Source organism: Urocitellus parryii, chromosome 1, assembly GCF_045843805.1.
Source record: "Urocitellus parryii isolate mUroPar1 chromosome 1, mUroPar1.hap1, whole genome shotgun sequence".
In the NCBI taxonomy this organism is placed as follows: domain Eukaryota; kingdom Metazoa; phylum Chordata; class Mammalia; order Rodentia; family Sciuridae; genus Urocitellus; species Urocitellus parryii.
Window position 1 is genome coordinate 217,855,126 of NC_135531.1, and position 72,089 is coordinate 217,927,214.

A 72,089-nucleotide genomic window follows, 5' to 3' on the forward strand; every position below is an offset into this window, starting at 1 on the left:
GTTCATAACTCCATGGCAATTTATTTTTCAAAATTCACCTTTATTTAAACTTTCCATCTGTTTTGTTTTTGCAAAATAACATTTTTTTCCAGTAATTCTGTTTATATAACATTTAATTAAATTACTTAATTATGATAATAGGTTCAAGTGGCATGAATAGGTTCTTGCACCTTTAACTGAACTCACTCTTGGTAAGCAAATGGTTCAACTGGTCAGAGCAGAACTGAGCACACTCAAGAGTGTGGGAATTTAGTGACTAACACAGAGGAAGTAGTTGTATTGAGTTACTTGACAAGCCGATTAAATAAGTTCAGCTAACACAATTCTTTTGTATATTTCTCATTAATTGAGTAGATTATTTCTGTAGAAATATGTTTCTTCATCTAATATTGTATTATACACATATCCCATAGTTTGAAATAACCTTTAGAAATCTGATTTCTTATGAGATTTCTTTGAACAGCTGTCCCAAATACAATTTAATCATTCCATTACTGATTCAAATTTCAAATTTGTCATTAGCAATACCTTTCAGGTTATTGTTAGGATAATATTTACAGATGTAATTATTAAAGTAAATGTAATAGACATTTGTGCATAATCATAATATACAGTTTCAAACTACTCTTAAGCAGGCTTTATTTGCACACTTACTTTTAAGGGAGTAATATACAGTTTGGGGATCCCAGTCAAGCATTATTATTTTAGATATCTTTAATAATTTTATACATAAAATCTTTTATTTCTCTTTTAAATCTCATTTCTTTTGATTAAGAAGTGAAACATGGAAAATGTTGTTATTGTTTTCCTTTTGTTGGTAAGAGATTATATAGAGGTTTTTTGTTTGTTTGTTTGTTTTACATCCTTCAACCTTTTTATTTTGAGAGAGGATGTTGCTAAGTTGCTGAGGCTGGCATCAAACTTGTAATTCTCCTGTCTCAAGCTCCTGAGTCACTGGGATTACAGGAACGCATCACCATGCTTGACTGTCTATTATTTTCTTTTTTTTATTATTTTCAACTAGTATTTTTCAGAAAGTTTTTATTTTTCTTTAATTTTGTTAACTTTCAAAAATGCATTATTTAATACAGTTAAACCATCAGTTTTTTTCTTGGTTTATTTTTTAAAAAATCTTTTTGAAATTCAGCATTTTGATCAAACAGACCCCATATTTTCTTTTACTTAAGTTGTTGATTATATTATGAGTTACCTTATTAAAAATAAATTAAATATATTAAATATTATTTATTTATTCACTCTAATTCACCTCAATTTTATTTTACTTTGTTGAATTAGTTGTCTCCTGTTTGTAACTGTGACTGTTTTTTAACCAATGAATTGTAATTCTAATATTAATTAGATAATGGTCATGGTTGCACATTTGTGAATGTAATTCATGCCATTCTATTGTACACTTAAAATGGTTCAAATGAAATAATTTTTGGATATGTATATGTGCAAGTGTGTGTGTGGAAAGAGAGAGAAAGAAAGAAAGAGAGAGAGAAATGTTAAAAACAACAGAAATTGGAAAATAATTGAGTGAAATATAAAGTGAGGAGTTTATAGTTTTAAAAAAATACACTCAAAAGATATGGTAATAAATTCATAATTTTGCTTTTCTTTTTTGTACTGGGGATTTAACTCAGGGGCACTCGCCCATTGAGCCACATCCCCAGTCCTATTTTGTATTTTATTTAGAGATGGGGTCTCACTGAGTTCCTTAGTGCCTGGCTGTTGCTAAGGCTGGCTTTGAACTTGTGATCTTCCTATCTCAGCCTCAAGAGCTGCTAGGATTACAGGCATGCACCACTCTGCCCGGTTGCTTTTGATCTTTTACTTACTTATTATTGGACTTGCCAGGATTTTGGCACATTTTTTGTGTTAATTTTATTGAGAGGATTTGACACACAATGAAATTCAGCATTTTTTTTATGCACAAGTCTCTAAGTTGTGGCAAATATATGCCATATTCTAACCACTGCAACCAGGACATGAAACATAGATTTCCTCCTCCAAAAGTTCCTTCAGGTCCCTTTGTGTCTTTGATTATTTCATTCATTTTATCTAAGTTGTCAAATTTGTTGGTATGATTTTTTCCTAGCTCATCTTTGTCCATTCACTTTCTAGAGTTTATACCTCAATTCCTCCTTTTTTTATGTCTTACATTGATGTTTTGTGCTTTTGTCCTTTTTTTTGTATTGTTCTGCTGTTAGAGGTTTATCACACATTTTAATAATTGCTTTCCAAATGATCAGCTTTGATTTCATTGACTTTTTTGTTTGTTCCTGATTCTCTTTCATCTCTCTTATGTTCTTACCCTTACTTTTACTCTCATTGTTCTCCTTCATCTATTTGTAAAAGTGCAATTTTTGATTCTGGACTTATGACCTTTCTTCTCTTCTAATAAAGGTATCTAAGTCTATACATTTTCTTTCATGTACTATTTTGGGGGCATCCCACACACTTTACTATGCTGTATCTATCTTATCATTCAGTTTAAACATGGTCCAATTTCACATGGTATTTCTTATTTCATTCGAATATCAGAAATGTTATGCTTAACATACAAATATTTGTGGTGCTTTGGGTTATATTTTATTTTTTTATTTAATCCTTATTTGATTAGGAAAAAACGAATCATTTCAATCTGCTTAAAATTAAAAATCTTGTGTTATATCTTAGAATATGATTCACTGAGATCACTTAACTCTTTTACTATTGTTCGATTTAATGTTCTATAAAGTATCAATGGTCTAATTCATTGTTTTATTAACCAGGTATTTTATGTCTTTGTTGATTTTACTTTCATGTTTTATTTGACTACTTAAAGATTGGTGTTAAAAATCTGAAGCTATAGTTGTAGAATTATCTATTCCTTTCATCTGTCAGTGTTTTTCATCTATTTTGACGCTATTCTTGTGTGCTTATACATTCGTGAATTGACATTTTTCCACTAAGTTGTATATTTCTTTATCTCTGGTACTATATTTTGTGTTGAAATCTGTTTTATTTGATAATAATATAGCACTCTAGAGACCTTATGTTTATTGTTTGAGATGTTTTGTGTAGTTTGAGTATCAGGACAGTATTAGTTTCACTAAAGAAATTGAGAAGTGTTCCCTATTTGTCCAATTTTTTAAAGAGTCTGTGAAGTGTTGATATTAATTCTTCTTTGAATGTCTTGTAGAATTCACCAGTAAAGCCATTTGGACCTGGGTTTTCTTTATGAGAAGTTTGAAAATGACTATTTTGATCTCTTTACTTGATATTTACCTGTTCATATTTTCTCTTTCTTCATGAGCCATTCGAGTAATTTTTCTTTCAAAGAATGTTTTCATTTTATCAAAACTTTATGACATGCTAAACAATTGCTCATCATATTTATTTCCTTTTAATCTGTTTTATTCTATTTTCCCCCAGGAATTGAGTACAGGGGTACTTAACCACTGAGCAACACCAGCCCTTTCTAATTCTTTTTTATATATATTTTGAGATACGGTCTACTTTGCTAAGACTGGCTTTGAACTTGTGATCCTCCTGCCTCAGCCTCCATAAGGCGCTACAGGATTATGTGTGTGCACCACTGTGCCTAGCTAATCTATTCTATTTCTATAATGTAACTAATAATACTCTTTTTAAAAAAATCCTGACTGTAATATTTTGTTTCCTCTCATTCATTTTTTAAATCAGTCTAGCTAAATGCCAGCCGACTTTGTGATTTTTTTTTCCCAAAGAACCAACTTTATTTTTCATGGATTTTTCTTCATTGTTTTACATCCTATTTTCTCTATTTTATAATTTCGACTCCTGTGAGTATCATTTTGTTTCTTCTTCTTTCCTTAGGTTTATTTTGCATTTTCTGTTTTAGTGTCTCCGAGCAAAGAGGTAATTTATTGATGAGAGGGTCTTCTTTCTATTTAATACAAGCATTATAGTTACATGTTTTTGTCTAAAAACGCTTTAGCTGTATCCCCTAGAATGTGTCTTGCTGCATTTCCATTTTCACTCATCTAAAGAATTTTCTAGTTTTACTTTTGAGCTGTTCTTTGATCCATTAGTCATTTATTAGTGGGCGGGTTAATTTCTATCTGTTTGCAAATTTGCAAACATTTCTATTAATGATTTATAACTTATTGTGATTGATAAAAGCACTTTATATGACTTCCATGTGTTTAAATTTACTGAGTCTTCTTCTGTGGCTTAGCATTAGTTTCATTCTGGAGTATATAAATGTGTATTCTTGAAAAATACACATTTGAAAAATGTATTCTTATGCTTTCAGGTGTTGTTGGAAGTGTCAGATATAGTTGGTTTGTAGTATTCCATTTATCATTGAAAAATGTTACTCGTTGTCTAAAGAAAAACATTTAAAAATCAATCTCACAACAACTTTTGTTGTTTTAGAGTGATTTACACAGTATAATTTTACAACCTATTTTCAAATTATTGTTTTTTATAAACATAATATACCTAAGTTTTATTCAGTTTCTGAATATCTGCCTTTTGAATAGACCATTCAATTCATTCATCCTTAATGTTATTTCTGATTTGGCTAATTTTAAAATTTTGCTTTCAGTTTTACTGTGTGCTCCATTATCCCCCCATCTCCCCCTTCCTATTTATTGCTTTGCTTTGTATTAAGTGGATAAGTTTGCAGTACAATATTGAAAATCCTGTAATGACATTTTAAAAATATTTTGAATCATTTTCTTAATAGATGCTCTAGATTTACAATATACATCCTAAATTATCCTAATCTACTTCAGTTTATATTGATTTTTTTCCAGGGAAATATAGAAATTTTACTGCATTATAGCTCCATTCTCTCCTAATGATTTGTGTTCATATTGTTATATATGTTTGTATGTCACAAACCCAACAATATACTGGTATAGTTATTTTTTTTACATAATTGCCTAGTAAAATAAAAGTTCAATATAAGAAATATTGAACTTTTATTTCATCTCTGTTGATTCTCTTCTACTTCTGGTTTAAGGTTACCATGTGTTTTCTTTCTTTTTTTTTTTTTAAACAGCAATACCAATTTGCCTCCACCTACCTTCTTTGTTATGTTATTGTCAAGTATATTAGATTATGTCAAGTAATTCCATTATATATAATGTTTTAAGCAATTGTTTTCTAAATTAGTCAAGTAAAGAAAAGATTTTTTAAATGTAATTATACCATCATTGTATATTACTTACATAATTGCTTTCATGATTCCCTCTCTTCCTCCCTCTTCATCCCCTCCCCCCTCATTCTGTGGCTCTCTGAGGTGCCACTTGCTTTATGTTTGAATAATTCTTTAGAATTTGTTGTAAAACAGGCCTCCTAATAACAGATTCACTGGTTTTATATGAGAATATATTTTGTTTCACCTTCATTTTTTAAATCTAGTATTGGTGAAGATAAAATTCTTGGTCAACCAGAATTTGAGCATTTGAAATGTCACCCTGGTCCTCTGACCTTTATTATTTCTGATATGAAGTCAGGTATCATTTTACCTTTGTTGTTTAAGATCTTTCTTTGAATTTAGCTTTCAATATTTTGAACATAAGTGTCTGGGTTTGAATTTCTTTGTCCCATTTGGAGTTCTTTGAGTTTCTTTGTAGAAAAAAATTAGTTTTCCATCAAATTTGGGAAGTTTTTAACCACTGTATCTTTGCAAGGTTTTTTTCTGTGCCTTTCTCTCCTTTCTGGTATGCACATTACATATATGTTGCTATACTTAATGGAGTCCCACAATCCTCTGAAGCTCTTTTTAGATTTCTTCATTTTTTTCTTCTCTGTATTCTTCTGACACATAATATCTTTTGATATATTTTCAAGTTTTATAGTTCTTTCTCTTTCAAGTTCAAACCACTTGCTAAGAACCCTGATTGAAAATTTTATTTCAGTTATTGCATTTTGTCATTGTTAAATTCCTACTTCATTCTCTTAAATAATTTTCACACCTTTATTGACATTTTCATTAGACAATGTATTGTCACCATGTTTTCCTTTAGTTCTTTTGATTTATTTTAGTTCTTTCAACATTTTAGTAAGAGTGTCTTTGACATTTTTTGTCTGCTAAGTCCATCATCTCGTTCCTTCAAGGACAGTTTCAATTGTCTGCTTTATTCCCTCTGTGAGAGGGTCATGCTGTCCTGTTTATTTGTATGCCTCATATATGTTCTTAAATTAACATATTTCAGATGATATATTATAGTGACTGGATACTGATTTCCCCAGAGGCTGTCATTTGTTTGCTTGTTTATTTGTTTGGTAAATTGAATGAATTCTGCAAAGTATATTGTCCCTGATATGTGCAGGCTTTGATGTCTCTAGTTAGATTTTTCCACTTGTTTTTGTTATTGTTGTTTAGACTGACTGGTTACTTAGAGTTTGTCATGGATTAGCATAAGCCACTTATTATTCAAAGGATTTACTTAAGTCCTCCCGTAACCTTAACTTTTACCTTATATCATGAATGTATGGCTTAAAAATTGGTCATTGTTCAAGGAGTCCACATTTTCCCCCTTTATATTCAACCACAATCTAGAACATTGGAGGATTCCTCTCTTACTTACTTATGAAACAGATTGTCTTGTATTTTAGTGAGAAGGTGAGTGTGCTTTTATTTTTAAATCTGGCTTTCTGGGAGTTGCTTTGGGTGAGAGAAGCTTACTGTTCAGTGTTCAGTAAGAGGTTGCTTTCAACCAATTATGCCAATATGGATTCAGCCTGATGTTGATGATTCTGTGTGTGGCTAGAGGGATTTTTTCTTATGTGCACTATGTCTTACTCTGATTGGTCCAGAATGCATTTAATGTAGCACATATACACATCCTCCTCACTCACCAGAGTTTTTCACTATCACACAAAGGTTAATTTTGATGATTTCTAATAACTTCTGCTCTACTGCTTTGGTCTCAGGATCCTTTTAATGTTTCCACCAATATCATCATTTTAAAAAAACAATATCCTTATACCGGAGTTCTCTACTTTGTTGCAAATAAAATGTTTGGGCAGAGTTGTGAACATTTTTGTCCTAATGGTCCACTTTCACTTTTCTCTCCTACTGTACAACATTAGAGCCAAGACCTATGATATGGTTTTCCAGGAAAAGTACTGAGGACAAACCCTGGTTTTTCTCTGCTTGTTCTTCTGACCTGGAACTTTCACCTTATGGATGAGTTTGGTAGGACAATCAGGATCCCTGTATTGTAAGCCTGATGCACTTGAAATAATGTTTCTGCATGTAAGTAGAGAGTATATGGAGGAGAGGCCTGTTTTTCTCAGCTGCACCTGCCTGGGATATAGCTCTTTAACCTAGGGCTAGGAATACAGTGATGGGAAACCATCACTGCATACTGGGAGCTACTATGGAAGGAGCATTTTCTTGACCACATTACATGTGCCTGGGTCAGAACTTCCATAATGCAATGCTAAAAGTAAGTAATAAGAATCCATATCTCCTAATCCATAGTCTCATAATATTCCTACTGAGATTTAGCAGATTTTCTTGAAAGTGTATTTCTCTCTTTGCTGTATATACTTAAGCAATTTCCAGAAGCTTGTGATGATTTTATTCATAATTTAATGATTTAAATTATTATTTCTCAGGGAAGTGCTTCTACAGTATTCATTTCTCCCTCTTTTTAGATTTATCTTATTTGGTTCTTCTGGTGGTTTTATTTTTGCTGAAATTTCTCATTATTTTTCTGAGATTTTTAGACTTTAAAAATTTATTTTGCTTTTATTTATTGAGATTATTCATTGTAGTCATTTAAAAATCTTTGTTAGTTTTGTACATTTTGTAGTCAATTGCTTCCCTCCCCCCATGTGAATGTGTTCCAGTTTTTTATTCTTCATATATCCAGTGTTTTTGGATTATCCCCTGGACATCATGAATGTTATGTAAATTCTGGATTCTGTTAGTATAATCCAAAGTGTCCATGGTTTTTATCAGATTAATTTTGAGGCTGAGCTTGAACTACAAATCCTATCTTCTGTCCAGCAGATGCAGTCTCTGCTCAGATCTTTTGCATGTAACTAGGCTGTTTAGATTCTGTTTCTCATATGCATAGCTCAAGTGGTCAGAAGGAACTGTATCTAGACAACATTTAGGTATCCTCTCTCTGACTCTTTCCCTGTGAGAAATTATGAGAAGCCCTCATAATTTCTTGCTTCTCTTCTCTTTTCTTTTTTTATTTTATATTTTTTGTAGTCATAGATGGACAGCATGCTTTTATTTTATTGTGTATTTTTTTATGTGGTGCTGAGGATCGAACCTAGTGCCTCCCACATGCAAGGCAAGTGCTCTGTCACTGAGCTACAGCCCCAGCCCTCCTACTTCTCTTTTCTACTTCAGTCTTCACCTCTAATTCATAGCAAATCTATATCTAAGACAGCACTTTCTTCCTTCACTTGTACTACTTTTCTACTTGAACCCCAGCCAGTATCGCTAAGATGATTGAAAGCGCCACCCATCACCACATTCTCTTCTCTATCACCATTTAATTTGTCCACAACAAACTGTTTTCCACTGAAGAAACAAAATACATTGAAAAATGAACATAGATTCCCTTATTTGCTACTTGATTTTTGTGTGTGTGTGTGTGTGTGGTACTGAGGATTGAACCCAGGATCTTCTGCATGCAAGGCAAATACTCTACCAACTGAGCTATATCCCCAGCCCAAAATATTCTTTTTTTTGAGAGAGAGAGAGAGAAATTTTAATATTTTTTTTTTTAGTTTTTGATGGATACAACATCTTTATTTTATTTGTATGTGGTACTGAGGATCGAACCCAGCGCCCCACGCATGCCAGGCAATCTCGCTACCGCTTGAGTCACATCCCCAGCCCCCAAAATATTCTTGATTCTCCTATTCCTTGGGCCACTACATATATGGCAGCTCTAACACACATCATTCATGTGCACTCCAGCAACACCTACCCCCAGACTTACACCAAGAGCCTCTCAGCCTCTGCTCTTGATTTTTGTGGTGCTTTGGGGATCCACTCAACACCCCTAAATACACATGCAGAACTGCAGGGATACTAGTGTCCTCCATGGGAGACATTTGACCAGTGGGAACTGGGAAATGAGGGAGACATGATTAGAAGTTATTTCCCCCCAGCATTTCCTGGATAGAAGGTTGAATGGCATATTCCATATGGATTTGGGTATGTGACAAGTAGTTATCTTTAGTGGTGGTCAAGTTAATAGTGCCATGTGTTCTCATACTGGCTATTTCTCATTCTTTCAATAGTTTCCATGTTCCTCCTAGCTGCTCTCTGGGATCAAACTCTCCCCCAAAGCAAGTGTATTTAAGCTCAGTCATAGATTCTGCTTTCTGTGGACCTCAACGCAGATCAGTTTGCTTTTCTGAAAACCTCTTAAGTTTCTAGCACATTAGGAATATTACTGAAGCCACTTTTTCTGACTAAAAATCCTGCATGTTCTGACTTCATGTCCACACATACCTTATGTGTGATTTTTGGACATTTGTGTCTCAGTTTCATGTTATTTCTCAGAATTCCCTCAACTGTCCAATCCTGCAGTGTAAATCTTTTATTTCCTATTGGCCAATCCACTTAATTTCTCTAGCACTTACTATGGTTAACCATTTTAAAGTTTTGTCTTGAGTTTGTCACTGTTATGTAAGCTCCTTAAGATTAGAGACTTCAACTTGATTGTTCATTACTGGATCCTCTTCACCGCTTACAGTGTCTGGCACACAGGAAGCACTCAGTAAATTTTTAGTCAAAGAGCAAATGAATGAAATCACCATCTGCAACTTAATGTGCCATATAGGTTAAACTTACTCTTCACAATATTTTTCAGTGCTACTATCCTTTCTTATGATATCCATCTCTCTTTTTTATTTATTCCATTATGTTTTCATCTCATCCTTCCTTCCCCTTATGGATTTGATCCTGTTTCATAAGGAGTTATATGAGTGATGCTTGGGTAGCAAGTCCTGCCAATGAAGAACTTCAACAGCCCTGGCATAGAGTTTGTCTTTGATACTGAGGGATAAAATAGATGTTATCTCTGATCTGAACTGAAGATATCAAATCATTTTACAAAATTTTCTTCTCTCTCTAGTTAAATTATTTTAAAATTTTCCCTTGGATCTGAATGGCACTGTGCCCTTCTAACTGCTCTTCTCCTTTTTTCACATTAATGATTGTGGGTTTTGTTTTATTCATTCTCAGATGAGGAGAGTTCTATCCAAATCCGGTGTTTATCATGAGATGCTGAGTTGTATATCTAACTTTTCCCCTGAGTCTGGCACATTCAAATGCTGTCCTATACCCAGCTGTAGATGTAGTCAGTACTTTGAAGTTCAAGACTTCTATCACCACCACTGTGTCTACAATATATTCAGTGAGTGGAGGTTATCCTGACCTGACACAAACTCATACGGACTTGTTGCCCAACACTGTGTACAGATGGAACACATATTAAATTACAATCCTTGGTATGTATTATATTTTCAAGCCTCATTCTAGCCCTCCATCCACTATCCTCCCCCGTTTCCTAGCATTTATTGAGGATGCTATAGCTGCTAGGTATAGTCTACCAGAACTCTGCTTTAAAAAAACAAAAACAAAAACAAAAAAACCCAGCAACTTTATAGTTGTTTTGGTTGGCATTGACCTTGTGTTTCTGAACCAGGAAATAGAGTATGAGGAGAGAGATGAAAGGTGTTTCTGACAACTTTCAAGAAAGCAGGATTGCTTCTTTTCTAAATTATAACAAGAAAGGGCTATCAATTGTTTGTTGCAGTACAGTTTCATCAGCTTTAATGGTACTGAAAGTTTCGTCCAGATTTTGGCAACAGGATGACAGTGAGCTATCGTTTTCAAGATTGTTATGTTTTTTTAGTTTTTCTGTATCTCAGATATTTTAGTGGAATCCAGTTACACTGTGAGTCAGAATCTCATTTTTTAAAAAATTCCATTTGTCACATTTGAAAGTATTTAATCACCCATGATAGTTTAATTTATTCCTGTTTTTGTTTTCATCCTATTTTTCATATATAATACCCTTCTCAGAAATATTTAAAAGTTAGAAGTATATGAAACACATGTAGAATCTAAACAGAGAACAGAGACAGACACAAAACTTATACATTTTGAGTTCATTATATATGCCAGGAATAGTGCTAAGTGATTTATTTTACTTTAATCTCATTCTTTGTGGAAGTAAGTAATCTTATCACTGCATCACATTGAAGAAACTAAGAAATTAGGTAATTTAGTCAAGGTACACAGTTATATATTATCTCAAGTTGGACCTGGCAAAATTATAATCAAGTAGATAACATATTATTAAATAATGATTATTTCTAACAAACAGCTCTCAGTTTCATGCTTTAAGTAAATTAACAGAAAATCAAAACAACTCTTCAGCTCATTTATTTGCTTTTATTAGGAAGGATTCCTTTTTATTTTGAGATATGTGTGCATGTATAATATATCTAAATAGGTAAATACATTTCTACAGCCAAAAGTGAAAGGCATATCAACAGCATCTGTAAAATTTTGACAGAGCCCTGCATCATCCCCTCATTGTGAAATTTAGTACTCTCATTTCCTGTTCTATTAGTGAGTGTCTTGGCTATGGACCAGACACCCAAATTACCAGTTTGTAAAGGACTACAGGATACAAAATGCTTACAAATCATAAAGAAAAATCACTGTCCCATCTCTGTCACAAATAAAAGTATATTTATACTGTATAGAGTCCTGGCTTCTCAGGGATTTTCTTGGAAGGTCTGACTATGGCAAGCATTGGAGGAAGCAGGGGGTTTTTGTTTCAAAGAATGGAGCAAATCTGGTGAAACTGAAAGCAGGTGCCATGGGGCATATGTATGGAAATTCTCCAAAAAAGCACTGGAGTTAAAATTGTAGGAACTCACTGTGAGTCAGCTCAACAGAGAGAGTTGAGCTAAAATGGCACTGATAGGCTGAGATTAAAACGAATAAATGGAGTGACTCCTGCTAATGGAGAGCTTTGAAGATAGCAGTCAGAGTTTCTCTTTGATCCAGAGGGATTGCCCCTGAACTTAATGAATAGCCTCTTCCTCGGGCAGTGGGGTGGCTATTTGGGGATGTTCTAACACTACTCCTCCTGGAATGCTGGCAAGGAGCAAAAGGGAGGGGAGACAAGAAGCCACTAAATTCAATGAGGAGAGGAAGGCGGTCCATTCTCATGTCACTGACTCCTACAGTTCCTTCACCTGTTTGTTGAGGGTCATTTCATTTACTTGCTGTTTCCTTTTCCACTGCTCAGCACTTCTCTCAAGTACTGCTTAGCTATTGAGTGTGACTCTTGCTGTGTAAGTTAGGCAGTTGGGGGAGAAAGTCTATGTATTGAAGGACAGTAGGCAGTGTTTAGTAAGTTATTCTACTCGTGCATGCATAAAAAATTCATTGACCAGGAAGGGTTAATGCCCCTCCAAATGGCTTAACTTAATCCTCAAGTGCAATTGGCTCATTCAAAAGATCTGGCCCATTGAGTGCATGTTAGCAGAGAAGCCGTACACCTCTCCACCAAGTCCAGTGCCGTGAGGTTAAACCCAAGGGCATATGACAGGTCAGTGGCAGAGGCAGGAATAAAATCTCAGCCTTCTGAACTCCCGTAAAGTGCTCTCTCTACTTGACTTGTTTTCCTTCTCTTATGAGGTATGAGAAGAAAATTGAAAATGAGAGAAAAAATTAAGGAATCAATTTTTTAAAAAATATATATATTTTTTCAGACCCATATGAGAAAGAAATGTGGAAACAGATGAAATATACTTCAAGAGCAAGTTGGAGCCACATTTATAAATGCTTATGATACAGCATAGTAATAGAAAAAGCAAGCACCCCTGTTGTAGGATTATTCATGAAATGCTCCTATGCTCTGCAGTGTGAATACAGTCATTTCCCTCTAATCAACTCAAGAGATATTAAAATGAACATTGTTTCTGAATTACATATAATATATATATATATTAAAATATATGGAAATAGAAATTTAATATAAGGAAATATTTAGGAAGAAGAGAGCTAAAAAAAAGCAAAGAATTGTAACTTATATGCAATATGGATGGTAGAGAGATTAAAAACTCAGGATTGAAAATCAAAGGACTGTTTGCATTCCTGCTTTGTCGCTTTTGTAGTAGTTTTAGTCAGCTGTTGCTATGACCAAAAGACCTGACAAGAACAATTTTAAGAAGGAAAATTGCCTATGAGAATTCCAAATGACAGTGGTTTATTTGGGAGCTCACAGTTACAGGGGTCTCCTCTGTGTATAGCCTACTCCATTCTTTGGAGCCTGAGATGAGGCAGAACATCATGGCAGAAGACAGTGGTGGAGAAAAAGCACCTGGTAGCATGGCACTAGGAAACAGAGAGAGTGAGAAGAAGAGAGAGAGAGTGTGTTCCATTCAACAAAGACAAAATATATACCACAAATGCACACCAATAATTACCCACCTCCTCCAGCCACACTCTACCTGCCTACAATCACCACCAAGTTAATCCCTATCAGGGGATTAATGTGCTAATTAAGTTAAAACTTTCATAACCCAATCATTTCACCTCTAAATGTTCTTGCATAATTTCACACATAAGCTTTGGGGGACACCTAATATCTAAATCATAACAGTAATATTGATCAAAGTCTTAATATATTAAACCCCAGGTTCCTTATAAGGGATAATTGAAAAATAATAAAATCAGTTACTTAGTAATATTCTTGATTTTTAAATTAGGTAATACATTTAAAATACTTGGGATAGTGGCTGGCATTAGTGGATGCTCAACAACAATGAGCTCTTATTCCAACCTTCCAAAGCTCTAACTTGAGACTATGGTGATATTAGAGAGATATTTTTAGTTTTCATATGTACTTTTTGCATGTGTTCATGTGACCAAAGGGGTTTGACCCAGTTGTCACACATTCTATCAATTGTTTTGTCACTGCAATATGTACTTCTTATAGGCAAAAATAGAGTAAGGTAATCATGAGCATGTTATTTGTAGAACCAGAAAAAAAATGTGTGTGTGCATGAGTATATGCCTATATATTTCTTTGGGAAGAGGGTATATAGCATGTGCCAGGTTCTTGAAGGAATACATGACATCAAAAAAGTTGAGAACCTTAACTATGTGGGTATTCAGTTTTTGTCCCAATTTTTCTGATCAAAGTCTTCATTTTGCAATTTTAATGACTTCTGTTTCTAGTCCCATAACCTGACCTATTCTGTACCCACAACACACACACCTTGATTTTCTTACCACTGTTTTTTTTTTATTTTGTCTTATCTAATAATCTCAGTAAGCCATAGCCAAGTACTGATAGGATTTTTCTTCTTTGATATTTCATGCTCAGCTTATGTAGCTAAATGGACATCAGGCTTACCAACTGAGGACAAAAACAAAAGAAAGGCTTTCTTCACTTCAAGGAGTTAAAAGATAAGACTCCAAAAGAGAAAACAGTAGGGCTGACCTGCACTGAATCACATCCTGTATGATATTGATATTGAACTTTTTATGGGCTCATGTCATAACGTCCATATTTTCCATGACAGGGAAGATATAGTTTAGATGATATAATACAGTCACAGTTTATAGCTCCCTGCAACATCTAGAAGAATTCTGTGTATACAGGGAACGGGTAAATACCAGGAGATTGATTTGATCATATTCTTCCTCTCTACATCCCCCTTTTAGTCTTTTCGCTCTCAGCCTTAGCAAACCTATTTCTCTATAATTTTTAATAATAACATTTACATGAAAATTTATGTTTTATAAAACCATGATAGAGATGATACTTTTCTTCTTTTTTAGTATGTAGCACTGACTTTTCTCCTGACATTGCTAGTAATGATTATCTAGAATTTATTTCACTATTTCCAATTTGAAAAGCACTCTTCTAGGTTCTACTTTTCAAAGAATGAGAGAATTAAAACTCTATTGGTTGATTCCACTGAATTGCTACTTTTTTTTTTTTTTTTTTTTTGCAGGCGGGGGACAGGGGAGGATTTTCAGTCATGGAGAACCCACAGTTCCCTCCCCTCCAGTCACAGTCCCATGTTAAAGAAGTTCTGTGTCAGTGGGTCTCACTGCCCACTGTGAAAAGAAGATTTTGCATTTCTGTTCCCACCCCTGAGGTTTGGTAATAGTTGGGTACAAGTTGGTTGTCAAAATGGATGGGCATGCTGCTGGTGCCTATTGTGGAGATCCCATAGTGCAAAAGATAGCCCTGGGGAACAAAGAATTACCTGATTCAAGATGTCTGAGTGCTGAGGTGGAGAAAGGCTGCCCAGGATGAGGTCCTCAGCATTGTTCCCCATCCCTTCCCTTCTCTTGGCAGGACAGGAGCAGCTTATTTGGTTTGCAAGGGGAAGGCAGAAGTGCTTGCTGCAGCCTGTCCTTTGCTTTTCTCTCTGGAATCTGACAGCCTACAGAGAAGGTGGATTCCCACCTGCTGTCAGCCATGTGATAAAGTTGGTGGAGCAGGCTGTGCTCCTACCACTGCAGACGGCAGGGGTTTTGTTTGTTGTCTGTTTGGTGGTAATGGGAAGGGGGGTGACTTCAATTCAGAGGAGCCTTAGCAAGCCTATTAGGACTTATCTAAGCCATGTCCTTCACTATTGCTTTTATCAGTAATAAAGCTGACATTTTGATCTCTAACTGTCTGACTCCTGTATCATTCTCTGTAAATTGGTTCTGATCTCAGGTTGGGAGCAGTGGTGTTATTTTTGACCCCCTAAAACCCAAAATCTGTTACTGTCTGATGGTTCAGGATCTTAATGGCTTACCTCCAGGACTCTTGGCTTTTTGTGTCAGAGGATCTCACTCAGACAAAGATGGCCAAAATATAAAAATTGACTAATTATTATAAAATTCACACGTATTAGGGCTGAAATTTTCAAAACAGGAGCATCAGATAGCAGTTACAAATCTTCCTTTCTGAACAGAAAATGCTTACTTTCCCTATTGGTGATATAAAGGAAAATTTATTCCAAAGATGTGTCTATGGGATTATTATTAGTAGTAGTAGTAGTAGTAGTAGTAGTAGTAGTAGTAGTTAGAAAATAGCAGCTAATTCCTTACTCAGAAAGTAAGTATAAGAAATCCTGAAATAACCAGTATTTTATAACCATATCCATGAATTTATTTTACTTGTAATAGATGGGCCAACAAAATTGAATATTGGATAATAAAATACAAAGAAAAAGAGGGGAAAAAATCCAATTTATAGCTGAAAGTGGAGGAGGGTGACTTAAAGTTGTGCAACTGAATATCATAGTCCTAGCATGAAATAGTTTAGAAAATATTGTCACGAAGCAATGGGATTGATCATTTAAAGCTGCACACAAGACCTAGCTCTCTGGTTTTTGTCATTCCCATGTGTGAGAAGAACTTAGTATTTCATGACACTGCAAAGGGCAATGACATTTTAAGTGATGTGAAAAGGAAGAATGCGTTATACGACAAAGTCAAACACCCTACATTTTTCCCAAAGTGTGCTTGATGAATCAGGAGGAACTTAGCAAAATTAAGATGTATCTGGGGCTCTGATGCAAGGTCCAGAGCCATTCTCAGGGGTTCCTATGCTCCCTGTAGTCATGAGGCGATACAAACTATCAGAAGGTTCACCTTCACAATCTCATCCACAAAGATCAGAGAAAATGGAGAATTACCTAGTGTTTTTTTAACTCTTCTTCCCCAAATGAGATACATGTCAGGTGTGTCTTAAGTGAACCAAGGACCACACCTAACTTCAAAGGTGATGGTAATCCAACTTTGTGGAAAGGAGAGGGGAACTTGAATCCTGTGAGTACTACCATATCTTTACTGACAATCACATAGGCATGACCAAAATTCTAGAGGAAATGCATTGTAATTCATAGAATACACCTTTAAGTACACTCTTCATCAATAATAGTTTATAAAGCACCCTGAGTTTAAGGAATAATTGTAATATCAAAAAATACTTAAGCATAAGCATAGTTTCATCCTCTTATTTTTGTATGGCACAGTGTTTAATATTTAGTGTTTAAGACTCTCTGAGGTCTCCACAGCCACAAGGATTCTTCCCTCTGTTCATGTCAAGCATTGCATGTATTAACACGGTGTGCCATGTCATTCAGGAAGACCTGAGCCCTGAAACCCCATGTTCTCACAGGTGCCCAGGCTCAGTTGCTCATTGTTCCAACAGCATTTTCCCAAGAACATCTTAAAGGCACATATCAATGTTCTTCTTGCTGCATTTTTTGACGATCTTTACTTGAAAGGTGATAAATTTGGAGAGAGTACTATAGGTAATGATAGCTGCTGCACAAAGACTTCAGGGAAATGGAAGATTTTTTTTTCTTTTAAACTTGTTGGGAAACTTGCTATCTAAGTCAAATTTCCAAATAATTTTAAGAACTTTGAATACATAAGAATAACGCTTAGAGGACTCAGGGTCTATTTTAGACTATGTGTTCTTGGACACATCTTTGAACCTTTCTGATCCTTGTCTCTTTTCTCATTAAATAAAAATAGGGGGTAATCCTGGCAATCCATGTTGTCTTTGCAGACATGGTTCTTATGAATCTCAAATGTGGTCATTTCTCTGGAGGTACTTTTCATAGTATGAAAGTAGAGTGAGGAAGTGCTAAAGAATAAGGAAGAAAGAGGAGGCAGAGGAAGTGTAAGTAGAAAAGAAAAAGCAGGGCAAGAGGAAAGATGAAGAGGAAAAGGAGGACGAAATAATGACCATTGTGCCAATGAAAAGTATAAGGCAGCATAAAAGCAAATATGGACTCAGAAATAGGAGACAGTAAGATTTCATGAACACTGCCCAATCCTAACAGTGGGTAAAGACCACAATTTTCCAAACACCCTTTGAGAACAGAAAGTTTATGATGGTTTTAATGTGATGTTCTAAATCATAACTTTCTGCCATTAAGCAAATGTTCCATGATAATGTGGTGACTTTATACCTTTCTTGTTTAATCATCTAAATCTAGGCATTCTCAGATATCTCTATGCACATGAAGTGTATTACTCTACAAAGTCTTTAGAGATACTGGATACTTGGATCAGACAAATCCTTGCTTTGTTCTTTAAAAGTGATAATAGAAGCACTGGAAGCAATGGGATCAAGGGAATTAGAGGAAATGCTCATTAAAACAAATTTAAAAGGTCTAATGATTAAAATATTGATTAATTAGCCAAACATTGATTAGCAGTCACACTTTATCAACTACAAAGTTTCTAATTACTGCACCATTATTCCATAGATTGACCTGTTCTTTCTTGTCACTTATGATGAAGAACAATTTTTATTAAGTGGGTTTTGGATTTTTGACCTGTAAAATTTTAATAGGGAGTGCAAAGTGGGTGTCGTGTGTGGTTTGGCATTTTATTCACCAAGGGATAGATAGTTACTGTCTCTATTTAACCAGAAGCACAAAAGTGCAGAAGGGACATGACCACTTTGGGAATAAAATCTTACCATCTTCCCAATAAAGGAAAAATAGCCACATACTCATCCATTGAATAGAAAAAAAAAAAAAAAAGAGAACATTTGCCTTTCTGGCTGCTATGCAGAGATTGGATGGTAGGAACTCTCAAGCATAGTGTATCAGTTACAGGTTGTCCAGAATTGGGGAGTCATTATGTGTAATATAAAATAAAGGATTGGTTATGGAGTTAATTGTATGGTATTTGAGAACTGGTTAAACCAGGTGTAGAAGCTGTTGCTTCTACATCTGCTACTGAGCATGATCCGAGCAGGCCAGACAGCTGGGAATTAATGAAGGACCAGAAGTAGGGGGGAGCAAAGACAAACTGGAACTGGCATCTGTCTTTCATCTCCTCCAATTCAATAGTGCAGGTGACTTGCAGCTGAAGCTGGCGCTGTTCACTGTGGAGCTGCCCAAGCACAAGGGCTGGGATTCAGAGATGCTGAAAGAGGAGATTCTACTGGAGCTGGAGTTGCTGCACACCTGGCCACTGCCCCATATCAACAAGGCAAGTCAGCAGATGAGGATGAAGAGTGCAGACTTCAACAAACATTCAGGATGCAGAAAAGGCTATTCCTGTGCTTTGAAATCTTTGTGCAAATTTTCTTCCATGGCCAGCCCCAACCCATCATCATCAGGAAAAGCAATTCTGGGAAACAAAGCGCTAGCTTAACTAAGTTGGCATGGTACAAAGCCATCACATAAAGCACAAAAGATTCTACCCTGCAGTATTGCAGACACCAGCATCCAAACTCAGGAAAAAATCATATATGAGAAGACATCAAGGCATAGCTGCCACTTTGAAGGAGGTCCACCACAAAACCAGTAATATTTTTTCCTTTTAGTGAGAATTCTTTTTTACAGATGTCAAGCAGGAAAAAGGTAACCAAAAATGTTTCAAATGGGACCAATGAAAATAACCCACTTTTAATAACTGGGCAATTTCTGGACATCTTGCCAAAGAAGATCTTGTTGATCTCAATAACAGTATATTTAAATCTGCTGGGATGTGCAGTGCATGTGTCCTGATTCACTAATAGCAAAGGTCAGTATGCTACACAGGGTTACAGTCTCAATAGAACTGTCTGGAAGCGCTGCTCCAGGTTTACTCCTGATGAGATCAGCTTCAAGGCCAGAAAGCAGATTTACAGCATGAACATAAGTGAGCAGGGGGCACATTTTTTTGAACATACATATGCTTGACAGGCAGAATGTGCTTATAACCTTCTTGCCAAATAAGTAACAGCACATAAGCTCCTTGTGATCTATGGAAAATGACATCCTGAAGACAAGTCAGCAGAACATTAGGCTGACAATATCTGCAGCAGCCATAATCAGGAAAGGAACAAGATGGAGGAACTCCTTCTTGGTGCCCTACGAGGGAGGGACTCCTATGGGCTTGGCTTCTTGGTTCCACTGAGGGGCTGGCCATGTTTTAGAAACAGCTAGTTTATTCAGAAGCAATTGAAAGGAGAACTGGCATTATGCCCAGATGAAAAATACCTTACCTGCTTCTGTGTGGGAAGAAGCAAGAAATAAAGAGAACAAATACTGGGATCCTAGGAGCTGCAGAAACAAGGCTAGGGTAGGAAGAGTCCCTCACATTCCCCCCATTTTATGTGGAATAGCATGTAGGAAGGACAGACCTTTTTTTTTTTTTCTTTCTCCTATTAGCTGTTTGATTGTTCTCATGTAATTTAGTAATAAACTTTGTCCAGTAGTTATCCCGTTCCAAAAATACAATGTGAAAGAAGTGTTTAGAAAACTAACTGGATAACTCAGATTTTAATGTGTTATAAAGTTTTCTGACACTTCAAAAAAGGTTTTGTTTTGTTTTGCTTTTCTCTGATTCTGACTTACAATTTCCTATTCCAGACCATTTAGATCTGCATATATAACCATAATAATGTAGCAAGATATGCAATTAAATGGCTATTCTTCTCTGTGTTACCAGCTGCAAGTCTAAATATATATAGATGAGCAGTCACCATACCACCTCACAGAGAAGGGTCTTAGTAGTTTACCATTTTTCTAGTGAAAATATAGGAAAATAACAAAGAAGTAACATAAATTTTACATTACACAAATTTTAAAATTTATGTAATTTATTGGCTACTGGAATTGTGATATTAGGAAACAAACAATTTTACTTTGGGGTTATACTTTTGGATTATACTTTCCATTTTACTATTGGGTTATACTATTATGTTTTAATTTGCAAGAATTCCTTGTGCATTAAAATGTTTTTACCTTGTTTGTCATCTTTGTAATAACCATCTCTCTGCTTCCTCTTTTAATGAGGTAACTATTTCAAAAATGTGTTAGCATCAACTTCCTTAACAAGACCCCCAAAGTGCAAGAAATAAAAGCAAGAATCAATAAATGGGATGTCATTAAATAAAAAGCTTCACAGGAAAGTAAACAATTAAGAGCATGAAGAGAGAGCCTATAGGATGGGAGAAAATCTTGGCCAGCTATCCCTCTGATAGGGGATTAATATCCAGACTATACAAAGAACTCAAAACCTTCACACTACTACTACTACTACTAATAATAATAATAATAACTCAATCAATAAATAGGCAAATGAATTAAAAAAAACTTCACACCAAAAAAAATCAATAAATGGGCAAAAGAACTAAATAAAAACTTCACACAATAAATATCTAAAAAAAAAATCAACAACTCTAGCAATCAAGGAAATGCAAATCAAAACTACACTAAGATTTCATCTCATTCTAGTCAGAATAGCAATGATTAAGACGATAAACAGCAATAAATGCTGGTGAGGTTGTGGGGAAAAGGTACACTTGTTGGAGGGGTTGCAGACTAGTACAACCACTTCAAAAGAAGTATGGAGATTCTTCAAAAAACTAAGGATAAAACCATCATGTGAACCAGCTATGCTATGTAGTCAACCTAGATGTCCGTCAATAGATGAATGAATGAATATATATATATATACACACACACACACACATCACACACACACACACTCACACATACACACACACACACAATGGAATTTTACTCAGCCATTTAAAAAGAATGCAATTATGGCATTTTCTGCTAAATGGATGGAAATAGAAAATACCATGCTAAGCAAAATAGCCAAACTCAGAAACTCAAAGGTCAAATGTTTTCTGTCATATGTGGAAGTTAGAGTAAAATAAAGGAAAGGGTGAGGGAAGGATAAAATATCAAAAAGAACCAATCAATTACAAATTAATAGATGAGGAAAAGGAAGTCTAATAGAGTAGAGGAAGGAGATGGAAAAGAGGAGAGAAGATGGGAGGAAAAGTGGGTGATCATGAAATGAAATCAATTGCCATGGGTGTATGAGTTTGTCACGATGAGCCAACTACCATGTATAAGCATAAAGTTCTAATAAAAAAGAGACAAAGAAAAATTATTAGTTTTTCCTCTTGACTCTTTGTATAATATTTTAAGTTTAGAAAGGATTTCTGCTCAAGTAGAAGTCTTTCTATTTATAGAAGGAAGGCAGCAGAGTAGGCAAAGAGAGGGGGAGTATGGAAGGTAGAGAGAGAACACTAAGCAGTGTTTAGTCAGCTATTTTCCTGCTGTGACTTAAAAGACCCAACCAACACAATTATAGAGGAGCAACAGTTTATTTGAAGGCTCATGGTATCAGAGGTCTCAGTCCATAGAAGGCTGGCTCCATGCCTTGGGGCTCTAGGTGAGGTAGAACATGGTAGAAGAAAGCAACTCACATGATGATCAAAGCAGAGAGAGTCTGCTCTCTAGATATAAAATATAAAATGCATACCCACAATCCCAGTGAACAACTTCCTCCAGCCACACACTACCTGCCTCCAAAAACCACTCAATTAATCCCATAAGGGATTAATTCACTGATTAGATTAAGGCTATAGCCTAATCATTTCTCCTCAAAACTTTCTTGTGTTGTCTCACATGTGAGCTTTTTGGGGACACCATGTCTAAACCATAATATTACACTCCTCCCCTGCTCCAAAGCTCACACTCATCTGAAATGCAAAATAGATATAGTTCATTCCCAAGAGTCACCATAGTCTCTGCAGTTCCAAGAGTGCTCAAAGTTCAAATCCAAAGTCTTCTCTGAGGCTTAAGGCAATATCACATTGTGAGCTCCTATAAACTTAAAAATATAAAGATACTGAGTAAATATTTTCATTTACAAAAATAGGAGCTCAGAAAGAAGGGATGGGATGAAGGCAAGACCTAAATCCAGCTGAGTAAACAGGTCCTATAACTCCACGTCCAGCATCTGGAGTACATGGCATGATGTCCTCTCCAAGGGGCTTGTGTAGCTCCACCACTGTAGCCTTGTTGGTTGCAGCCCAAGTGGCCTTTTGGTGATGACAAAAGGAAGTCTAATAGAGTGGGAGAAGGAGATAGGAGAAAGGAGAGAAGATGGCTTGTCTCTGCTCGATTTCTGCAGCTTTCCTAGGATGATGTCCCACATTACTGGCATTTCTTAATCTCAGGGGTCCACTCTGCAGCTTTGGCTTCTTCACATCTCCACACTTTGACTTCTCAGAGGGTGCCCACTGGGATTCCAACCCTGCTGCACTTTGCCTGTCCTCCCAGGTCTTCCTTTGAAACCTTTTTTTTTTTTCTTATTTTTTTTTTGGTGGGGTTCTTTTTTTTGTCTTTTTTGGAACTGGGGGTCGAACCCAGGGCTTTGCGAATGCAAGGCTGACGCTTTGCCACTGAGCTACATCCCAGCCCTTCCTTTGAAATCTTGGTGGAAACCTTCATGCACCTCAAACGCCAGCATTCTGTATTCTTGCAGAACCAGGTGGTTGATGCCAAGATCTGCCGCCATCTCAAGCAGTAGCCAAGCCTCCATGGACCCTGGCTGCAGAAGCTTCTGAGTGTCTAGGTGACTGAGCATGTTGAGAGAACTTCCTAGGCCACCACTTTATACAAAAAGGGTTCCTACTGGTCTCTTCTCAAGAGAATTTTCACTTTTACTCTGAGATGGATATGGTCTTGCCTGCTCCTGAGATGCCCTCAAGCCATCTTTCTTACTATCTCTGGGCAGAGTCTTTGACAACTGTAACTTCCTTAGCCCCAGTCTTATTCCTGCCTTTCAAGTACAAGTTTTTCAAATATTTCTGCCGTGCTTTTTGCTCTGAATATTACAATAAACTTGGTAAAAAGCCTCCACTTCCTGAATGCTGTGCCACCTAGACATTTCTTCCAATAGATTAAGAAGTCCATTGTTTTTAAAATCAGCCTCATAGAAAGTCTCAGAAACTTCTCAGCCAGAACATAACATGAATGGCCTATAGTCCAAATATGAATAGTGTCCTCCTCTTCCTCTAAAACCTCTTGAGCCCTGTCTTCACTGTCCATGGTTTTTTGGCATTCTGATATTCTGAACTTCCACCATAATCGACCATTAAACTCTGCTTACAACAATCTAAAGCATTTGCATCTTGCTCTGCTATATCTCTCAAAAATTCTTCCAACTAATTCCAAAAAGCTCCAAAGCTTCTGAACCACAGGGTCAGTTTAGTCACAGCAATGACCCTACTTCTCGGTACCAATTTCTGTTTTAGTCAGCTATTTTGTCACTGTAACTAAAAGACCCAACCAGCACAATTATAGAGGAGGAACAGTTTATTTGAGGGCTGATGGTTTTAAAGGTCTTAGTCCATAGAAGGCTGGCTCCATTCCTTGGGGCTCCAGGTCAGGCAGAACATGATGAAAGAAAGCAGCTCACATGATGATCAGAAAGCAGAGAAAGAGAGAGAGAGAGAGAGAGAGAGAGAGAGAGAGAGAGAGAGAGAGAGAGAGAGAGAGAGCAGTTTCCAGATACAAAATATATAACTCATAGCCCCCAATGAACCATTTCCTCCAGCCACATTCCACCTGCCAGTAGTTACCATTTAGTTAATTCCATCAGGGATTAATTTACTGATTAGATTAAAGCTGTAACCCAATAATTTCTCCTTCAAAATTTCTTGCATTGCCTCATATGAGGGCTTTTGGGGAACACAATATCTAAAACATAACAAACAGAGAAACAGATTTTGAGAGGATGAATTACCATTTCCCTGTAGTTTCCCCAGAAAAGCATTCAGGAATTTTTCCTCAAGTGTCTGCTATTTGAAAATCATCTCAGTTTTTCCTCATTCTAAAACTTTTAAAAGTATATACAATAGTTATAAACCCAACAATGAAATATACCAGCCTCAAAATATGATGCCTTGAATTTCATAATTTTATTACTATTTCAGAAATAGCTTCTTTGATTTCATTTCTGAAAACTTTCTTTATATATCGGGAGTCAAAATTATATCAAGTACATAGTGTGTGTAAATGTCTACTTCTGCACTCTATTAGATGTTGCAAATCTATTTCTGAGATGAGTTGTATTCTAAAATAGACTTCATTTTATGGTTTAATTTTAACATTTAATTATTAAATACCTAAAATTTTTGAATGACCCCATAGAGTGAAAATCAAAATCGACTTTTTCTATATGTACTTATGCTACTTGAATGTGTTATTTCTTCCTGGTAATTATTTCATTATTCACCTAATACATAAAAATGATAGGTAACTGGATTTATGGTTCATATATGTTCAGATGAATTATATGTTCTTAATTAAATAAATATCAGCTATTAGATGGTTAATATTATATGGTTATTGCAACAGTGATGAAGCAAGGTTTAAAAGTCTTAATACACAAGGGAATCTCACAAATTTTCTTTGATTGAAGCTTTGGTGTTAACACCATTTGTCAATTCTTGCTTTTATTTCCTGAACTATTGAAATTTTATTCAGAAAATCTTAGCCTATGTAAATATATCTTAACATGTTAGAACTAATTTTTGCTTGATATTTCCAAATATGTAATTATCTATTATCTTTAATTTTTTATTTATACATTACAGCAGAATGCATTACAATGCATATTATTCCTACAGTGCACATTTTTTTCATATCTCTGGTTATATACAAAGTATGTTTACACCAATTTTTGTCTTCATACATGTAATTTGGATAATAATGTCCATCACATTCCACCATCATTTCTAATCCCATGCCTCCTCCATTCCTCTCCCACCTCTCTGCCCTATAGAGAGTTCTTTTATTCCTCCCATGCTCCCCCTCCCTACTTCACTATGAATCAGCCTCCTTATATCAGAGAAAACATTCAGCATTTGTTTTTTGAGAATTGGCTATCACTTAGCTTATCTTCTCCAAATCCATCCGTTAACCTGGAATGTCATGATTTTATTCTCTTTTATCACTGAGTAATATTCCATTGTGTATATATGCCACATTTTTAATCCACTCATCTATTGAAGGACATCTAGGATGATTCCACAATTTAGCTATCATGAATTGTGCTCCTATAAACATTGATGTGGCTGTGTCCCTGTAGTATGCTGTTTTTAAGTCCTTTTGGGTATAGATGGAGGAGAGGGATAGCTGGGTAAATGGTGGTTTTCCAAGAAATCTCGACACTGCTTTCCACATTGACTGTACCAATTTGCAATCCCACCATCAGTGTATGGTGGGATTTTCCCCACATCCTCGCCATTTGTATGCATAATATCTGCCATTATGACTGGAGTGAGATGAAATCTTAGAGTGGTTTAGATTCGCATTTCTCTAATTGCTAGCAATGATGAACATATTTTTCATATATTTGTTGATCTTCTGAGAAGCATCTGTTCAGGTCCTTGACCCATTTATTGATTGGGTTATTTGGGTTTTTTGGTGTTTAGTTTTTTGAGTTTGTTATATATCCTAGAGATGTGTGAGGGGTAAAGATTTTCTCCCAAGATGTAGGGTCTCTATTCACCTCACACATTGTTTTGTCTGTTGAAAATAAACTTTTTAGTTTGAATCCATCCCATCTATTGACTCTTGATTTTAATTCTTGCACCAAAGGAGTCTTATTAAGGAAGTTGGGAGTATAATCCCACATGATGGAGATTAGGGCCTACTTTTTATTTTATTAGACACAGGTTCTCTGGTTTTATTCCTAGGTCCTTGATTTACTTTGAGTTGAGTTTTGTGTATGATGAGAGATAGGGTTTTAATTTCATTTTGTTGCATATGGATTTCCAGTTTTCCCAGCACCATTTGTTGAAGAGGCTATCTTTTCTTCAATGCATGTTTTTGGCACCTTTGTCTAATATAAGGTAATTGTAATTTTGCAGTTAGTCTCTGTGCCCTCTGTTCTGTACCATTGGTCTACCAGTGTGTTTTGGTGCCAATATCATGCTGTTTTTGTTACTATAGCTCTGTAGTATAGTTTAAGATCTGGTATAATGATGCCACCTGCTTCACTCTCCCTGCTAAGGATTGCTTTAGTTATTCTGGGTTCTTGTTTCTCCAGGTGAATTTCATGACTGCTTTTTCTATGTCTATGAGGAATTTCATTGGGATTTTGACCAGAATTGTATTAAATCTATATAGTGCTTTTGGAAGTATGGTCATTTTGATAATATTAATTCTGCCTATTCAAGAGCAAGGTAGATCTTTCCATCTTCTAAGGTCTTCTTTGATTTCTTTCTTTAGGGTTCTGTAATTTTCATTATATAGCTCTTTCACCTCCTTTGTTGATTCCCAAGTATTTTATTTATTATTATTATTTTTTTGAGGCTACTGTAAATGGGGTAGTTTTCCTCGTTTCCCTTTCTGAGGATTTGTCACTGATATACAGAAATGCCTTTGATTTTTGGTTGTTGATTTTATAAACTGCTACTTTGATGAATTCATTTACTAGTTCTAGAAGTTTTCTGGTGGATCTTTTTGGGTCTTCTAGGTGTAGGATTATATATCAACATACAGTGCTAATTTAAATTCTTCTTTTCCTATATATATCCCTTTAATTTCTTTCATCTGTCTAATTGCTCTTGCCAGTGTTTCAAGAATTATGTTAAATAGAAGTGGTGAAAGAGGGCATCTCTGTCTTGTTATAGTTTTTAGAGGGAATGCTTTCAATTTTTCTCCATTTAGAATGATGTTGACCTAGGGCTTAGCATTGATAGCCTTTATGATGTTGAGATATGTTCCTGTTATCCCCAGTTTTTCTAGTGTTTTAAATATGAATGTGTACTGTATTTTGTCAAATGCTTTTTCTACAACTATTGAGATTATAATATGATTATTATCTTTGTGTCTATTGATGTGATGAATTACATTTATTGCTTTCCGTATGTTGAACCAACCTTGCATCCCTGGGATGAATCCCAGTTGATCATGGTGCACGATCGTTTTGATATTTTTTTGTATTTGATTTGCCAGAATTTAATTGAGAATTTTCGCATCTATGTTCATTATATATATATTGGTCTAAAGTTTTCCTTCTTTGATGTGTCTTTGCTTGGTTTTAGAATCAGGGTGATATTATCCTCATAGAAGGAGTTTGGATGTGCTACCTCTTTTTATATTTCCTGAAATTAATTGAAGAGTATTGGTATTAGTTCTCCATAAAGGTCTTGTAGGACTCAGTTGTGTATCCACCTGGTCCTGAGCTTTTCTTGGTTAGTAGGCTTCTGGTAGCATCTTCTATTTCATCACTTGATATTGGTCTGTTTAAATTGTGTATATCTTCCTGATTCAACCAGGGCAAATTATATGACTTAAGATATTTATAGATGCCTTCAATATCTTCTATTTTATTGGAGTATAAGTTTTCAAAATAACTTCTAATTATCCTCTGTATTTCTGTAATGTCTGTTGTGATATTACCTTCTTCATCACATATGCTGGTCATTTAAGTTTTCTCTCTCCTTCTCTTTGTTAGCATAGCTAACAATCTGTCAATTTTTTTTTTTATTTTTTCAAAGACCCAACTTTTTGTTTTGTCATTTTTTTTCAATTTTTTTTGTTTCAATTTCATTGATTTCAGCTCTAATTTTAATTATTTCTTGCCTTCTACTGCTTTTGCTGCTGATTTGTTCTTCTTTTTCTAGAGCTTATAGAAGTAATGTGCAGCCATTTATTTGTTTACTTTTTCTTCTTTTAAGGAATGGACTCCATGCAATGAACTTTCCTCTTAGAACTGCTTTCATGGTGTCACAGAGATTTCAATATATTGTGTCTATGTTCTCATATAACTTTAAGAATGTTTTAATCTCCTCCTTAATGTCTTTTGCAACCCATTGTTCATTCAGTACCATATTATTTAGTCTCCAGGTGTTGGAGTAATTTTTATTTTTTATTTTGTTATTGATTTCAAATTTTATTCCATTATAATTGTATAAAATGCATGATAGTATCTCTACTTTTTTGTATTTGCTAAGAGTTGCTTTGTGACATATTATATGCTTTATTTTAGAGAAGGATCCATGTGCTGCTGAGAAGAAAGCATATATGCTTGATGCAAGTTGAAATATTCTATATGTATCAGTTAATTCTAAGTTATTGGTTGTATTATTAAGTTATATAGTTTATTTATTCAACTTTCATTTGGAAGATCTATTCAGTGGTGAGAGAGGTGTGTTAAAGTCACCAAAGATTGTTGTGTTGTGGTCAATTTGACTCTTGAACTTGAGAAGAATTTGTTTGATGAACATAGCTGCACCATTGTTGAGGCATATATATTTATGATTGTTACGTCTTGTTGGTGTATGGTTCCCTTAAGCAGTATGTAGTGTCTTTTTTTATCCATTTTGAATGACTTTAGCTTGATGTCTACTTTATTTGATATGAAGACAAAAACCCCTGCTTGCTTCTGCATCCCATGTGAGTGGTATAATTTTTCCCAACCCTTCACCTTCAGTGTATGGGTGTCTTGTCCTATGAGATAAGTCTCTTGGAGGCAGCATATCCTTGCATCTTTTTTTAAAATCCAATTTGTTAGTCTATGTCTTTTGACTGGTGAGCTTGGCATATTAACATTCAGGTTTATTATTGAGACATGATTTGTATACTCAGTCATTTTTGTTTATTTTGGTATTGAACATGACTTGGTTAGACTTTCTTTTAGTGTAATACCTCCCTCTGCTGATTTTCATTACTGTTTTTCATTTCCTCTTCATGGAATATTTTGCTGAGAATGTTCTGTAGTGCAGGCTTTCTAGCTGGAAATTCTTTTAACTTTTGTTTATCATGGGAGGCTTTTATTTCATCATTAAATCTAAAGCTTAATTTTGCTGATATAAGATTCTTGGTTGGCATCCACTTTCTTTCAGTGCTTGATATGTATTGTTCCATAATCTCCTGGCTTTGAGGGTCTGGGTTGAAAAATTTGCTGAGATATGAATTGGTCTCCCCCTATTTGTGAACTGATTCCTCTCTCTTGTGGCTTTTAAGATTCTATCTTTATTCTGCATGCTAGGCATTTTCATTATAATGTGACTTGGTGTAGATCTGTTGTAATTTTGTATATTTGGTGTCCTGTAAGCATCTTGTATTTGGTTTCCCAATTCATTCTTCATGCTTGGGAAATTTTCTGAAATTATCTAATTGAAATGATTGTGCATTCCTTTGGTTTGAAACTGTGCCTTTCTCTATCCCAATAACTCTCAGACTTGGTTTTTTGATGCTGTCCCAAAAGTCTTGGATGTTCTGTTCATGTTTTCTTTCTATCTTTACTGTGTGATCAACTTTATTTTCCAGATTATATAATTTGTCTTCATTATCTGACGTTCTTAGGAAAGTGATCTAGTCTATTGGTTATGCTTTCTATTGAGTTTTTTATTTGGTTTATTGCATCTTTCATTTCAAGGATTTCTGACTTTTTTTATTCAGAGTCTCTATCTCTTTCTTGAAGTAATCTTTTGCTACCTGTATTTGCTCTCTTATCTCTTTGTTGGAGTGATTGATTTTTGCCTGTATTTGCTCATTTAGGTCATTCTTTAACTCACAGATCATTTTAATTATGAACCTTCTGAACTCCTTCTCTGATATTTCATCAACTTCGCTGTCCATGGCTTCTGTTATTATACTATCTTGGTTTGTTTGGGGCACTCTCCTTCCTTGTTTTTTTCATGTTGTCTGTGTGTCTTCCTTTCTTGAGTGTGAATCTGTGATATTACAGTTTCTACTCTATATTCTTGTAATATCCATGCAGATTTTCTGTACCTTACCTTGTTGTTGGGCTTCCAGACCCTCCTGATGTTCCTCAATGTATGCTTCTGCAACTAAAGGTGGTGGCAGCAATAGCCAAGGTAACTCGAGATAATAGTTGAAGTATCCCAAGATGGATGCAATGTCTTACAGAGATGGGGCTGAAAGGGTAAGCCTCACACTCTCTTTGTGATGCCTGTTCTGAGATGCAGCTGTTTCTAGGTCCTATCTGTTGTTAAAATTATAGGGGCTACTGCGTGGGAAAGGTTATGACATGACTGTAGTGTCCTAAGGTGGAAGTGGGTTAGACTTAGGCTCCCAGGTGTGTGTGTGTGTGTGGGGGGGGGGAACTAGAACCTACCCTGGAGCTGGGTCCCACACAAATCACTGTGGGCAAATCTGGGATACTGGGTCTGTCCTCCTGCAGTAGTCTGTTGGCTGGAAGGGGCAGTGCCAGAGACTGGGCTCAGGCAGATGTCTCTACCTTTAAATTTTTAAAACCTTAACTTCATTGAGGTTAGAAAATGTCTATATGTGTGGGTTCTCTAAAAATTATCACAATATTTCAATGACCTAACAGTTGTTCATTTTTTGGACAAGTATTCATATACTTGAATTGAACATATAATTTCTATTGAATGTTTGAAAAAATAAGTGTGAGTTAGAGATGCAGATGGAGATGTGAATATTGATATATATACACACATGGCTATTGATTTTTATCTATGACATAAACTACTCACAGTCTTGATAATTTGGTTTAATATCTCCATTTATTATTTAAATTTGTTGAATTTCTCTTTGTAATTCTGTCCATTTTCTTTTATTTTTTTCTAGACTAAATCCTTAGTTGTATATAAATTCTTGATTTTTCCTCTTCTTAGAAAACTGGTACTTTTTTTGTTTTGTTTTTGGAAAGTTATTCTTTTTTTTGAGAGAGAGAGAGAGAGAGAGAGAGAGAGAGAGAGAGAGAGAGAGAGATTTTTTAAATATTTATTTTTTAGTTTTTTGGCGGACACAACATTTGTTTATATGTGGTGCTGAGGATCCAACCTGGGCAGCACACATGCCAGGCGAGCACCCTACCGCTTGAGCCACATCCCCAGCCCAAGGAAAGTTATTCTTAAGCTTTCTTAATGTGATAGCTTTGCAGGTATTACTCTTGCCTATTGATCCTTCTTTTGAATATTGCACTTCTGATTTATCATTTACTTTCCAGTAATATTATTGGATTGAATTTTTAAATCTAATTTGAGAGTTTCAGTTTTCAATTATACTGTTTAAATCCATTTATATTTTATTATGACTGTTAAAATATTTGGACCATATACTTTCAGTATGCTCCTTTCATGCCTTTTTTTGAAAGAAAAAGAAAGAAGAAGAAAGCCTGTTTGGTTTCTCTTTCTCCCCTTTCCACTGCTCACTTAAAAGTCACAAGTTTCCTTTCTATTAGTTGAGTTGTTACTTTTAAATTCTTAAGACATATGTAGAACACGTTGTCATTCAACCCTAGTACTGGGGATGACTCAGAATGCTTATGGACTACAGTGTCTCTGAATGATTTCTGTAATTCTTTTTTTTTTTAAGGAGAGAGAGAGAGAGAGAGAGAGAGAGAGGAGAGAGAGAAAGAATCTTTTTTGTAGATGGACACAAAACAATGCCTTTATTTTTATATGGTGCTGAGAATCGAACCCAGGTCCCACCCATGCTAAGCAAGCGCTCTACCACTGAATCACAATCCCAGCCCTGATTTCTGTAATTCTATCTCTAGATTAAAACAAAGTATTTTTTCAGACAACTCTTCATCTCTATTAAATCAGTGTAATAAATAAATAAATAGAATTCTACAGTCTCATGAGATCAATGAATCATATTCTGAAGGAATTGAGAGAAGTTAAATAACCTGTGAGAGTGACCTGAATGGGTCAGAATTATTCTTTCAGTACTCTCAACTTGAAAGATAATTTTCTTCAAAAAATCACATTGGTAGTCAGCCACAGTGGTGCACTTCTATAGTCCCAATGGCTGAGGAGGTTGGTACAGGAGGATCGAAAGTTCAAAGCCAGCCTTAGCAAAAGCAAGGTGCTAAGCAATTCAGTGAGACTCTGGCTCTGAATAAAATACAAAATAGTACTGTGGTTGTGGCTCAGTGGCCAAGTGCCCCTGAGCTCAATCCCTGGTAACCTCCCTGTAAAAAAACATGTTGGCTATTCTGCATCAATAAAACCATTGAGTATCATCAGTATGTACAAAAACTTTTTAAAAAAGCATTCTCCTTATGAACTAATAAGAAAATTCAAGAATGATTCTTGCTTAACTATATTCTGCAACTATATTTTTTAAAAGCAAACGTTATTGAACCCATTCTACTGATATAAGAGTAATTTAAATGCACATTGTCATATTCATAAACATAAATATTATTTACACTTTATTTTTCTGAAGAAACAATTGGTGTGATTATTCCAAAGTAGCTCAATAAATTTGCTAGAGTCCTTTGGTTGGAAGTTATAGACAATCTAATTCAAACAGGCTTACTTAGAAAAGCAAGGGTGGTACAACTTTATATTGACTTTTTAATGGAAGTTGACAACAAGGAATTGCACTGGACTCAATGTGGCATTATATAGAGTGTTTCACAACTTGGCAGAAGCAGTAGAAGATGAGTTTTCCATATCAAGCTGGGCAGAGTGAATGTGGGGGTCCAGTAACAAACTTCAGTAAGGAAAGGCTACAGGATACAGGAGCAAATATAAACATCAGGATAAAAACGTGCAATCTAACTCCCTGCTGAATCTGTCTCCTGTGTAGAGAAAATGGTTTGAAACTCATCAGGATCTCTCACCAGCCAAGCTCAGCTCTTGGAACCTGAGTGAGGTTTTCAGCATCTACATAGCACCCTCTTGGCCTACCATTGTCTTTGCCTCAACAATTCACAAATAATACAACAAAGGAGCATCCTGAATGGTAGGGAGAAGGTGGCTCTGTTGAGCTCTATCTGGATCTCTTGAGGGTCACTTTGGCAGCAGCACAGTCTATAAAGGATAGTAAAGAGGAAAATGAAGGAACTGATTCTTTCCAAGCCCTTGACATGGCAAAAATTAAAATAAAAATAAAAATTGTTGGACTAACATCGAATCTCAGGATGATAATATATGTCCATAAAATGGGTTAACAGTATTAATAATCAGGGAAGACGTTATTTCATCCCCTTTTAGGTTAACACAAGGTATAAATGCCCTTTCAATCATTACTATCCCTCCAACTGTTGGAACAAATGTTGGGATAAAGGAGCCTGATAAATATGATTATTCCCTGCTTTGGCACCAGTCTGTAAGTCACTGCTATATTTGTGCACCTAAGGACAGACATGGATTAGGATCAAGAGTTCTTTGACATTGCAGATTTGTACACTGAGTGTCCAATAAGCTGCCGCTACCAGTAAACTTTGCTTTGATAGCTATGTGGAGAGAAAAGAATATAAGATTAAGAGGAATTGAATAATGTGTCATAGAGCCTCTTACGCTTTCCAAAAATTTCCATCAATCTTTAAAATTAGAAATATACATATGTGTTCACAGGAAAACCCTTCTTACTAACATCAATGAAAGGAGTTTTGAAGGGACTGTACCTTGGCATTTAACTGAATACAACTGAATGATGTCAGGTGCTGATTTGTAAACCAACAACTTAAAAAAAAAAAGCTCTTTGTTGCTTTACAAACGTGAAGTGTTGTGATTCCTCTGGGAATTCTGAACAAGCAAATGTTTTTGTTAGACATGGCAGTATTTTACAAGTTTATGTTATTATCATTGGTTTCAGTGCAAATTTTGATTTTTTTTTTTTTACTTAGCATGTGAAGGACCTGAAAACCATCCCGTATGAAATACAAGAATCAGACCTATAAATATGAGAATTACATACAAATCCCTCAAGGTATGGATGGGAGAATAAACTTTATACTCTGCATATGCAGCAGCTATATTAACATGATAGATTTTCAACGCTCTACAGGATCCATTACTGTTTTGGGCCAATAGTCCATGAATTTGAAGGATTTATACAATGGACCATAACAGCTCCTTAGGAACGATTATATCCCATCAGATGAAAAAATGTCTTTTTAAAACCTTCCTATTAACCTGTTTGCTCCATAGACCATAATCCTTTGAAGGTTAAATTATATACATAGCAAAATGGGCCAAATCACCTCATTTTGTGTTTTAAAATGTATTTATGGGGGAAAAGCTTTCCAAAATGGGAGGATGATAATTGAACCCAAGAGTATCATCAAATCAAGGTGATTTTTAAATGTGAGCAACAGGCACTACATGCTATTGGGCTAAGGAAAGAAATCTCATAATCTAGAGATAATACCCCTTTATATGCCATTTACATTCACAATCATCTAAAAATAGATCAAACAATTGAATACAACCTGAATAGTCAAATACAACAGTTCTCAAAACTTAGGCAAGTACAAAGAACCATGAAAAGGACATGAGACACAAATTTGATGGAAAAACATTGTTAAAACAGTTTATTTTTGTCTATGTGATTGTAAAATCATATTAGCACAGGAGGAAGATTTGATCACGATTTTAAAACTGTTTATAGAATATTATTTTTTTAAGTAAACACTAGTCTTTTTCAAATGCATGTGAAGTACTTAATGTATTTTAATTAAGGTAGCAGTGGAGTCTGAATTAACTTGATGTCTTTCTCAGATAGTGGGAGTCTTCTGGCCATACTGCTTTCAACCTTAAGCTTAACTGTGAAGGGAGTTGCTCAGTGGAGTGCTTGTTCAGGGTACTGCTAAGCCCTCCTGGTCAATGACCAATCAGCCTCTTATCCTATCTACCTAGAACAAGTCCTGACAGATGCTGTCATTCAAGGTTAATTAGCAATGACATATATCCATATGATACTTAAGATTTGAAATAAGTGGGCTAAATTAACCAATTTTGAAATCTTAAGAGAAGAAGAATGAGCAGATCGATTCAGAGAAAAGATTATTTCTTGAGTCAGGCCCATTGGCGAATATCTTTCTGCTGTTATGCTTACATTTCTGTTCTCTTTCCTTTGAATTTCTGTGAGTGATGTTCATTATTTTTGCCATAGTTTTTTGGAAAAGCACCTTGAAGTCTTTGAAGAAAATGACAATAGAAAGCTGAAGAAGAATAGAAAATAAACATCTGTGAACTCTCCCCAAATCCTCTTTTCTTCAGCAAATATAGAGACTCAGACAAGTAGCTAGAAACAACAGATATAACAATAAAAATGACTAGCAAAATCATATCCTATAGTTAAGAAATCTGTTTTCTTATAAAATGTGATAGTCTTACCACTGCACCACATTGAGTGTCTCTCACAAACAGAATGAGACAGTGACCAATCTTTTCTATCCCATTGTGCAATTCTCCTCCAGAGAGAGATCTGTATATGGATTAAATTATAATATGGACCACTTCTAATCTGCATGCTCTGCCAGCTCATTTGTGAACCTCTGCAATTATTAAATGTGCTGTGATAATTAGAAAGGCTACCCTTTCAAAGTTTTACTTACCTAAGTATAAACAACCAGCACAATCACTTGTTTTTCAAGTTAACAGTCCCCTCCAATGGAAAAATTGGAAAAATTCAAATAATTTTCTTCCTTCCCCTTTCCCATTTCAATCGTCTCAACTATTTTAAAAAATATATGCCATAAGGAGAGAGGACAAATTGCTACCATAAAGGATTCTGAGCCTCCCGGTGGCCTCCATGTCTTTATTTGGAGGTTGGTAGGAAGGTGCTCCTAGACGCTGTTAACCTGACCTTTATAATCTACCTTTAGGAAGCACACTGGAGGTATGGACAGGCAGAGCCACACGAAGAAAACACTTTGTGGTCAACTCTGACTTCCCCGCTGAACTTGATTTTTAGGGAGAATGAGGAGAGGAGCATGTAGCTTCCATGGGGAGGCAATGCAAATTATTGTTCACTCCCTTACTTTTGAGGCCCATGGCCAGTACCTTCCAAAAGACACCATTAAAATAAATAAGACATCATTCGACTTAGCTTCTTCATATTGGAGTAACATTCCTGTTTCTTTTCCAAAAGAACTACCCAGGTGATTAGGCAACACTTTTTGTTTTGTTTTTCAATCCAGTGGTGAATATTTAAAAATGAAAATGCCAATGAACACAAATTAATGAAAACAAAATTAGGTCTTTTGACATTAGGCCTGACACAGTCTGTAAGGGGAAAGTTTCTGCTAAAGGGATTTTAATTTACTTTTTCCCCTTATAATTCACTAATATCAATGATTTTTTTTAATCAGGTTAATATTCTAAAAGATATAGCTAATGTACAATGTTTTTGTATTTCTTGTTACAAATTTTTGTCTTGATCTTACTTCTAAGATCCAAGTTTACTAAAGGCAATGATATTGTGGATTTAAAATTCTCTCATTTTTATTTTCTAGGCATTCATAATTGTGGCCAAATTTGAGCTCCACATAGCAGTCTAGTACATGGGTTGTGCACAGTGCTACAGGGGATAATATATTAGGGGAGGGCTGGCCTTCCTTCTCCACTATCTCACAGGCAACAAAATGGTTGGTCACTCAACTGAGCATTAGGTAAATCTAATGTTGCCTTTGAGTGGAGAATAATATCAAATTTGTAAATAATATCAATTGGGAACAAAATGTGTTAACTATGGATTAGAATCATTTGTTCTTAAAACCTCTCCCAGAAATTACTCAAATAAATTTTAAGCATGTGTGGTGCACGCACACACACACACACACACACACACACACACACCAAGGAAACTCACAGGAGCAATTACCTATGCATGAAAGATTTCACCTTTCAGGGCACTTAGTAAAACTAAGAGATCAAATAAAACTAGTTTATCTTTCACTGTGTTGTGGAGATTGAGAGCTAATCGTGCTTGAAAACTGGCATTAGTGGACGAGTTTAAGATCATATAACAATCAATAATTTCTAATAATGTAAAATAAAATAAACAGGAAAAGCTAAAGGAAAGGAAGAGGGAAAAATGGAAAACAGAACACATGTAAAAAGTATGCTATCATTTTTCTTCCTAAAAACAGCCATCATTGAGTTAACCCAGGAGATTCTTGGGCAAGTTACCAAAAAGGCTGCCTGCACTTTGTTAGAAATAGATTGTAAAATCATTAGAAGGATCAGCTTGCAGCTTGCAGCTACTTTCCAAATCAGAGTTTGAAGACATTGTGTGTACTCCAACAAAGCAGAAGTTCATTGTTCCACATAACAGGGATATGCCAGCCATCTTTAATGTTTCAGAGACAGCCTGTGAAAGATCAATTGTACGGACTTTCCTTCTTTTACTTTGGGTTTAAGAGTGTGGACCTTAGGAATGAAAAAAGGTAAGGCAGAGGTATTGAATATTTGGAAAGTGCAGGTACAGATATCCTATGATAACCTGCTCAATTGCACAATTCAAGTTCTCTGGGAGATTTTCATTTGTAGGATTGCAAGTCATTGTAACAAGGCATAAATGATTTAAAAATGTATGATAATGGTTGAAGCTGCAAACCTCGTGGTAATTATCTCAGGCAGTGGTTGCAGTTAAGCGATCAAATGTGTTTTGAAAGAGAGTCATCACCAGTTTACTCTCATGCCCTACAAAATCCTACCTTTACTACCTTTTCTATATGTTGTCTTTGGCTTTATTCCCACTCCATTTCTATAAGGACAAGCACAGTGAACCAGAATAAATTATGCATTGTGTTAGGCTACTCAAGTCTTTACTTATGTCCAAAAATGAGGAGCCCATTTATTATGAGGCATTTCTTCTGTTCACTCATACTGGCTCCATCCATATTAGGCTTCTTTAGGTCTAAAAAGGTTATGCCCTCATAAGGGCTTTGTTCTTGCCCTTTTCTCTGCTGAATATGGCCCATTTCATATTTCCCAATGGCACATTCAGGTCTCTCACTCATACTGTATCCCCTTTCTTTCCCACCCCACTTCATCATCCCATCCCCTTAACAAACTTTATTTTTCTGCATACAATCTATAATTCCTCAAGTTTATCTTAATCCATTGTGTACTATAACATATATTATATGACCCAGAACTTTTTATTCCTTGCTCATTGCTTTTATCTCCAGGATCCATCATAGAGAAGACAGGTAATCAATAAATGGTAGATGAATGAATTAACTTGTTATCCATATGTAGAAAGGACCTAGCAACCACTCATTGATTTGATGACTAGTTGTCTTCCCGGGCATAGTTCTAAAATCTTAGGACATTGGAATTCTAGCAATATTCTTATTACAATGAACTACATACACTCTTCTCAAATGTGGGCAATATGACTATTGACACTGGATATACAAATATTTATTTAAAAGGAAACAATGTGAGACACAAGTCATAGTGCCATGCCATGTAGTTGGCTGGTTTTGACCCAAGATAATCAAAATCCCACTGAAATCTTTCCATATCAGAGATATACCTCCAAATATTGCAAAAAACACTTAATGAGTCTGTTTATTTGCACAATATATGGTTTGAAGGGAGTCCTATCTTCAAATTTCATCAGTTTGGGTCAAAACCTTAGTGGTACTTAAAGCTATGCCTTTAGGATAGTCTATTTAAAATAAAAATAATGACTTAAGAATATTGCTTACATTTTTGAAATTTTGAAAATGTAATCAGGGTAGACAGCTACTGTGTTGTTACAAATCTGAATGTGAAATTTCTGAAATCCTCCTTGCATTAAAAATGAATTAACTGTGTGATTATTAATTGTGCATATTCCAATCCCTTTGTGCTGTACTGCATGTTTCTTGAATCTCATTTGAATCCTTTGGCTAAGTAATGTGTCAAGGGGGGTATGAGCCTGAATGCCTAAGTTATTTAAAAGGCAGGACAGCACTTCCAGATTAGAATACCAATGAGTGGGGTTAAAAAGGCTCTACTGTAGTTGGAGGGCAGCTCTCAGTCTGAGAAGTACCTGAAAAGGACCTCTATGGACTAATTTTCAGAATCACATTGTAATGTGGGCTCATGTCAATCATCAGAACAGACAGCTTCATCCCATGATATAAACTAGTTATACATTCAAGAGCTGCCAGAGGATCTTCATTAAAAAGGGACTTAGCATTAAAGGAAGAAGGTTGTTTTATTATAATACTTCAAACACAGTTTTTTGTTTTATATGTTCTCAGGATTCTTTTTTGTTCTTTGCTACAATATCAAAAAAAGTACCACAGAAGAAGGAAAACATTAAATATTCCATTTTTTAATAGAAATCAAGGAAGCTTTCTGGTTTAAGGCATTAAAATCATATACATTTTTTTCCTAAATTTATTCATGGCTTTGAATAACAAAAAGAAATCTCTAGATGTAATAGGAGGATGTTTTTAATCTTTTGTGGGAAGGGATTTGCAGAGCGACTACTCAAGGTAAAATATCTACTGGCAAAGTATATCAGTGAGAGCTTTATACATATAAATTTGTATAAAACCTTTGGGCTCTCTACAAGTTTCCAGATACCAGTTAGATATTGCAATTGATGTCATTAAAATTTAATATAATTGTGTTAAGAGAAAAACAGGAACAATGTCCATGTAAGTAAATCATTGACACTGTAATCTTGCATTTAAAGAAAACAGGAGTTTAATAAAATAGATAAAGGTATCTCCTTACCAATATTCAAAGGTATCATATAAAAACCTTAATTTAAATATACTTGTACATTAGGTAACCCCTTTAAAACATCCTGCACATATGATTACTTATCAAAATCATCTCATTTCTACCATGAAAATTGTGACCAGCAAATTGCTTGGTAAATGGAATTAAAACAATAACACAATAAAGTTATTTCTATCTTCAAATTGCATAATTTCATATGTAGAAAAACCTGAAGTCTCCATACCAAGAAGATATTAGTATTAAAACAAATACAGTAAAATTTTGGGGTACAAAATCAACATCCAAAAATCGATTGTGTTTCTATACACTAGAAAATGAAGTACATGAAAAGAAAAATAAGAAAAATCCTAATTGTCCATAGCATCCATAAAGAATAAAACAATGAGGAATAAACCTAACCAAGAAGACAAAAGACTTGTACACTGAAAAGTATAAAACAGTGATGAAAAAAGTAATTACAAAAGATACACAAAAATGGAAAGACTTTCTGCATTCGTAGACTGAAACTTATGTTATTAAAGTGGTCATACTATCCAAAGCAGTCTACAGATTCAATGCAATCTCCATCAATTCCAAAGATATTTTCAAAGAAATAGGAAAAATAAGTCTAATATTCATATGGAACCACAGAAGATCACAAATAACCAAAACAACCTTGAGAAAAAGAGCAAAACTGAAGGCATCATTCTCTCTGATTTTAAAGTACACTAGAAAACGACAGTGATAAAACCATTATGGTACTTGCATAAACACAAACATGTCCACCAGCAGAACAGAGACCCCAGAAATATACCCACACAAATACCATCAAACCATCTTCAAAAACACTATGGGATAGTCTCTTCAACCAACAGTGTTACAAAAATTAGATTTTTACATCCAAAAGAATGGAATTGGACCTTTATGAATCATCACATACAACACTCGGCCACAAATGGATCAAGAAGTGAAAGCAAGACCTGATGCTGTAGAACTCCTAGAAGAAAACATGAGGAAAAATCTTTTTGACAGTAGTCATAGCAATTATGCCTTGGATATTACCAGCAATATTTACCAGCAAAGTAGAGTCAAATAAAGCAAAACAGACAATTGGGAGTATACCAAATTACAAAGCTTCTGCACAGCAAAGAAAAAAACACAAACAAAAGGCAAATTACAGAATGGAAGAAAATATTTATAAACCATATATATGATAAGATGTTAGTATTCTAAAAGGAACTCATCTGATTCAATAGTAATAATAATAATAATAATAATAATAATAATAATAATAATTTAAAACAAGGGGCTGTTGTATAGCTTAGTATTAGAGTGCTTTCTTAGCACTAATTTGGGCTCCAGGTTTGAACTTCAACACTGCAAAAAAAAAAAAAAATTGTAGTCAAAGTAATCAAATAGACATTTATCCAAAGAAGACTAGTAGATGACCAACAGGTTTATGGAATGATGCTAAATATCATTATCCATGTAAATGAAAATTTAAAACCACAATAATATGTTGTCTTAGACCTGTTTTGATGGCTGTTATTAAAAATATATTTATAGGTAAAAAGAATTGGGAAGGGTGGAGAGGAATCAGAATCCTTGTACTTTTTCTGTATATTTATTTACTAGTAGGGCTATAAAAGTAGCAGTTGTGCTGGAAAACAGTATGTTCCCTTTAAAAATTAAAAATGGAACTACCATGTGATTCTACTTCTTTCTAACCCCCTTCTGGATACATATCTATACATACCTAGCTTATGAGAAATCCGTGCTCCTATGTTCATTGCAGTATTGTAAAAAAGACCCAAAGTATGCAAAAAAAAATGTTTATCAGTGGCTGAATAGACTAGAAAATGTGCTACATACATGCAATGGAATATTATTCAGTCTTGAAAAGGGAGGAAATCCTGCCATATGTAACAATATGCAAAAACCATGTGGACATGCTAAGTGAAAAATGCCAGTTACAGAAACACAAATACAGCTTGATTCCACACATAAGAAGTATCTAAAATTGTCGAAGTTATGGATGGGAGAGTCGAATGGTGACTCCCAGGGGCTGAAGAGAAAGGGAAATGGGAAGTCGCTGTTCAATGAGTTTAAATTTTCAGCTACGTATGACGAATGTGTTCCAGAGAACAATTGCACAGCTTTGTGTCTGTAATTTTCAGTACCAAGTAATGCACTTAAAATTGCAAGAGGGTGGATCTCATGTTAAGTATTCTTGCTACAATAAAACACAAGCTAATATAAATAAATAATTACACAGTTTTTTGTAAGTACAATATTTGGCTCATGGTCTGCTAACAACCTGTTTTCTGCCATTCACTTTCCATAAAAGGGATGAAATATTGTGAATAATTTTCTCTCCTGAAACTGAAATTGTTTATTATAGAGCACATAATCTCAAATTGGTCTCATTATTTAAAAGTGTTCTTGGTAGAGGTGCATGTATTTATTTACAGATAACTCTTCATGAGCCACAATTGGCAATGTTTCCTTATGACACCGTCATGCCATATGTTAATTTCCAGTGTTTCTCCTCAGGAGTCTGCTTGGAAGCAGAATCATTAAAATTATTTGTGGAAGCCAGGGAACTCTCCTGGTGGGGGAAGTTCTCCCATCATCAGGAGGAATGGAGCTTAATTAAAGGTCTTCCAGTGCTCAGAGGACAAGTGTCCATGGTAAAAGAGAAGATCTTCGGCTTCTGTCTTCCCTCTTTCTCCCATGCAAAGGATTTTATATGTGATTACTCAGGCCTTTCCATGATCCTCTTATAAACTGTTTCCAAACTGCATATTTTTGTTGCTTAACTATTCATAGCACTCAAAGTATTCCTGGTGGTATTTATCCAATATTTGGAAGAAATCGTCAATAAAATTTGTTTTGTCTATACCCACAATGTTAACTAAAGATGTAAGATGGAAGGAGGAAAATAAACACACACACACACACACACACACACACACACTTGTATTATACTTTATATTGTCTGGCACTTGTGTACAATTTTGAGAGTAGGTTAAGAAAAAAAAAATGTCCAGCAACATGCAAAGCTGAACTACACATAAACGGCCTTTGAATTTACTGTTTCTTGCTACAAGATACAGGGCGAAAAATGTTAGCTCACTGAATTCTGTTGTTCATTCAACATGTTTCAATGCATGAATCATTAAAAAGATCAAATCCCTTTCTTACATTAAATGGCTATGATTCACAGTTAAGATTTATGAACCGTGAGTCCCTCATCAAATTAAATTTTGTTCTCTCTAACTAGTTTATAGTAACAGAAAAAGCTTGTGTTATACATATTACAGTTCTGTCAACTCCATGAACATGTACTGAATGAATTTTTAAATTAATCTTCTCCTGTATAGTTAAGGGTATTCTTATGAATAAATAGAGTGGGTGAAAGTAAAGTATCTTCTTAAATTATTATATTATTCTTTTATATTTCAATATATTTAAATAATTCTAACTTAAAATTCTAACTGTTTATTGGCATATTATTACATTTACATTTGTCTCTTTTTTCCTGTACCCAAACTTCTAAAGCAAACAATGTGGAAAAGTGAAGTACTTAGTAATTGTTTTATATTATATGATCATATGAGCTACACAAAAACTTTTTACCCCTCTTACTTGGATCTGATACCAAGGTTCTTTTGTAGGTTTATTTTTGAAAGGTCAGAGTATTTTCAGCATTAATGTAGTTATTGGTCAACCTGAAAATTTTAATACATAGTTCAAGGATTGTTGGTTTAGCATATAAAATGAACAAAAAAAAACCTCATGAGAACAACAACAAAAAAAGCCACCTTATTAATCCATATATTTAATGCATATGAAAATACATTTTGAAAATAAGCTTTCCAAATCTCAATGCATTTTCTTTTTCCCTGTAGAGCTTTCTTTTCTAGCTTTTGTACCTTGATGTCCCCTTATGAAATGCTTCCATGGGATAAAAGTTGTGAAAGGAGAAAATTTATTCACTTCATGGTGATTTAAATGATGTAGCCAAAACATGGCTAAAAGGAAAATAATGCAGCTGTATTTTATGAATGTTTAGGGTGATACTGCAAGTTCAATTCTGGCTCTGTTTGGGTTTATGAAAATAAGTCAATAATTTGCAGAAGTTTTACAAATGTGTTGAAATACATAACTGAATAAGTAAAAATGAGAATTCCCACTAGTGAAAGGAAGAACCTGAATTTTTTTTCACATATATATTATGTATATGTTTATATACATACATATATACATTTCACATGTTATATATGTGAGTTTATTTGTGTAGATATTTTTCATATATATTTTTAATATATTTCACACATACACTCTCTCTATATATTTAAACCCTATTTTCTAATATACTTTCTTGATATTTAGTAGAGATGATTAATTAATTTTGAGTAAAATTACATTCTTCCTATAAGAGAAGAAATATACACATACACCCATATATAAATCCATACACGTTTTAAATTTATTTTGGGGAAACATGTATGTGTGTTTTGACACAAAATAGATATAAATGCATATTGCAAAAATATAAATTCTGAATTAAATATTGGTATATAAGTAATGATGATAGTGGCAAAAATCAACAGTAATTTACATAAATTAGAATGTACAACCCAAAGCAAAACACATTCAGGTTTATTCCAACACCTCTGTATGCCTTCTATAAAATATATTACTAGCAACTTCATTGTCACAAATTAAAAAGGAACAGAAAAATAGAGCACAGAAGTTGGGAAGGAGGGAGAGATACTGAAGCAAAGAAGCATAAACATTGCCCGACCCAAGCTGACAATGTTTTGCTGAGCTTCAGGAAGCTTTAGATGATGGTATTCAAAAAAGGATGCCATGTAGCAACAGTAAAGACACCATCAACAGCCACTTCAGACATCTCAGATAGAGCTTCCCTCTGAGGATGGAAAGAAGTGATAAGTGGAAGGCTGCTGCCAGCGTCAGGGCTTAGAAAGATTTCTCTGCTTTATATATTGATGGCCAAGTTGAAAGAATGTGCAGCAAGGTGAGAATCTTGCTGGTGAAACAAAAAACCAAGGGAAGGCAGTCAATAAAAAGGTGGGGAGCTGTGCAGCAGCAAGATTAGAAACCTTGAAGTTAAATGGCATTTTGCAATTCATTGTGAAGGAAAGAACAAAAACACAGAGACTGAACAAGAAGAATCTCAAAAGAATTCTCCATTTACAAATGTGCTTACAAAAAAGCCTCAACATATAAAAGTCGCATGCCTCAGATCTGATTATACTTCATCACAGCCTCCAGACAAAAGTGAAATGCTATTTAATCTCTATAGATATGTTTTGGCATGGGCATAAAAAAAAACAAAGTTGACAATAGTTAACTGTTCTTTATAGTATACAATTTGTCCTTAAGTGAAACGATAGTATCTAATATTAATAAAGCTACTTTTTTAAAAGAATTATTATCTTTATAGATAGCTTTTCTAAACCTAGGAACAGATGAAAGGAAATGATGCTTTTTAAATTCCTATCTTTGCTGTCAATGATGGTGTAAACAGGTTGGCTGGTTGGTTGGTTTATGGAAGATGTATTTATGTATTAGGAAGGTGTCAATATAATGCTACTTAAAATATATGCAATTACTACTTGTTTAAAAATGGCTGAATTTTTCCGTTCTTTTTATTTTATTTTATTTTTTTACATTTTGTGAGGTGGTCGAACTTGCTTTGTTTTTTTTTTTGTTTTTTTTTTTTTTTTTTTTTTTTTTTTTGTGTGTGTGTGTGGGGGGGTGATAGTAATTATTACCTAAGCAATGCAATGGATCCTTCTACACAAATAGGAATCAAAATAATCACTATTCCCTTTCTTATTTCATTGCAGAAACTCGATCATACTTTTTTTTTTTTGAACAGAGAAACACAATAAAATGTGTCTTAAATATTCAAATCAATTAGGAAAAAAAACCTTTGGAGCAGAATATTCTTCAAATTATAGCATTATGATTCCCCATAATTCTACTGGGACAGGGCTGCTATTTAAAGAAACTCTGTGGTTTGAGAAATGACGATATGACAAAGAAATGTACACAATCCTGAAGGGAACCAAAAGGACAGATGCTGCAGGCTATGTGAGCTTCTGTTAAATATGAGAACCAAGGGGCATGAACTTGAGCGAGAGAATAGCCTAGCGCTAAAAAGTGCTTCAAACTCTTTTGCAATTGCCCTTTGCGGAATAAACAGCCCAGGAAAAAAAATAACAAGCAACATACACAGCAAGAAGGTGGAAGTGGCCAGGACAGTGCAATGGGCAATTTAATGACTAGGAAAGCCTCAGTGCTCTATTTTTCAGGTTAAGTAATGTATATCGAGGTTCCTAAAATTGCCATTTTTATTTCAGGGGAAAATAAAAAACGGTATGAATGGTTTCAGGGGTTTAAAATCAAACTATTAAAGGCCAAACATTTCATCTATTAAAAATTAATGTCTAAAGAAATACCTTTGGGAAATTATCAAGAAATCAGAAATGTTCCCTTATCTTGGAAAATTGTCTTTACATAATTGTTACAATTGGGAAGAAATGGTATCTTTTCAGTTTCCAAATTTAATCCATCTAGTAAAATAAATTTCTAAGAGTCTGTTATTCAGTTTCTTTTCTCTTAGCAAAGATCCAGAGAGCAAAGAACATTAGAGAGCTAACAGGAAAAGACACTACCCTGTTCTTCTGGAACATACAAGGAGCCATTAGTGATCACAACTGTCTACAATAGTGATAGCTGGAAAAAGCCATTCAGTGAACTCCCTTCATTTTGAAAATTTCAAAACCAAAGTGGGAAGTATTTTATTTCCAGTTGCATGATCAGAACATCCAGATTCCCAATCCATCATTTTTTTCTTTTATTATATGTGATGATATGTATTAAAGTGCTTAGTACACTGCCTGGCACAGGGACAGCCCTTAATAATCATTGCCAGAGCTAGATAATAAACAGCAGTAGAGATAAACAGACACAGAGAAGTACATGAATCCATACACAATCTCTGACAGTAAAACAAACAAACAAACAAATGCTGAAGAGAGAGAGAAGGGGAGCTTATGAGTTTGGGATTAGTTTTCAAAAGTACTTAGATTTTCCTTTTAGCAATCACACAAATGTTCTTTTTGCTAACTCAACACTAATTCACCTTGCAAAATGTACCTCCGGGTGGTTGGTGAGAGAGCAGAATTTGTTTCAGTGCCTATGCATTTTACATCAGAATAGCCGTTGCACTGGAGGGGACCATGTCTTTCACCTTTGTACAACAAAGTCTTCTCACATAGTAGATCCTCAATAAAATGTGTGCCATAATGGAAAAATGAATCGATATCATAGAGGCAATCGTGAAGCAATGTGAAAATTCCAATTTCTGAAAATGCAAATACAAGTGATGGCACATGCTTTTTGCTGGTGGAGAAATTCACACTGCTCTCCTCCCTCCTCCACACATGCTTGCCTTTGTTGATGGACACAGATGTGTTATTCATGACTGTTTTGGACTCCTAAACATATATTCCAATGCAAGTGAATATGTTGGTGGGCAGGTTTCTCCCTGGTCTCTCATTAGTTGTCAAGAGTGACCTAAAGGTTTTTAACCTTAAGGACAGAGCCTTTCATTTACATAGTTTTGTTGTGATCTCTGTCCTGATAGAGTTCGCCTTGTTTGACTAACCAGCCCAGCTTGCCTGCCTGGGAGCATAGATGAGCAGGAAAAAAAAAACCTAATTAAGTGAGTTTATACACTTGAACACACCAGGAAAACAGTAGAGTTAATGGCTGCAAACCATTTTTTGATACTTTATTCAAGGATCCCCCACACCTTTTTTTTTTTTCTCATTTATAAAATGTGCCTATGGGAAGGAGCAAGAGGAAGAGGGCTGTGATTCCAGCCCCTCATCTCCCTTTGAAATAGCTGCTAAGCCAGTGCATTAGTGAGGAGGTAGAAAGGATAATAGGAGCAGTAATTGGCAGGGCTGTCCAACTACACCTCTCCTCTCTCCCACCACTTGGCCCTGCCCAATTTATCTCTTCCATAGCCCCATGATGCCTTGTCTCCACCAAACTTTTTAAAAGTTGCCCCCTGTATCTGGTGGCTTGTTATGTAAGGATTTTTCATCAAAGCTTCAACCTGAATGTTCTTCCACTTGTTAAACCAATATTAAAACAAGAAAGAACCCTAGTTTAAAGCATCCGTGTTGCTAGTCCCTCAGCTGGGTGGCCACTGCCAATGGGAAGTGGTGAGGGAAAAGTATAATTAAAACTTAACTTTCAAATGGATCTCATAGTTTTTACCCGGTAAGACGCTCTTCTCGCCATGTGAACTTTCAGGTGGCTGTTCTGAACAAAATAGGTGCTGATTCCTTTTATGTGAAACCCTTAAGATAACTTTAACATGGTCCTTTGCAGTTTAATTTATCATAAATTCTGGCACCATTTATCACTAAATGCAAAATGATGAAGAAATGGCTCTATTAATCTGAATAACTCCTGAATTAAAAAGCTGTTAAATGAGTTGAAGCACATAGTACTGTTAACAATATGTGGAAGTGTGTTTGGCTGGAATAAATTACTTTCACAGTCACCATTTGAAGAGTCTACCTTTAGAGAAATATGTTGAAAATTTCACATCTTGATCCCCTGACTAAATCCACATGCACTGCTAATGCAATTTTAAATTGACTTCACAGCAAACGTGAGAAAACGCCTGGTCTAAAATTCTTAGGTATCAAAACAAAATTCCTCTATTTAAAAACTGAGGAAAATAAGACTTTCACATAGGCATATAAAATATAATAACCGATTCCAATTAAGATATATTCTATTTTCCCACTTTACTCTTTCCAGAAGTGGCTTTGTGATATTTTCATGTAATATAGCCCAGAAATGTTTCAAAAACTCCTCTACCAGGACAAATATTTTAGCATAGCCTATGCATAGTACTTTTAAAAATACTAATATGGGGAATATTGACTCAGATATCTAAAGCACTAATTTTTGTTTGAAGAAATTGGTTGGCGATTATAAACAGAGGGTTAAAAGGCAGGCTCTATCACACGGTCTATATGTGTTTGTATTCTGAATACTACTAACAAAAGACACTTAAAAAGAAAGGCATTTATGAATTTCAGAATACAGTATCTGAAATTTGCAGAGCCTAGACTTTAAAAAAAATTTCTAGGATCTGTGCTAATAAAGCCCTGTTCCCCAAGTATGTCCCCTTGCAGTGTTTTAGCAGATAGTGAAGATGTTCTTAATCCTTACCCTCATGAGGGCACTTTGTAATGTCTTTAATTATCACCCTGGTATTGTGATTAGAAACAAAGACTTTTTCAATAATAGTGTCCTGTTGCATGTTTAGAGATATTTCAGTGTGAAATCTTTAATAATGGGGATTTGTGAATGAACTTAATTAGCCCTGTTAAAAACATCCAGCAGATAGCAATCTCATGTCCACAGAGAGGGCTATGCCATGGCATGGGGGGCAGATTCCTTGGAGAGACTCCCTGAAAAGCGAAGGCACTATTGTTAGAGAAAGCAAGAGCTTTGTTCAAGTGTTTACCAAATACAATATTTGGTTGACAGAAAGCAGTTTATTCAACCCTTTTCAAACCCAACTAGATTATGTTGTTTTATTGTGTTTATCAAATATCTATGGACATAATGCTAATTTACACCTACACAAAGGCACGATTTTAAACTGGAAGGTAATATAGAAATACCATTTTGTTTCTTTTGTCTTTTTTTTTTAAGAAAAAATATATAACTATGTGGAAAATAAGGGATATCAATAATATCTACTTATATAACATTGGTCTCTATTTCTTTTTCCTTTTTTGTTCTCCCATACCCTCTTTGTTGTCCACTCTGCCAGCCCATCAACTCCTGGAGGAAACTTGATAGTCACCATGTTATTATATGCAGTAGAGACAGAGATGAGGGCAGAGGACATAAATAAGAAGATGGGAGTAGAATACGTCTGAATGAAAAGATGGTAGATAGCTCTTGGACAGCCAAAGGGGATGTTAGGTATGCTTTGGAGATGCCTGGCTTATGGGACACTGGGGGTCTTTGAATGTGATACCTACACAGTCGTCTTTCCTTTAGTCTGATTTTTTTTTTCTGGAAATGCTTTCTGCTGGGAGATGACCTTTAATTCCACAAAGCTAAGGTGTTTCAGGAAAGGGTCAGATGAGAGAATGCTGCTGAGTTGGCAACTAATTTCAAAGTTTATGGCTTGCTCCTTGGTTCTCTTGGGCTTCTATTGTACCTCTCCTGTCCTAGTTTATTGGGGGGAAAGTAGGGAAGGATGCAGGATTAGTAATCTATCAAGAATTAGCAACTCTGTGTTTAGCAAGGGTTTTATTTGTGCTGTATATGCAGTATGTATGTATAAAATGAAGAAAAAAGTAATCATAGATACTGAAGAATCTAATTAGGGGATGTCAATAAAACTAGAAACTTGAAAGTCATCTATGATTTCCTTTCAGTAGTCCTACCAGTGATAGGAAATATTCTAAAGACTCCTATTCCCTGATTATTTAGTCAAACATAATCTAAGAATTTCTGTGAAGGGACATTCAAAATAAAATTAAGATTACTAGGCAGCTACTCTTAAAATAGATCAGTGGTCTTAGAGAATACAGGTGGAATCAATGTAATTGCACACACTTTTATCAATAGAAGAGGAAGGCAGAGACTCGAGAGAGATGAGGCAGTGTGAAAAGAATCTGATGCATCATTGCTGCTTCTGAACTGTCAGAGCCACAAGTAAGGACAGGAGAAAGGAAAAGCAGAGCTCAGGGCCATCCTCAGATGACAGCCAGCAAGATAAATGAAATGAGTGGAAAACCTAAATGATCTTGGAAACAATTCTTTGTTAGGACCTCCAGCTCTTGATTCCGAAATGTGACACCCAGCTAAACCCATTTGCCTTCTGACCTGCAAAAGTGTGAAATAGGTGTTGCTCCAGCTGCTGAATTTGTGAAGATTTGTTATGGCAGCAAGAGCAAACTAATACACTCCACAAGGATGATCTTTTTGAAACATAAATTTACAACTTTTATATCCAGATGGTTCATTAACTGTACATAATTATCCCTTTATTCCTCTAAGATTCAATCAGAATTATATTAGGTAAATAGAGGAGTAAACCCATAATATGTGAAAACAAAACAAGAAACAAGTGTATGAATTGATTTAAAAAAAAAAAAAACTCCACACATTTCTTGATATAGGAAAGCAGATAGATAGCTGTTGACTCATAAAGCAGACAAAAAAGATTGCTGTGTAGATTCATGCAGAAGGTTATGCTGAAAAAGTGGGGAGTCCATAAGTCCAACAAAACTCCAAACAAACTTGGGATTTGAAAAGGCAAAGTAGGACCGATGACAGAAATGAGCAAGGAGTTGAAACTAAGAGGTCTAATGGGAAATCAATAAACATAACAACTGAATTCCCATTTTTTCCACCTCTGTACACAGAACTACAGCAGCCACATGTTAAATTTAATTCTTTGGAAAAGAAAAAAAACAAGCAATAAGAATAAAACTAATATTTTACTTAAAGAAATAGAAAATAACTAGGTGTAGAGGATAGAACAGCTGGTGTGGATCTTGAGTTTACAGACCAAAGGCATCTCCATTTTGGAGTGAAGGATATGTGCACCAGACCAAAGGCATCTCCATACTGGAGTGAAGGATATGTGCACCAGAGTAGTGACTGATGTATGGACAATGTGTACAGTGAAGTGTGCCTGTGTACGAGCAAATGTTCATTCATTTCATTCTTAATTACAAACAATCTACTAATGATCAATACAATTGATGAAAGACATAACTTCGTCTTCAATGTCTGCAACATGAAAATGAAATACCAGAGAAAGCAAAAATAACTCAATAACAAGATTTTGTTTTGAGCTCTAACTAGTATAAACAGGAAGATTTAAGAAGATGTGATAACCACAAAAAAAGGAGAATATGATGCTGTGAAAATAAAAGGAACTGTAGAAAACAAGAGAACTTAGAAACTAACTATCTGATGAAACAAAACACCATTGATGTTAAGGAGAAATAGTGATCAGGAAAGTTAAATAACAAGAGAAATTAAAAACTATGAGAAAAAAACATTTTAAAGGTAGAGAAGATTCATGCAGGAATTCTATAGTTATGCTCTGAGGAATCCCAGAAAATAATAATGGTGGAACTATATAATTAAACAGCAATTAACAAAAAAAAAAAAATTTCAAGAACCAGAAGGTACATGTGTTTAAATTGAAAAGTCCATTAAGTGTCCAGCACAACTAATGCAAAGAACCAGAACTGGACACCTTATCATGAGCTTTCGAAATATAGAGTAAAAAAATATCAAAGTACTTCCAGCAAAAAGAAAATTAGATCTCTTTAAAGAATCAGGCTGACCTCAGAATTAGCAACTACAACAATGAATATTATGAGAATAATTTTCAATATTCTCAGCGTAAATAATTTCAACTCAGTTTTCTATACCCAGCTGTTATAATTAAATTATAAAGTTAAAAACAAAGTTGCAAATATGAAAAACTCATATAGTTTATATCCAATACTCTTTCTTCTAAAATTATTTAGATTGTGTTCTACCTAAATAAAATATAAAAGTCAGGAACTGGGATAATGGGGCATACAGGAAACAATGGGTACAAATTAGAAAAGTAATAATCCCACGGTGCCAGAGATGTACAGAACTAGAGAGAATTCAGTCCAGATGGGAGATGAAGGAGGAAAATTTCTGAAGGAAATGTGTAAGGGGATTTTATATTATTATGAGTCATTTGGAAGTATTTAAATATGCATTTAACAATTCTGAAGTATGCCAAAAATTCATGAAACTCAAAGAAAAAAATTGTTCAGTAAAGATAATAAATCTGAATAAAACTTGCAGATTAGTTAATGATAATGTACCAATATCAATTTGTCTTAATCATTGTACTATGGATGTGCATGATATTAATAATAAGGGAAGCTTAATAAAGGATGTATAGGGATAAAGGGATATACAGGAATTCTCGTTACAATTTTAACTTGTCTCTGAATCTAAAACAAATTCAAAGGAAAAAAGGTTTTAATTTTTGAAGGAGAAAGCTAATATGATAGTTGTATGCTACTTGAATGTTTAGTGAATGTTAACTACATAGTCAAGTTGTCTAGGAATCAGCCATTAATCTAGGGTGGGCACCCTGCAGTCCAGACAATGGTGGAGTAACAACATACAGGAATTTGTAATGTGGTCTCTGCTATGGCTGATTTTGTTTGTATCAAAACACCAAATGTCAAAAGTTTTAGCTGTAACTCCTACCAGGACCTTTCTTAGAAAATTGTCTACTGTCTGGACCTGAAATTAGCCAAAGAATTTACTGAAAAATTTAGCACCTGGGAGATACGCAGAAATTGATGAGACTGTGCATAGAGAAAAGAACGTTTACATTGTTGAGAGGGGTTGTGGCAAAATCAATTGCAATCTACTGGAGCATCTAATCGTGATTAATGCCTATAAGGTAGCAGCAGCCAGTAGATTTCTGTATTTGTCCGACATTTGCCTTAGGCCTGGCAGAACAAGAAAAATAAGAGCCAAGCCCCAATCTTGACCAAATTACTGCAAATATGTTATATATGGCAGGCACTTATGCCTTCTCATAATGGGCATACTTCAGATCCAGGGCTTTTTGACACTCCAGTTTATAGCTTATGTGTGAAACCAGCTGACCTCAAGTGAATGAAGAAAGAGACTACCTCTAATTCTCTTTTAAAATAAAATTAGGAGACTTTCACTAGAAAATTGGGAAGACCAAGTTGGCTAAAATTTGTAATGCACAGTACAAGAGAGAAAAGAACTACACACAGAGAACCCTAGGAATCCACAGAATGTAGCCCTTAAGTCCTCAGCTGAGTACAAAGAGGAACAAACATCTAAGGAAATTGTTCAAAGCCATGAAAGAACCACTCAAACGAAGGGGAAAATCGCAGGAGCTCAATAGGACCGAAAATCTTTACTGTTCCCACCCACAGGAGTAGAAAACCAGATAATTCATAAGAGCTTTACCAAAAGACTGGAAAGAATTTAGCTATAGGCTCTATATCACTCTGGTTCTGCATCCAAAAATTAAAGCAGGACCCAAAAGGATCAAACTCTTTCCAATAACAATAAACCTTAGAACAAAAATCCAAGAATATTTACAAGGGATCTCCATCTAGCACAGAAGAAGATAAAAAATAAATTATCTGCCATCTATTCAATAAAAAGATGGCCAGCATGCTAAAGGGAAGAAATGCATAAGAAACAATGCACTGATGTCACCAAAACTTCCTCAGAAATGACACAACAGATACAATTAGTAGATAAGGACATTTTAGAAATATTAAAACTATATTTCATATATTCAACAAGGTAGAGCAAGATGGACTATGTTAAGGAGAGACGTGAGTAATTTTAAGGACAACTCAAATCAAACTTACAGAAATAAAAATTGTAAGACCGGAGGTTTTAAAATACAGCAAATGAGTTTAATAGCTAGTTAGAAATGGCAGAAGAAAGGATCAGGGAACTTCAAGCCACAGCGCACACTCTATTCAAAAACAAAAAATACAGAGAGGAAAAGAGACAAGAATGAGTCACCAGTGAGCTGTGGGAGCTTGAAGTGGCCTGTTTTACATGTCATTAGATATTTCAAATAAGAGTAAGAGAGAGGATAAATAAAGTTATGAGGAAATAATGGACAAGAGTGTTCTGAATTTGATGAAACACAAACCTAAGAACCTCAATGAAATCCACACACAAGAAAATTCCACAAGGTACACAATGATCAACAGGATATCTTAAAAGCTTCAAGAGAAAAGGCACTTTTATATAAAAGGACAATAAAAAAAGAATACAGCAGGCTTGTCTTCAAAAACAATTCATGCCATTAGACAGTGTAGCAGCAACTTTCAAGTACCGACTGAAAAAACAGTCAACCTAGAATTCTAAAGACTTTTTTTCAAGCGTAACAAGGGAGAAAGAATACATCAGGACCAGAAAGGCACAGCTATATTCTTTGAGGCAGAAACAAAATCATACCAAATGGTAATGTGGATCTACAGAGGAATGAACAGCACAGGAAATGTCACTATATAGGTAGACCTAAGTGATTATTAACTTTAAAGGATAATTGACTCTTTAAGTAAAAACTGGTAGTAATGTGTTCAGATTTATCACATGTGGAAATAAGTGGGGGACAGGGGAAGAGGAAAGTCAGCTGTTCAAAATTAAACAAAAAATCGGTACAAAAAAGAAAACAAGTGGCAGGATAGTATATTTCAATCCAACCATACAAATTTTCTAATCATATGAAACATTCTAATTAAAAGGCAAAGAATAGCAGATTGGCTAAATAAATAAGACCCAGCTCCATAATTTGTAGAACAGACACACAACATAAAGACAGAAATAAAGCAGAAGAGAAAAAAGTATACCCTGATAACATTAGTTTGGCTGTTGTCATTAAATTACTATTTTATAAAGCAGATTATATATATATTGTTGTTGTTGGTGGTGGTGTTGGTGGTGGTGTTAGTGGAGTTCAGGGAAAGCAAGGGATACAGCATAAAGACCAAGGTTAAATCCTCAATATCTTAAAGGATTGCTTCAAAATACAGAAAACAAAAGCTGATGGAATTATAATTAGAGATGGCCAAATCCATATGCACACTTGAGCTTTACATTTATCAAGACAGATCATATGAACTGTCAAGAAATCTAAGTAACTGTGAAAGGACTCAAGTCAAACATGTTATGGTTTGGATGTAAGATGTCCCCTCAAAACTTATGTGTGAGACAGTGCAAGAAAGTTTAGAGGAGGAAGGATTGGATTATGAGAGCCTTAACCCAATTGGTGAATTACCTGAGTATAACTGAGGAAGGTAGGGTATGGCTGGAGGAGCTGAGTCATTGGGGGTGTGCCTTGAGGGTATATATTTTGTATCTGGTGAGTGGAATCTCTCCAGCTGTCTGATCATCATGAGAGCTGCTTCCCTCTGCCACACTCTTCTGCCATGATGTTCTGTCTCACCTTCAGCCCAGAGGAGAAATGGAGTGAGACTAATATGGACTGAGACTGATGAAACCATGAGCCCCTAAATAAACAATTTTTCTACAATTGTTCTAGTCAGAGATTATAGTCTCAGCAATAAAAAACTAACTAAAACACAACGTATATACTCCCTCAGTGAAATTAAGATGAAAATCAAGTTCAGGATATTCTCTGAAATTCTGCAAGAATTTAGAAACTAAATAGCACATTTAGTCTCAAGTAAATATGAAATCACAATATAGCAAACATTGTAGAATACAGCAAATTAGTTCTTAAAAAGACACTTATAACACAAACAGCTATACCAAAAAAGAATTAATGTCTGAAATCAATGACCTCATATTCTCTCTCAAGAAAATAGGAAAAGAACAAAAATGAAACCCAAATTAAGAAGAGAGAAAAAAAAATAAAACCATGGTGTAATAAATGAATTGAAAACAGAAAAAAAAATAATAAAACTTAAAGCTAATTATTTGAGAAGATCAATACAATTGATAAACCTGCTATTGACTAGAATAGGAAATTGTTCTAGTCAGATCTTTTAGACTAGATTATGAAACACATTTGAGAAGCTACATATTATCAGGAACAGCGAAAAGACAGGTGGTATCATTTTATTTTCTACAGATATTAAAAGGTAAGAAGAAAAAAGAAAAAAATCAATATATTTGGCAAGTTAAATGAAATGAACAAACCCCTTGTAATAAGACAACAACACCACATATGCTCACACCAGAAGAAACAGATAACCAGCACAGACCTATTCTATTGCAATGAATACTTAGCTAAAATCCTTCCAGTAATAAGAGCTGCAGCTCTAGATGACTTCCCAGGTGCATGTCATCAAATTGTTAGAGTAATAATAAGAGGTCAACAGCAACTTGTCTGAAAAATCATAGAGGATAAAATTTATTCCAACTGATTCTATAAACCAGCAGCATTATCATACCAAATCCAAAATAAAATACTTCGAGAATAAAATTACAGAACAATATCCTTTATGCACATAGATGCAAAGATCTTTGCAAGATTTTAGAAATATCATTTAGCAATATATAAAAATATATTACATTGTTAACAAAGTGGATTAATCTCAGATGCAATGTTGGTTTAACATTCAAAAATTTTTAAAAATATAATTGTGCGCATTAACAAACTACAAGAAAAATTCTTTTATCTTGATTTCAAGAGATGCAAATATTTGGCAATATTTATCTTTCATTCCTGACAATAATTTCCATCAAAACTGTATATGGAGTGACACAACCTTACCTTGACAGAGGTCGTCTATGAAAAAAAATTCACCTATAACATCATATTTAATTCTGAAATACACATGCTTTTCCCACAAGACCTGGATCAAAGCAAGGGTGTGTCCTCCCTTTTCTGTCATTCATAGTTATTCAGCATCATCTTGGATGTTCTAGCCATTGCTACGAGTAAAAAAACAACACATTAGAAAATTTATCCAGATTAGGAAGTAAATAATTTGTCTTAAGTAATTGTCAGATAACATGATTGTCTACATGAAAACAAAATGAAATAAAACACTGTTGGAATATATACAAAAGCTCCAAGAGCAAACAAGTTTAACTGGTTGCAAGATTCTGAGTGTTTATAAAAAAAAAAAATTGTGTGTTTCTATGTACTTTCAGTCAAGGTAACTATTCAACAGAATAATTCCATGACTATTGCTCACAAGAGTTTATAAACTTGGGTATGTTGGTCTACACTGCCAGGGTCCTGAGCATGGACAAATATCAGGTCAAGCAGAAGATTATATGATGTGAGCAAAGTCTGTGCTGTCTTGCTTCCCACCCAAACTTATTTACTTATTTGTATTACTCTAATGATAGCTTCCCATGTTCTAGAATTTGTTATGCTCTCTCTCTCTCTCTCTCTCTCTCTCTCTCTCTCTCTCTCTCTCTCTCTCTCTCTCTCTCTCTCTCTCTCTCTTTCTCTTTGTTCCAGGGATTGAACCAAGGGATACTTAACCACTGAATCACATCCCCAGCCCTTTTTATTTTTTGAGACAGGGTCTTGCTAAGTTGCTTAGGACATAGTGAAGTTGCTGAAGCTGAGCTTGAACTTGTGATATACTCTTACCTCAATCTTTCCAGTCGCTGGAATTAGAGGCATGAGTTACCAAGCCTGACTGTTATGTAACAGTTTTAAATAGATTTTCATTTTTATCATAACTACTGAAACATTTTAAGACATATATATTTAAAAGTAATTAACATTTTAAAACATAGAATTCTGAGATTTTTACTTTCTCCAGCTCCATATTATCTACATTGAAAGTCATTCATGATGTCTGGCACTCCTTGTTATGTCCAGGCTTGGGATATGTAGACCAGTATACCCATTCTATTAGTTCTTGAAGGTGACTCTTAGCACTCTTCCATTCCTTCTAGCTCTATCCCAATAATTAATGAACAGTTTCCTTTAAACCATCCAAAAGTGAAAAATCACAGGGAATGCCTGGTGATTTAATCACAGTGTAAGGCAGCAATATGCTGGTAATGACATAATTCACACATACACCTGTGCATATGAGCAGGCAATTACACACAGTGGTTTAAATAATAAATGCAAATGTTATCAAATTTGGCAATGTGAAATTATATGTAAAAATAGCAGAAGTGTAGGTAGAGATCATCAAGGAGCAGAAAAACTGTCAGTAATCACCTTTTTTCCTGAGGAAGTCAGTGTGTTAACTGCTGAGTTAACATTCTCACACCAAAGTGTAAAAATTTTATTTTTAAGTGTAGTGCAAGGCTGTAATATAAGTATCAAAAGCCAAATAGTGGAATAAATCTAGATGCCCTTCAAAATATGAATGGATAAAGAAAATGTGATATATATAAATATATGATAGAATATTACTCAGCTGTAAAGAAGAATGAAATTACAGCATTTGTTGGTACATGGATGGAATTGGAGACTATCATGCTAAGTGAAATAAGCCAATCCTAAAAAAACCCAAAGGCCAAATGTTCTCTGATATTCGAATATTAACACAAAATAAGGGGTAGAGAGGGAAAAAAAATAGAAGTTAATTGAAGTAGACAAAGAGGAATGAAGGGAAGAGAGAGGGAATAGGTATAGGAAAGACAGTAGATTGGATCAGATAAAATTTTTCTCTGTGCCTATATGAATACATAACCAAGCAAACTCCACAACATGAATGAATAACCACAAGAATGAGATACTAAGTTATACTCCATATATGTATAATATGTCAAAATAAACTCTATTGTCATGTTTATCTAAACTGAACAAATGAAAAATAATTTAAAACCCCAAATAGTGATATTTAAGAGCAAAGATATAGGAAGTAAAATGTGGGGTACTGACATATAGTAATTCTCACCCATTACAGCAGGTGATGATCAATACTATATAAAATAAATCAACCAAGAAACAAATCAATCAAACATAATTTGAAGACATACAGAAAGCACCATAAAATGCAAAAGGAGCAAGAAACATGACAGATTCCCTCCAAGAAAGGATATACATAGTGCAAATTAAATACCTAAATTATGCAATAATACCTGTAATCAACAATGCTAGTAGTACATTAGAAGATAAATAAAGTAAATGATATGTTTATATTTTTAACTTTTAGAATAGTCTATAGACAGTGCACTGAGAATCTAAGTATATTTTCATTTATTTATTTTAATAGTTTATATATTAATTTAAAATAATATTGTTATCACTCCTTTTCCATTTTCACATCTAGAATTTTATTCTGCTTATTAACTGCTTTGAATAGTGGTTACAACTAATATTGTTTTTAAGTTGAATAAAAACTTCTCTTTCACTTATAAATAAGGTGAAAATGAGTCTCTCTCTCTCTCTCTCTCTCTCTCTCTCTCTCTCTCTCTCTCTCTCTCTCTCTCTCTCTCTCACATATGTTAATGAAGATGCCAGCTATTTTAATAAAGATTTTGTCAAGAATAAAGTAGCAATTTATCACTTATTTCTGTCATAGAAATAATGTAATTTCTGGAGAGAAATTTTTTATGCTATAAAAAATCAACAGAGAAATTATCAATGGTTAATTTTGTTTCTCAATGTGTCATGATCTGTTTGTCCTTCCAAAGGGACCAATCAGAAAGCCCTGTTTTGAGAATAGGGGTTCAATGTATATAATAAAGATTAACACCCAAGAAGGCTTATAATTAAGCTTCTGTTTTTCAAACTGAATATTGGCATATTTGACAAGTGATCAAGGAGTGCAAATCTCTTAATTATTACAAGTAAACCTAAAATTAATTTGCCATTAAGATGAATGGGGGGTTTTACACATGACACGTGGGTAAATTCCTTGTTTGTAGTGTGGCAAACTCAAAAGAATGTTGATAACAGCACCTTCAATGGAGGTAGCTTATTAATAGGATCAAGGGAAACTTTGTGACTAATAAAGAAATATCTGGTTAGCTTTGTTAACACTATAAAAATACTGCAAATCACTTATTTTAAAAATATTCAAAATTTATACAATAATTTGTTCTTTTATACTTGGTCTTAGTCCAAAGACTTTTAAGCAATTGCATTATTTGTTCTCTCAAAGGAGAATAATACACCTGTCTTCTGAAATTTTAACCTATAGTATCATCCTTCCAGAAACAATTTCAGGAAAAGTATTGAAGTTACATAATGAATACAAAAAAAAGAGAATACAGACAACAGGAAGAAGAGGAGATAAATATGACAATGTAGGAATACATACATATGTAATTTGCATTATTTAATTCTGAGCTCCCTAGAGTAAATAGCAAAAAAGGAAATGTGTTGATTTCAATTCTCACGAAGGCATGTTCAATCTTAAAGGCAGAAATATTTTTCTGGAATTAAATTCCAATAGGAATTTCTTCTGCACTAAATACTAGGTGACACAGACAACTGACATGGATATTTTAAAATTCTTATTATTTTAATACTGCATATAATGGACCTATGACAAAAGTAGAAATATTTTCTATCTGGTTATTTCTTATTAGGAACCTTAATGAGAGTCAAAAGAAAACATTAAACTGCACCTAAATAAAAGTGGTTTTTACTCTGATGTTCAATGAAAAAAAAATATATATATATACACATACACATACACACACACACACACACACACACACACCCATACTTCAGGTGTCATTTTGCATGGTATCTACTGCATTTCATTTTGAGAAATATCAGAGACTTACACAGTCATTTAAATTGAGTAATAATTTCCTTTCCCGCCGATTTTTAAGAATTTATGGTATTCAAGGCATCACTGGTGCTGGGAGAAATAAGTACACAACGTTATGACATTTGATCAACAAAGTACATAGCAGAGCTTACCTATAGGTATACCACACAATAGAAACCTAAACTGATTTGATGTTAGTTCAATTGAAAATTACAGGAGAAAGGACAGGATAGATACCTTCACTGGTAATATTTTCTAACCTACTGCCCACTGCCACCCCCCTCACCCCCCCCCCCCCGGCCTCACCACCACTCATCAGAACTGCTGCACTTGCTCCCCTAGGCTTAGGGATAGACATTTACCAGGCTCTCAATACTAGCTAGATTTGGATTTTCATCCACTCATCTTGGTTTTCTATCATCTTGTTCATGATCTACCTGAGCATCAGAATGTTACTAATGGGATTTTTAAAGAGTTCTCTCTTTACCTATTCATCAATTAGCCTCTTTTCTTAATTAAGTCCTTCTTGCTCCTCCTCCTAAGAAAACAAAACAAAACAAACAAACAAAAAAACCAGTCCTACCTACCTCATCCATTTCCAAATTTTCATGGGTTTGTACTGTGAAGCCACTTCTTTGGAAGTAGCTAAATTATTTCGTAAAATTTCTAATTTTTATTTCAGTGACCAAAGACATTACACTAAATGAGTTCTGGGAATTTAGGGGTAGGGGACCAGAATTTCTGAGTTTCCATGGATATGAATTACAGAAATTGATCAGTTGATCATAAGGCATAATAAATAATTAAAGAGGAAAATATTGAGAGGACAAACTCCTGTGGGTTCACATTGTAATAAACATGTGTTTTTGAAATGCAAGTTATTTATGAAGCTCTTTATATGCCCTTTTTGTTTTATGTAAAGTTAAATACAATACAAAATACTCTGCTCTTCTTCCTCTGGGGATAGGAAGAATTAAATGGAATCACATGTGGGTCACTGGGTGTAGACACTTGAAAAGAAGGTCAGATGAGATGAGAGATGGAGTAAATATTTAGGGGTTGGCAGTAAATGCTTATCAGAATTAGAGAGTTCATTCAGCTAATTTCCTGATGTGGACAGCACCACAACTAGTATGTGCAGACTATGAAGACTTCACTGCATGTATTGTCCTATAAATAAATATTTTCATGTCATCCCAAAGTGTTCTCAGTTTTTTTCCTTTTATTTCAAATAATGTTAAAAATCACACAAAACTTACAAAAGAATTTATGAGGTGTTTCCAGGTCTTTAAGTAGTTCTCTCCTATGTCCAAAATAGCACAATACCTATGTATTATAGGGAATTGATGGATGAATTATCACCAGTATTCATAATCTTTCATTGGATACCGTTACATATGGTATTAAAAAGAATTTGAAAGGGCTAGGATAGTGATTCAAGATGTTTCTGAATATTTAATAATGGTTTTTAAATTGGTAGATTCAAACGCCTCTCTTCCCCCCTGTTTTTTGATGTAATCCAAAAATAGTCTGAAGAAGTAAGAGATTGAAGTGCCACTAGGTAAAAATGGCCTGGGACCAAATACCATGGGTAGTTGAAGCCATGGAAAGAAAAAGTATTGAGGCTAGAAAGGAAGGTAGGATTTAGGTAATGAAGAGAGAAAGCTCACTAATCATGAACACACAGAGGTAGAAAGAGCAGGAAAATGTTGCCTATCAAACTTAATTTTTATTCCTTTTCAGTTCTGTTCTCTCTTTGGGTTTCAGTGTTACATCTATGAAATGGATATGCTTATGATATGTACAAAAATTGTAAATTCAACAAGTTAATCATGTGAAGTCTTTTCTAGACCAAGGACAATCAAGAAACATGTTTATTAGAACTGTACAGAAAATTTAAAAATTCTCAGTAGTCATTTGAACTTTTGAAGATAAAAATAAATTCAAAGTTTTGAAATGGAAATCCATGGCTGCTAAACTGACAGCATTCATCTATGACAATAATAAAAGAACCAAAAAGGATTGGGCCTCAAATATATTAAAATTACTCATAATTGAATAACCTCCTTGTTACTATGCAGCTATTAAAATCATGCAGAGCATGTAAGTTTTTTATTGGCTTGGAATTTAGCCATTCCTCTTATTTTTAAATTTTAATGACTGTGTTTTAACCCTTCCTATAAGGTCCCATTTTCTTTTCTGTAACAACAGGAACATTCTGTGGGTAAAATTAGAAGAGGTGAACTTGGAAACCTCCGTGGTTAATGAAAGGCTTCCTTATAAGCATTCATTACACCCTGATTTTGTAAATACTGGTTAAACTGAAAGACCTATCTCTTGGGGTAAATCTTCTAATAGTTAGAATTATTCTTACGTGATATAATCATTCAATTCAATGCATTATAGAATATGTGTTACAAAACACATATTCAACTATATGAAGTGGAAAAATCATATGCCCTAAGAATGAGAAAAATGGAAGAAGCCAATGAGCATTATACACCCACTATCTCACATGCATAAACCATTCATAAACAATAGTTTATGTAGAGACAAACATGAGATTCGAAAAGACCTAAGGAAATCGGGTATTAATTATAAACATTTCTTAAGTCCTTACAATATGCCAAAGAATGTGCCAAATGCTGAAATTCAGAGATAAATAATATTAGCCCTTGCCTTCTTGGATCATGCTTCCTGGCTGAAGAAACCGGCAAACAAGAATGGTGATTCAATGCGCTAAATGCCATGATGGAATTTTTTTTTACAATATCGTGGTGATACACACCTCTCTTTTGCTCCTTCAAGCCTGAGTGCACTCAGACCTTTTAAGAACAATGGCAGCCTTTCCATTTCTAAGGAATTCCAGAAAAGGGCGGTCAGGGTGGGCCTGATCTATAGTCTCCCTCAGAAGTGGATTCCTGAATTAAATGTGTTTTGAGAGCTTAGTTTTCCTTGCATTCCCGTGGATCATTTTCTTTCTCAACAGGGAAGTTGATTCAACGATCTAATTAATAGCACATTTTCATGTTGGAGGCGATAAGTACAATGGTTGCCAACTAAGAGATGTAATTTGGCAGCAATGCACAAGAGATCATGATCTTCAAATTATGTTACTTCACTGAATTAGCAAGAAGACAATGGTAATAAAATGAAGGTCTTAGTATAAGGCCTAAACGCCACCTTTAAGATTGCAGAATTAAATGTATAATCTAGGTTGTTATTTTTTCCCATAGATATCAGAATTGGGTTAATTGAAGAAATTATTTTTAAGGTTTTTCTGTTATAAATAAGATTCCCAAATTAGAGTAAGAGTGCAAAATCTACTAACTAGTTTGTAGTAAAATCATCCTTAACAGGGAATTTATTTTAATATTTTGGAAAACAAATATTTGAGACTACATATTCTCAGAACCTGCTAAAAATGTCTCCTGGCTGTGTGTGCTGTTCCTTTCACCTATTGGTAATATCTCTGCATTTCAAGTTCCTAACCTAGAAGAAAGTTACAGTGTTGTTTGTGAATAACACATAAAGGACTAGGGACCATTTCTTCCTGTTCTCAGTTTCTTATCCCCATACCCCTCCATCCCCACCCCACCAAACAGAAGCATGTCACTAGTTGCCACATCACTCATTTCAATCAATACCCTTGCCTTGGTGAGTCATTTCAGGTGGATGATCTTTGTTCAAATATATTGAATAGTTTTAGCAAAACAAAACCATCTAAAATTAAATTATATTCTTTTAATAATAAGTGCACTCTCATTCAGCAAAAATATTGTACTCTCATTCAGCAAAAATATCAATTTGGAATTGATAATTCTGTAAATTAGAATATCTATGTCCCACACCAAGGTAGATATTATTGCTTGTTCCACTTTAACAATGCACATTTCATTTATGAGTGCAATTACCTGAAGGCTGTCATTTGTTATGTAAAACACATGAACATCCTAGCTCTTTAGATGTACTATAAGCTCTTTGAGGACAGGAATTATGTGTTAGAACCATCAGTAACTAGCCCAGATATTTACACACAGTCAGTGCAAAAACAAACATTTTATTATGAAGACAACCAAAAAGAAATTGAGATGACTATGAATATGATTGTCTTTTCTTTTAAGTACCATGGGAGGGAGTGAAACAGGTCCAGATGTGTTTATTATGAGCAAAATTGGATCATTAATCTAAAGATCTCTAACCAATAATATTAATTAAGTTTCTAAACATCTTGCTGAAGTATAATTACCCATACTTTATAGAGTTGGGAATGAAGCAGATGGCAATAATGTACTGGGCCCTACTCAGATACTTTCATTACACTGCAATAAAATGGAAATCAAGCATCCTGGCTGGAAGAAAACATCTACGTCAGCTATTTTGACTTAGTCTCTAAGTATTGGTTGTAAGAATAACCCTGGTAAAATGACATTTTCTGGACATTATCTTTTTTTTCCTTTCTGTTAGTATAAAACAGTGGCAAAAAAAAAAAAAAAAAGCGTGGTGTAAGTCAGACTTAGACTCAGGATTCTATTCTGCTTAGGAGATAAGACCTGAGCAGGTCACTATACCCCTTTACTTCAGTTCCCTCAACTGTAAGATGGGGCAGTAATAACCACGCCTATTGTAATAGGTCCCTGAGGATCAAAGAGCACATGGGAAAAGTTCCTGGAACACACCACATTCTCAAGAATTGGCAACCAGTGGTAGTGAACCAACACTAGATTTGCTGTCTGTGAAAGATTGCATTTCCATGTCTAAAGTCTGCAAGGCGTATTCAGGGAACAGTTTGGAAAACGTCCAGTTGCTCCACTTCATGGCTCACATTGAGAGAACCCCAGTGCCTAACAAAAGGGAATAATGTTCTGCATTTCTCCAGACTCGATTTTTTCTCAACTCTAAAATAATATGCTTGCTTTGGATAATCTTGAAGAAAACTCTGAATAAATATACTCTTGTACTCGGAGAATTCAGGAGTAGTCCACCCAGTAAAGATCATGTGCACCAAAAGATTAAAATGGAATTATCTTTAACTCCGTGTAATGAAATAACTCCAGCCTTTTCTTATAAGGTTTGTATATTCAAAATACCCCTTTGCCATGCCCTTACTTATTGAAGAGGCCAAATTTGTCTTACATTTAAGGATTAGCCTAAACCTATTTTGATGATGATAAATTTCTTAATTTTTTTTTCTTATTCCATGTGTTTATATCTTTTTTTTTCTCTTTTCTAAATTTATTTCCCTTAAGCCTCAAGGGGTATTCCCCTATCTTCTCCTACTCTACCAAATAGTATTGTAGATTTCAGTTATTTTTCCCTTTGTATTTGCAATGTTTAATGCATCCGAATCTGCTTTTCGTTTCTTCTTAAGCAGTAGCCCCAGTGGCTCACTTCCATGGCTGTTTCCTGCTACTCTTACTTGTGCCTCTTAGGATCCTTTTATGTCTTTCCTGAGCTATAGTTACAACAATTGCAAATACTACTTCAAGTGATAAAGTACTAGAATCTTGTACAATTGAACATTATTTTTGTTTATAATGCCTTTATTATAAACAATATTCTATTGGTCTTTTTAATCACAACAATGTATTAAATTTGATTTTATGAGAATCTTAATAACTCTTGAGGATCATTATAAGCTCAGAATTCTATAAGAATGGTTTGCACTATTTTACTCTCAAAGTTTTGCCTTGCATTTTTTTATGTGGAAATATATTTGCCATATTACTATTCACTTGAACATTCTTATAAGATTGTCTTTAAATATGTATGCAATCTGCCCAATTGCTGCTTATTGGATAAAATCTTCCCATGAGACCATATTAAATCACAAAATAATATATTTTTCAGATCTTAAATATCAACAAAAGTTCTTCATTAACTCCCAAAGACCTTTAAATTCCCAAACACAAGATGCTCAGGAAAGCAGAGACAAGCTGTGACATAGGCCAAATTTGCAGGCTGCCTGTTTCATTTTGTTTACACACAAGTGAAATTTGGAAATGAACAGCTTTAGTAACCATCAAACAATTCCCAAAACCAGGCTTGGTCAAGAACTGAGAGCATAATAATATTAAAAGTTTATGAATCAGCTTGGACTTTTCTCTACACTGACCCCTACTTACCCTCTGCCCTTTACTTCTGGGCAAAGATAAATTCTGCTTTTCACATAACATTTTATTATTTGTAATAACAACAATATTGTCACAAAATATTAAATCATAGTATCTAGGGTTATTTTCATGTTTGGCCCTATAGCTTATTAGCAGTGAAAAAACAGAGAGAGAGAAAGAGAAGCAAGTTCTGATACTGAAGAATTAACTTGTTATAAATACACTTTTTATTTTCAAAGCTCTTTACATTTTGTAAATGCTTTCAAAGAAATGATCTTAGATGGTTCAAAGCATAGACAACCTGGGTTTGAAAGCTGGGTCTGCAGCATGAGCACTGTTGCCCTGATAAAGTTATTGAATAAGTTGCAGTTTCCTCATCTATAAATTGACTCTGATGGTAACAGAACAACCTCAAAGGATGACAAAGAAGACTAAATGATTTATGTTTATAAAATGCTTAGGATGGTGTCTGGCATGCAGCAAGTGCTAAATGAGTGATTTAAAAATAAACAAAAGAAAATACTTTTATTAACACTTTAAAAGGCAGATTTTATCAGTACCTTTGCAGAATAGGAATCTGGAGCTCAGGGAGATAGAGAACTCTCCCAAATTCATGTGCCTACTGAAGATAATAACTGATTCAAATCCATTTATTCTGCTCCAAGTGGAGCTTCCCTTTTTTCTTTGCAGACGTTAAATTCTGTAAATTGAGTCTTCAAATTATGTATATCTAATCACTTATCTCATTTACACATCATGCAGCCAGTAATTGCAATCCGCAGAGATTCTGTATAATGAGATACCTTCATCCAGCAACCCTCCATAAACATTTTAGCAAGCGTAAGAGCACGTATGCTCAATGCATTACAGACCTCACATCCGGGGTCTGAACCCACTTTATCAGTGACACTTAAAAACTGTTCTCAGACAAGATTCCCTTCTAATGAGAGACTAGAAGACAGTTAAAAGCCAGTATTGTTATAACTGTATCTTTCATGGTCTGGAAGAAAATGAGACTGGATATAGAAGGTCATTCTAGGACAGTTTCACAATAACCTCCACATTCAACAGCCCAACTGCTTGTGCTACAGAGTATTATTTAACAGCCTGGTTACCCTGGTCTCATTACCAAGTATATATTTAAACTTTCCACGTGCCAAGAACTGTGTTATGGCCTGGGAAAATGGGAAATACAAATTCTATTCTAAAGATGCTTACAGACTATCAATAAAAATATATCTGTGTTTATAGAATTACAGTGGACTATCATTTCTAACTTGTTAGAGGTATGGTTCAAATACCAAATTGCTTGTCAGTCATTAATCCTGGGTATAGACGTACACAGGAGTTAAAGAAAATTTATACTTTTAAATGTATATATATCTCTCTCCTTTTTGTACCTTCTTCTAAAAGATCATGTGTTACTTCTGTAATATGAAAAATGTAAAGAGCATGGGGGATGGGGTCAGCAGGAGAGCACTCGCCTAGCACGTGGGAGGCCCTGGGTTCTATCCTTAGCACCACATAAAAACAAACAAATAAAATAAAGGTTTGTGTCCAACTACAACTAAAAAATAAATATTTTTTAAAAAATGTGAAGTGCTTGAATAAATGTGAAAATGGAACCTAATGCAAGAAAAAAAACTGCTCAGGAAAGGATAAGGGAATGATTTGGATTTTAGAAAGAAGCATATATAAAGACTAGATGTAACAGTGATGAGGAAGCAACTATTTAACTCTGTCCTTATGCACATTGAAAAGAGTAGGAAGATATGCTGGGAAAGCTATACTGAGAATGTTATTCCCACATAGGTAAGATTTGCAAGAACTTTAGTAATTTTCCAGAAAGAATTTGGAAAGAAGCATGTGCAAAGTTTTAAAGGCATAATGTCAGGTGAGATGAACATGGAATGTTCATACTTTACCCTCTAGCAATCTCATAAAACGTAATGTAGGATGTGATGGTGAGAAATTAGGCTGTGGCATACAGATCTTGGTGAGTTCTAAACAACTTGCTAAATATCCTGAATCTTATATTTTTAAGATTTTAAGGAGAGAACTGTCATAGTGAGATTTATGTTTTTGACTGATCACAGATAGATTGCATTCAGTCATTCAATAAGTACCCATCAAACACTTTTAGATAGTAGACACTATTCTATTGTTAGGGATAGATCCAAGAGCAAAACAGACAAAAATTTAGTCACTTTAGGAAGCCAGCTTCTCTCAGCTTGTAAGAGCCCATTTTTGCATTTTCAGGAATTTTGCAAACCCATTGGAGTTTCAGGGGGCATGGCAGCATTTGTGCCGAAGAAACGGTGCAACCAAGACTTTCTTCTCCCCCAGAAAGTTGATTGCTAAACAATTATCAGCACAACACTGGAGAGATCCAGATCTCATAAATCTTATATTTGATATGAGTATGGAAATCACATCTGCTGCATTTTATATAAAATATATTATACTTAGCTCACATTTTATATTAAAAATGCAATAAAGGAAAAATAGAACAAGATAAGGTCAAAGTAAAGACTTGTGGAAAGGGAAAGTTTGGGCAAAGCCCTGGAGTGGGAGTGAACTTGGTGTGATGCAGGAGGTAGAGGCAGACAGTACCACTGGACACTGGGGTGGGATGAGTGACGGAAGGAAGCCCTTAGAGGGTGGTGCTGGAGAAGGAAATGAACAGGATGAGAAAGAAAAAACAGTCCTTCATCATTGTGCTGCATGAAATGGGGAGTTATTGGAAAGTTTTATCCAGAGGGAATAACACAATCTATGTACAACAATTGTTGTTTGGTGCTTCCACTTAGTGTCCAGACTCCAGTTGTGTGGCTTCATGAATAATACCTGAAATTTACAAAATTCCATCATACCCTTTGCCTACATGTGACTTTTGTTTTATGTTATTATGCTTTTGTTTTTATGATATCAACTCAGCTGCCCCAAAATATGTTTGACTTCCATGATTTCTTCACATACAGAGAGAGAGAGAGAGAGAGAGAGAGAGAGAGAGAGAGAGAGAGATTGATTCTCATCACCACTAAATCCTGCGAGTGAAAATCTGTCAGTGAAGAAGGAGGTCAACACAGCTTACCAGGCAAACAACACTTGCTAGTATACAAAATTACCACAGGAATCTGCAGCTACAGGCTGGACCAAGCCATTGCTTTGTATCATTGTTCAGGTCCAAATCCAATGAAATATTCCCTGATTATTTATATGGAAAGGAAAGTCATTTACATCCACCCTTTCATATTTCACAATATGAAACCCATTAATTCTAAAGCATGGGCAAAGCATAAAGTCTATATTATAGGTTTTCCTTTTACACCAACTCTCAGCAAATTGCAATGGTGTAAGTCTTTATTTATGCACATTGATCTTTTAAGTGGTAAATTCTTAGAGGTCAGAGTACTAAAGTAGTCCCCACTTCACTGATTTTGAGTACCGTGTAAGATTGTCATTAGCAAGGAACTCTTTAGTAAATACCACAATGCTAATGGTACTAATGGTGATTGAGTAAATGTCACAAATAAGTAACTAGTGACAATTATTTTAAACCTGGTAAGTAGATGATTTTTTTTCATTCTCCCCAAAGAATTAGCTGATGTAATGTTTGAAATCACAGTGAAAATAGAAGTGGAACCAGTGAGTCTTATAGATACTAGTGTGGAGTCAACACAAAACTAAAGACAAATGTGCAAGATCCACAGTCAGCATGCCTTCCTGCAGTGTGTGGGCACCTTGATTCTACCTCTTCCTTTCCAGTCATAATAAGACAGTAGTGACAGGAGTCCAATCTTGGAAAAAGAATGGCTCTCCAATGTGCACTATGAGCTATTGATGAGTAAATAAGACAAAATTTTCCTAGCCCTTGATCACTTGGTCATGTTCTGCACATGACACAATGCTAACATAATGATGTTTCACAAATACCTCATCTATGTAGCCACTGCATTTAGTAGTAAAATTATGAATATATTTAAAACTGTCATTCAGTTATAAAAATGTTTTTAATAACTGTAAGATGTTTCTCTAGGGATATATTTTTCAACTGATTTCTCAGAACGTATGGATGAGCTGAATAAACAAGAGTCGTTTTATTCCAGTCAATAGTGTATTATTAACAAGCTGAATTTTCATTATTTATCATCTAGTTCATGGTCTCTCGTGTGAATACAAGCTCAGTGATTAAAATGTAGGGGTAGTATATTTTTATAATACAAATAGCATGTTGGTATTCTTTGTGAATTCTGAACAATTTAATAAATAGATGAAACAGTTAACAAATGTAATTTGGGGACTTCTTGAGGTTGAGATTATTGATAGCATACAACATCAATAGAATGAATATGTGCCACTTTCTCTTCACTCTGTTTCAATTCTTTGATAGGTGTAGCAGCGATCAATAC